Source organism: Gigantopelta aegis, chromosome 7, assembly GCF_016097555.1.
Source record: "Gigantopelta aegis isolate Gae_Host chromosome 7, Gae_host_genome, whole genome shotgun sequence".
NCBI lineage: Eukaryota > Metazoa > Mollusca > Gastropoda > Neomphalida > Peltospiridae > Gigantopelta > Gigantopelta aegis.
The window spans coordinates 21,467,174-21,539,262 of NC_054705.1; the positions used below are offsets into that span (position 1 = coordinate 21,467,174).

General features: G+C 37.5%; 4 protein-coding genes and 1 long non-coding RNA gene across 6 annotated transcripts; 4 read left to right on the top strand and 1 right to left on the bottom strand.

Annotated features, from left to right (window-relative positions):
- Window positions 1–10,540: 10,540 nt before the first annotated feature.
- On the bottom strand, window positions 10,541–38,513 carry LOC121377564 (transmembrane protease serine 2-like). Its single transcript, XM_041505612.1, has 15 exons — window positions 38,440–38,513; window positions 35,794–36,047; window positions 32,641–33,232; window positions 31,001–31,111; window positions 27,745–27,852; window positions 25,159–25,266; window positions 23,465–23,572; window positions 22,484–22,594; window positions 20,425–20,545; window positions 18,971–19,090; window positions 17,519–17,568; window positions 16,261–16,432; window positions 14,775–15,079; window positions 13,269–13,417; window positions 10,541–11,236 (listed from the first exon to the last, which is right to left on the bottom strand). The coding sequence occupies exons 3-15, from the start codon at window positions 33,023–33,025 to the stop codon at window positions 11,060–11,062; spliced, it is 2,025 nt and encodes a 674-aa protein (XP_041361546.1). The 5' UTR covers window positions 33,026–33,232; window positions 35,794–36,047; window positions 38,440–38,513; the 3' UTR covers window positions 10,541–11,059.
- Window positions 38,514–38,539: 26 nt separating this feature from the next.
- On the top strand, window positions 38,540–49,604 carry LOC121377359 (tRNA-uridine aminocarboxypropyltransferase 1-like). Of its 2 annotated transcripts, none has more exons than XM_041505322.1 (6): window positions 38,540–38,567; window positions 41,476–41,653; window positions 45,244–45,381; window positions 47,296–47,371; window positions 47,756–48,130; window positions 49,363–49,604. In XM_041505322.1, the coding sequence occupies exons 2-6, from the start codon at window positions 41,489–41,491 to the stop codon at window positions 49,590–49,592; spliced, it is 984 nt and encodes a 327-aa protein (XP_041361256.1). In that variant the 5' UTR covers window positions 38,540–38,567; window positions 41,476–41,488; the 3' UTR covers window positions 49,593–49,604. The 2 variants fall into 2 exon arrangements, with proteins under 2 accessions (XP_041361256.1, XP_041361255.1); XM_041505321.1 differs by lacking the exon at window positions 38,540–38,567 and adding an exon at window positions 38,578–38,943.
- Window positions 49,605–53,828: 4,224 nt separating this feature from the next.
- On the top strand, window positions 53,829–55,016 carry LOC121376808. The gene is made up of 2 exons (XR_005958531.1): window positions 53,829–54,251; window positions 54,918–55,016. It is a non-coding gene; the product is annotated as an uncharacterized LOC121376808 (long non-coding RNA).
- Window positions 55,017–63,785: 8,769 nt separating this feature from the next.
- LOC121377963 (protein lap1-like) lies at window positions 63,786–64,451 on the top strand. The gene has a single exon (XM_041506057.1). It carries the CDS (start codon window positions 63,786–63,788, stop codon window positions 64,449–64,451), a length of 666 nt encoding a protein of 221 aa, XP_041361991.1.
- A 100-nt stretch (window positions 64,452–64,551) lies between these two features.
- Window positions 64,552–65,013, top strand: LOC121377964 (leucine-rich repeat LGI family member 3-like). Its single transcript, XM_041506058.1, has one exon. The coding sequence runs from the start codon at window positions 64,552–64,554 to the stop codon at window positions 65,011–65,013; it is 462 nt and encodes a 153-aa protein (XP_041361992.1).
- Window positions 65,014–72,089: the final 7,076 nt, after the last annotated feature.

Here is a 72,089-nt window from a genome sequence, read left to right on the forward strand (position 1 = left end):
TTGCTTTGAGTTAACTCTTTGAATATCACTTTGAGTTAACTCTTTAAATCTGATCTATCACTTTGCGTTAACTCTTTCAATCCAATCTATACTGAGAGGCATAAATAACACAATGGGTATTTCACTGATTATTTTCATAAAGAAATGTCAAATCATATACATGTATATATGAAGCATGTGGACAAAATGGCATATTGGTAACAACAGTAAGTGAAAGAGGATTTTGTTTAAAATAGGAAAAGAAATGGTATAAAATGTGTTTGAAGCAAAAACCATAGTATTGTGTTTGAAATTTTTTATGCACATGCTTTGCCTGCACTGGTCTCCCTATGAAAGCAACCATTATTTTGATTTCCAGCTTTTTTTTCAATGTTCCATGATAAGTAATGCTGAAAACAATTGGTTTTATTGCAAAAAAAACCCCAAAGTTATGTTTTTTGTTTTAAACATTTTTCATTAGATTTTGTTTTTTCCGAACGAGATCTTCTTTCTCTTACAGTTGTTACCAATCTCATTTGTTTGCATGCATAATGTATATGATAGGACATTTCTTTAAGAAAATATCAGTGAAATGCCTATTGCGTTATTTATGCCTCTCAGTATATTACTTTGAGGAAATTCTTTAAATCAAATCTATTACTTTCAATCAACTCTTTTAATCCAATCTATTGAGTTAACTCTTTGAATCCCATCTATTATTTTGAGTTAGCTCTTTAAATCCAGTCTGTTACTTTGAGTTAACTCTTTGAATCCAATCTATTACTGTGAGATAACTCTTTAAATCCATCTATCACTTTCAGTTAACTCTTTAAATGCAATCTATCACTTTGAGTTGACTCTTTAAATCCAGTCTATTACTTTGAGTTAACTCTTTAAATCCAGTCTATTACTTTGAGTTATGGGGCGATCACACTGGCCCGAATGAGCTTCCGTTTGTTTTCCGTATACGAAAGTGGTGTGATTTTTTAAACTGGCCGAATGTCCCTCCGAATGTGTTTTCCCCAATGTATCACCGAATGCTTTCCGTTTGTTTTCCGAATGTTTTCAGTATGGTTTCAGAATGCTTTCAGAATAGACCGAATACTTCCCGCATGTTGACTTCGAAGGTTTCCTTTCCGAACGCTTTCCGAATGCTTTCAGAACACGGCGAATCGACCTAGAATGGACCGAACTCTTTCCGCATGCTTTCCGAACGTTTTCGGCTTACTCTGACGTCCGGCCGAATGCTTTAAGAACCGCCCGTATAACGTTCGGAAAGCATTCGTCATGTTCTAGGTCCATTCGGGGTGTTCGGAAAGCATACGGAACCCAGCACCTCCAAATTTTCATTCCGAATGCACCAAGAACTAGACGGATGCTTCTCGAACGTTTTCCGTACATGCCGTATGCTTCTAGAATGCTTCCCGAATACTTCCCGAGTATTAAACACACATTCCTTTTTTGTTTCCAAAAGCATATTGATATTGAGGTACTAAGTAAAAGCGATCACTTCAAATAAAGACTAGATTAAAATGCACATGTCACTTCCTTTTCCTCTGTGTGCAATGTAGCGCTAAAGCTCTCGTTGTTTATATTGGTTATTGAATTATATCTCAAAGACGAATTTCAAAGAGTGATAAAATTATACAAATTTTTAATAATTAATATTAACAAAACTATATCTGGCGGATCCAAGGGAGGGCGCACGGTCCGCACACACCCCTATTCGCGGCAGACATTTTATTTATGTTTTCAGGTTAAATTGAGGCCCTATGAAGCCAGGAAATAAATATCACATCTGCGCTCCCCCCCCCCCCCCCCCCCTTTTATAGAAAATCCTGGATCCGCCCCTGAATAATATACATTTATTTACATATTTGCGGCATCTAATGAAACGTTTGTCAGCTGCATCTTCTTCAAATTTGTCTTCAAAAGCGGAAGACAAATTTGAAGAACCAACAATGATTGAATCCGATTCAGACCATGTCGAGTTAGAGAGTAACGATGATGAAAACAGCTACGGGCTTGACGATAGCCAAAATGAGTACGAGTCCGCTCACGGTTCATCGAATGACAGCTCTCTTCCAATGACGAGTGATGACGATATGCTAGATATTGGTGAACTTGAATCAACTGATTCTGAAACAAATGGTTTGACTATATTTTCCAAATCACCAGTGGAGCAAGATGCTTTCCTCTCCACCAGTCTCAATTGTACACTTCTTAAAATATTAAATATAAAAGCGTAAAAACGTCATTATATAGTATACCACTTGTATAATATGTCTCTGAAACCACTTTGCTTTCAAAAATCAGACAACGGTTATCCATAAATACCTCCCTAATCTAATATACGCAGTGAAACCTATTTGAGCAGTCACCTTAATTAAGCAATTACCTGTCTTAAATGAAGTATTTCTGTTCTCTATTCATTGTTTACTTGAACATTGTTATCATTAAACCTTTAGTTTACATAAAAGTCCCCTCTGATACTAATTGAAACAATTATTAAGGTGTCTTCCAGTAAATTGTGTTGCACATGAATAAACAAATGTTTATGTATGCTACAAACAGATCTAGAGTGTGACGGTCTTAAACAACTATACATTAGTCCCACATAAAGATAACAAATTAAACGTGTTTTCTATCAATATACAAGTTTCATATACATGTACCTTTATTTATCTCCAGAGATACACTGTCCGGGATTTTGTGTTGTCTGGGACAACGTCGGTAAAATGGTCAAGGCAGCACACCAAAATACTCAGCGGCAGAAGCACACCAAAGTACTCAGCGGCAGAAGCACACCAAAGTACTCAGCGGCAGAAGCACACCAAAGTACTCAGCGGCAGAAGCACACCAAAGTACCCAGCGGCAGAACAAGATGATGTTGTGGGCCTTATCCTACTGTGCTGAAAACCGGATTACCACGACTCACTTGAACAACGAAAACACAGTTCTGGCAACCGACATTATTATGGAGAAATTTCTTCCAATGGAGGATGACGTAAGGGAAATAAGAAATCGAATGGAAAAAAAGAAAGAAGTGTTTTATTTAACGACGCACTCAACACATTTTATTTACGGTTAGATGGCGTCAGACATATGGCGTCAGGACCACACAGATTTTTTTTTTTTAGAGGAAACCCGCTGTCGCCACATCGGCTACTCTTTTACGACAGGCAGCAAGGGATCTTTTATTTGCGCTTCCCACAGGCAGGATAGCACAAACCATGGCCTTTGTTGAACCAGTTATGGATCACTGGTCGGTGCAAGTGGTTTACACCTACCCATTGAGCCTTGCGGAGCACTCACTCAGGGTTTGGAGTCGGTATCTGGATTAAAAATTCAATGCCTCGACTGGGATCCGAACCCAGTACCTACCAGCCTGTAGACCGATGGCCTGCCACGACGCCACCGAGGCCGGTAAATCGAATGTAAGTTATTGTCTCCAGAATAATAGTGGAACAGATCCCATTTCTGAAAACGCACTTCGCTGGATACTGTGAGAAACACATTCGTCATCCATTCTGGAGAGAATCAGCAAGACAAAGTAAAGTGGTATGCACTTTATGTTATGACGTAAAGTGCATTATTAACCTAGATAAATAATAAAGTAAGCACTATGCCAAAGGTAAGACTTAAGTGAATAAAAATAGACGAATGCTAATGAGCAAGTAACTGAATTAATAGTTGGAGTCATTGACCACGATGATATTTAAGTGATATCTTGGTAAATAAATTAAAGATAAATTATTTGAATACATTTTCCTTCTATTTAATTGTTTATTTATTTTCTATTTTAAAAAACAGATTAACCTCGGAGAGTGTCAAGAAAACCCATCCACTATCGATGGAACAATAAAAATACTCGAAAATCTTCACCAGTATGTGCCACGTTGTGGTAGAAACCTGTATCCACTTGTTTGCTTTGGAGACGGTTTATCGTGTGAACGCCACAACGATGCTCATATGGCTAGGTCCAACGGAGATACTGCACTGGAGAAGCTACAAGGGCTGCAACCAGGGCCCATATTTTCGAAGCTATCTTAGCCTACGAAATCGTGAAATCATCGTAAGCTATGACGTCACTATGGCGTGCGCTGTAATGATGTCACAACCTACGACGGTTTTACGATTTCGTAGCGCTAAGATGGCTTCGAAAATAGGGCCCCAGTAGTGCAGGAAATGCACAAGAGGATGTTGTTAATGCAGGGATATCACCATAAGTAATATAAATTACACAAGGCATATTATAAAAATCAACTCGACAGAAACATTAAATTTTTATAAGTGGTTGTTCTGTACAAGACAAAGTCAAAATGAAATTTATAGAAGTCCGTCATATACAGTTCAATTCAATATTTCATTTCATAACTAAATCTGTCAAAACGCAGGTTCACACTGTAATTGTGTTATTAGTGTGACATCCGTTTGATATCAGGACTGAAAACTATTAAGCAGGTATAAAATAATACTGTAATTTGATGCAATTGTTTTCATTTGCAAATTTATTACGTCACTTGAGTGTTTTAAGAAAAACATAAATTAAATAAATATTATATAAAAAGTTTCAGGCCCTGTGGAATATATTGGAAAGTGGTGGGCCACAGTCAGTGCAAAGTCCCCGGGGATGGAAATACATGTACGTGGGAAAAGTGGAGGGCATGACCCCCATGGCGTATCTCCTCTACCCTGAGTTCCGCGGCCACTGAGTTTGTTCAAGATGGATGGTATAGTTTGAGAAAAAAAATTAAAACATATAATTTATAAATAGCTGTCAAATATGTTTCAAAATGTCCAAGAACTAAAAATATAGATACATTTATATTTTATTTGTGATACTGAATTTAGGATCTGATGAACATTTTCTTCCAGGGCAGCAGTGGAACAGAGAAAGGGACCCTCTTTCATTTAAAAAATGTATTTGGCCATCGGTCAGTGAAGAAAGACATCGGAGAGGCTTTCAACCACACCTCAGAGTTTATCCGATTTGTCACTCATGGATATACACTACTGGCAGCAATTGAGGTCCTTGGGATAGACAGTTTGCATGATTCTGTAGACGTCAACAAAACTGCAGACAAGAAACAATTTTTGCAAACAATTTCAAAGAAAATTGTCGACATATTTTGGCTGGATGTCGATGTTGAAAGTATACTGCGTCCATCAAATAAGGCCCCACCTTATCTGTACTGCTATTGTAAAGAAGGTAGTGAACTATAAATGTACAAATCTATTTCACGAGAGCTTAATCATTCACTTGTTTAATTAGATCAAATACATTTAACACAAATGATATTCGTAAGTTTTTTAACAAACCCCCAAAACAGAATCAATAGATTAAATAATGAAACCAAAATATTAATAATTATTCTAACCAATTATATACAAGATTTGCTTTAATAAAGCAAGATAATTGCATTCTCAAATTCAGACTACATTTTAGAACAAATATAATACTTTTAATTTCATTTCTTCCATATATATTTCTGGTAGATGGGGGTACATCTGTGAATATATGTACATGTATAATATATATGTGTATGCATTTATGTATGTGGGTATCTCTATGAATATACTGTCATATATGCGCAATTATGCACAAATGAATGAATGAATGAATGAATGAATGTTTAACGACACCCCAGCACGAAAAATACATCGGCTATTGGGTGTCAAACTATGGTTAATGCAACCCAATGTGATGATCAACATCAATATAAAAATTCAACAAATAAAAACACAGTGTAAAGGACTGTGTAAAAATACAAATATCACAGATAGATATAATTAAAATTTAGAATAAAACAATTATGCACGAAGTAACTCTGTTCCTTCTTTCGTTTCTTATTTCTTTTCTTTTTATTCTTTTCTTTTTTCTCTATCTTTCTTTTCAATTTAGGTCAGTGCTCTAGAGGAGTTTAAAGAATATTTCTTCATACTAGATATGTCTATGTAATTACCTGTATATGTTACTACTAATATATATATGCTATGTATTGTAGTAGTGATTTAGGGCCCCAACCCAACACTACGTATTCTTCTGGGACAATAAAAAAGAAAAAAGACAACAACAAAAAAAGACAAGATAATTGCATTCTCAATCTTTAAATGCTTATAAATATATTTTGTAATTTAAATTTAAGATTTGGGTGATGATAGCCCGATGATCCAATGTGCGGGTGTGCGATGTCCAGGAAACAACTGGTTCCATCTATGTTGTCTACAAATGGAGGATGATGTTGTCCCAGATGAGGAGTTCTTGTGTTCCAGTGCTTGCAAAAATAGACGGGGCTACCAGTATTGCTGCAATGTGGACCTTGGGAAATATGAACCCATGATAGGATGCGACAACGATAGCTGTCTAAGAGGAGAGTGGTTCCACATGGGACGTGTCGGACTGGACTCTGCACCGGGCAAGTAAAATGTACAGGTTTTGCTTTTACCTTATAATTGTAGTAATGCATTTAAGTGTGTCAGTAATGTTATTCTCTTTGTATTGCAGATGGAGAGTAGTTTTGCTGCACTGAGTGCGCGCAGGCGCACAGACGTCTTAGTCACGACAAAGTTGACAAAGACTGCGACGACAAAGGCGACAAAGACTGCGACCACTACCATTTTAATTATGTCCAGGCTTTGACATACATGGGGGGTTGCTGGACTTGGTGAGACGGGATGCTATCCGGGAAAATGACGGACAAGCGATGATGTCCCATTGGAAATTTGACATGATCCAGTTTTATAACCGACATCATCCCAAATATGTAATACTAGCCCACAGGTGGCTTGCAGGAAAAGGGTTTGACAAATTAAAGACCATCGTCTCTTAGATACTAAATTGTATACCGAGGCTACTATCTAGATGATATGTAGGTTGTAGACAGATTCATATCGGATTAAACGTTTTCACAATAACTTTCAAAAAAATAAATGTTAGTTCAAACATGGTGATATCACAAGACAATTGTCTATGTTTCTGTTTTTCTGAGCATACGCGCGTGTGTGTGTGTGTGTGTGTGTGTGTGTGTTGTGTGTAGGTGTGTTTTGTATGTGCTTGTTTTATACTTAAAACATAACGATTTAATAATGTTTCATATAGTATAATAGTTGAGTAGTAAATGTAATATGATAAACTTTTACAACTTAACAGGAAACCTTGTTTTCCTTTAAAATGTCCATTGTGGCATTGAAGTATTATCTGAACTATTGTTTAATGATGAAAATGCAAAGTACATTTTATTAGGTGTAGCTGGCTGGTTACCAGAAAGACTTCGAATGGATGTGATCTTCCCAAGATGGCAGCTTTCGTTTGGGCTTCTTCCAAGTTTCGGGATTTGGTGTTTTTGGTACGAAGAGCTACACCTGGAAGAGGTCAAATGTGAATTCAAACTCCCTTGGTTTCCTAATTTCGATACAAACACAATACACATGATGCGGTGTTTGACAACAAATATATGAAGTTGTTTGATGCAAGGCTAAATGCTATTCGTACATTTGGTCTTCGCATTAAGCGTTTTTTGTCGCTTTCCAACATTGATTTAACTGACACTTTGGAAACTCCTTCATATTTTGTTTTACCACTTTGGTGTATTACACTACCTAAAATTGTGTTGGATCTGGCACATCTGAAGAAAGATCGCACAGATGCTGTTGTGTTTAAACAGTTTTTCATGGAAATTCAGGACAAGTACCGTGATTACATTCCTGTGTATACAGATGGATCACGGGATGGGAATTCTGTGGCTTGTGCTACAGTTTTTCCATCAGACACAATACTTTCCATGCGACTGCCTGACTCGGCATCAATTTTTAGTGCTGAAGTTTGGGCAGTCATTAGAGCCTTAGAAGAAATAAAGGATTCTAATGCATCCAAATTTATTATTTTTACTGACTCACTTTCGTGTCTCCAGGCTTTACGCAGTATGAAGCGGGACCATCCCTTAATTGGGATGGTGATACGAAAGTGTGTCTTTTTATCTATTGCCAATAAAGACATTGTATTTTGTTGGGTACCCAGCCAAGTTGGCATCAGGGGTAATGAAAAGGCAGATTCAGCTGCCAAGTCTGCTTTGGATTTGCCTCATGCCAGGGTTGGTGTGCCTTATACGATTTTAAAACTAATATCAACCAATTTATTTTTTTGATTTGGCAACGTGATTGGGACGGTGAGGTTGCGAACACGCTTCATGCTATCAAGCCAGTCTTGGGAGAGTGGCAGTCCTCCTATACAGTGCAGGAAAGATGAAATAGTATTGTGTCGTGCCCGCATTGGTCATACTCACTTGACCCATTCATTTATCTTAAAGAAAGATAATCCACCTCAGTGTGAGCACTGTCAGTATACTCTGAGTGTGCGTCACATTTTGGTGGAGTGTCAGTTTTTGAAAGAAATTCGAAAAGATATATTTGGTCAGAGAAATGTGATGGAATCATTTCGATTCCATCCAGAACTTTTACTACAATTTCTTCGAGATACTGACTTTTATTGTAAACTTTAATTTTATCTATCTGTGATATTTGTATTTTTGCACAGTTCTTTACACTGTGTTTTAATTTAACTGTTGAATTTTTATATTGATGTTGATTATCAAATTTGTTTTGCTTTTACCATAGTTTGACACCCAATAGCCGATGTATTTTTCATGCTGGGGTGTCGTTAAACATTCATTCATTCATTCATTCGAATGGATGCCACCTGGAACAGGACCATCAACATAGCTGGTGGTCCTGGTCGCAATCTTGAAGGGGATCTTGTCAATTAATTTTTAAAGAAAGAATTCAAAGTGTTTTTTTCTTGTTTTTTGTTTTTTAAAGAAAGAAAAAAGTCTACAATGGCCATCTCTTCAGTGCTAAATGATTTAAAAGAATATATGGAAATACGTATATCAATATACATGCACAATATTTAAAGAAAATTTATAGTGCCTGAACTATACTTTTACCTGACTACATATCTCATTAATCTATATCTATATCTATATATATATATATATATATATATATATATATATATATATATATCGAGAAGATCAAAGTAATTTTTAAAATCTTCAATTTAACAAAAACATTTCCATTTAATGTGGGGTTTTTTTATCTCATGTATATGGATAATAAAAGCTAAATGAAACTCCTAATACCCGTGTACTAGGATAGCATTCAACTAGTAGTAGTTTATATACTTATTTCTCAGCACTTTTTCATTGTACATTTCTAGATTCCTTGAAAGATGCTGGTGGAAACCTGACAGAAGAAACCATCGCGCGACACAGCCAGCTTGTCGGTAGCATGGGAAAGATTTTTGACAAAATTTTCACGGACTCATGTGACTTGAAAACGACAGACGGTATAAAACAGCAAAAACATTTCAGAAGACTTAGACCTTTTTGTAAAATGACTGAAGACATAAAACTTACTGCGGCGGATTCCTGGACATGAATTACAATCCTTTCCTTCTTTCACACTTTCCCTCGACGCAGTACAACCGGACAGACGTAACAAAAAAAATCAATGACCTTTCTAGACGACTTGACAAAATAAAACAATGTACACAATAAAATATTAACTAGAATGCTTCCCGAATACACATGGACGCCACATTCGGATGGTCGCTGAAAATTATTTTGAACATGCACAACAAATTTTTGGAGCTACCGAATGCCGTTCCATATGCATCCGTACGGAGCCGAACAGCCAGTATGCACCTAGAACACACCGAATGCTTCCTGAATATGATCCATTCGCTCCCCGAACACCCAAATTCCTATTCGGAAAACAAACGGAATGGCATTCGGCCCAGTGTGATCGGGCCATTAACTCTTTAAATCACGTCTATTTCTTTGAGTTAACTCTTTAAATGCAATCTATTACTTTGAGTTAATTCTGAAACCAATCTACTGAGTTAACTTTTATGGATCCAATCTAAAACTTTGAGTTCAACTCTTTGAATCCAATCCTTAACTTCTGATTTACTCCTTGAATCCAAGATTTTGACATATTATTATGCCCTGCAGCTGCTGAGATATTGGCGGGGGGGGGGGGGGGGCCTAAGAGAGCTAGACTACCATCCCCCTAATTCCGCTCCTTAGCTGTATATACATTGTATTTACTGTCTAATATTCTGATACAAGTCTATAAATCCAGTCTACTGGTCTAAGTATGAGCAAGGTATAATGTTGCTGAGCGACATGCAATGCCAAAAAAAGGGAGGTGGGGTGGTTGGGTTGAGCTACCCCTCTAAATCCACCCTGAGCAGTTTGACCATTGCAGTATTCATCCGTGTCTTAATATTCTAGTTCAATCAGTTGGTAGAAAGGTGCCAAGAAGCAGAGCTAAAAAAAACATCTAGCAGACGTCCTTACAGGGAGAGGGCAGAACGTAGCCGTAAAGCACTCACTCAATCCCCGTCGGTGGGCCCATTGGGTTATTTCTCATTCCAGCCAGTGCACCACGACTGGCATATCAAAGGCCATGGTATGTACTACCCTGTCTATTGAATGGTGCACATAAAAGATCCCTTGCTACTAATCAAAAAGAGCAGCCCATGAAGTGGCAACAGCGGGTTTCCTCTCTCAATATCTGTGTGGTCCTTAACCATATACATGTGTATGTCTGATGCCATATAACCGTAAATAAAGTGTGTTGAGTGTGTCGTTAAATAAAAATATTTCCTTCCTTAGGTAATCTGCCCTTTTAGTTGTTAATTCATCTCATTGTTTAGGAGGTAGACAGCCGTTGCTACCTTTTGATTATGTCATACTGTAAGTAACTGACATCATATAAAATTTACCACTACCTGCATGCATTCTTTCTCATGATGTAATACTTATCAGCTGAGAGAAGAAGTGATGTCAAAGTACAAAAATAAAATGCAGTAAATTTTATAATAATTACATGTAGACTAAAATTATAAGGACTCGTTGAACTAGAAAATATTTCTAGCAAGTGTAGATGAGTTTTCTGACACGCATCTCAAGAAAATCAATCCACGGAGCTTGTTAAAGTTCACTACAAGGATTTGGGGTTTTTTAAAGATGGTTGTCAGAAAATCCATATACAAAAGGACTTGTGCCAGAAACTATTATTCTGCTATAACTCTGTGAATCCAGTCTACGACGCTGGCGACTCTGGCAAACCTGTTGGCTCTCATTCCTGGCGATAGTTGTCCGCACTCATTGCTTCCGCTACTGACAACTCCAGCGAGATGCCAGCGCCCCCTGGGGAATTTCTGACACATCAGTGGACCACCAGAATCACCCTAGAAACAGAACAATTCAAAATTTCATTTCTATCCTTCAATAAAATAATAATTGTAATTATTAATGTAAAAACATATAGAATTTTGATGAATAATTTAAAAAATGAATGAATGAATATATGAACAAATGAATGTAGAAAAAAAAGGAAGAAATACATGGTTACCTGAGTAATTGTTGCCCTCACCTACCAGACTCAAGGAGTGCAAGACACCAGTTTTTGCAGTGGGGTTGGGGAGAGATAACAATGACAAAATTCATGATTTTCTTTCTCCATGTATATACAGACATAAATGGATACAAATTTTACAAACAGAGATACAAGATCAAGCAAAATAAAATAGATTTTCATAAGAAAAACATTGTTATTTACAAAACAACGAAAGAAAGAAAATGAAAGAAAAAAAAATCTAACTTTTTGCAGGATCTTGTAAAGTATGGTGTTACTATCAGCTTTTCAATAATGTTTTTGGCTAGCACTAACAATCTGGATTTCCCCGAAATATCTTGACTTTGATCTCTGTTAAGCCCCAGTCTCACATACATGAATTATACCCTGAATGTCCAGGAATATACACGATCCTATGCAGCCCCGATTGAGTGAGAAATAGCCCAATGGGCCCACCAACTGGTATCGATCCCAGACCGACCGGGTTACATCCCGCCCCGGGGTTTAACAGAGAGGGTGGGACATAGGCCCACGGTAAAGTGCCTGCCTGATGCGCTGCCAGTCTAGGACTGATTTCCAGTGGTGAACCCATTGGGCTATTTTTCGTTACAGCCAGAGCACCACGACCGATATATCAAAGACCATGGTATGTGCTATCCTGTTTGTGGGATGGTGCATATAAAAAGTTCGCTTATTACTAATGAAAAAAATAAAGCAGGTTTTCTCCCTAAGACTATGACAAAATTACCAAATGTTTGACATCCAATAGCTGATGATTAATAAACCAATGTGCTCTAGTGGTGTCATTACAGAGATGTAAAAAAGTTAAAGTTGGTTAGCGACACCACTAGAGCACACTGATTAATTAATCATCGGCTATTGGATGTCAAACATTAGGTAATTCTGGCATGTAGTCACCAGAGGAAACACGCTACATTTTTTCTAATTCAGCCAGGGATCTTTTACATGCACTTTTTCACAGACAGGAAAGCACATACCACAGCCTTTGACCAGTTGTGGTGCACTGGTTAAAACGAGAAAAAACCCAATCAGGTGAATGGATCCACTCAATCTAATTAAAATTAGCTCCACTATTACATGTGGATCTAACACCAGCCAGTTGGAGCTCATGTCCGCCAATCAAAACCTTACTTGCAGAATCCTGCCAGTGATTTAAAAATAATTTGAAAACATTCCAAATTATCCTGAGGGTATACGATATGTTTCATGTGAATTACGAATGCCTTATTTAGACCAGTAGAACTAATTTTAATCGGATTGTTAACAACACTGCGTAGTCCCCAATGTCCAGGTAACATTTCGTCTGTAAATAATAATTTAAATATTGACCAATCACACTTCGCCTTTTATAACGTTATTTGGGAGCATACAAATTCTAAAAATATCGGGCGAGTCTATTTTAGTGGCCGCAGTACAGCGAACCATACCAATACGTACAGGGTGGGTTATCAGTCTTCAATTTTACATTAAAAATTATTTATTTATAAAAAAAACCTAACTAAATCAGTCTTCAGTTTTACATTACAAATTATTTATTTTATAAAATAAAACACGTTTTAAGGCATTCGTAATTCACATGAAATTTTTCGTATACCCTCAGGATAATTCGGAATGTTTTCAAATTATTTTTAAATCACTGGCAGGATTCTGCAAGTAAGGTTTTGATTAGCGGACATGAGCTCCAACTGGCTGGTGTTAGATCCACATGTAATATTGGAGCTAATTTTAATTAGATTGGGATCCACTGAGGTGGTTTGATCCTGCGACATAATCACCTCAAGCGAGCACTCAACTGACTGAGCTAAAATCCCACCCCAAAAAGTGGAGTGTCCAGCAAGATCTACCTGACATGCTGTGGGTCGCCCCATGAGATATCCGGCACACAGGGTGGAGTTCGTGTTCACCACCGTCTCCCCGACAACCGTGTTCCCGGCACAGCGTCCAGCTGTCCACAGCTGCATCTTAGCATCGCGCAGTTTCTCCGTGGTCACATCTGTAACAGAGTGAGACTAGCATTCTTAGAGTACTGCTGAAACAATACACCCCCAGAACACTCTCCCTGAATCCGCACCTTTAACTGCAACACTGCTAACACTTACACTGCTGGGATCGGAGCCACCCCCATCACACCACCAGTACCATCCCTGGATCTGCACCGTGTCACTGTCCACACCCCCAGTACCCTCCCCCTGAATCTGCACCTTTAACTGGAACACTGTTAACACTTACACTGCTGGGTACTGAGCCACTCCCATCCAGCAACATAACACAGCACTGATGTCGACAGAACCTTGACACTGTCCACATCCCCAGTACCCTCCCCCTGAATCTGCACCTTTAACTGGAACACTGTTAACACTTACACTGCTGGGTACTGAGCCACCCCCATCCAGCAACATAACACAGCATTGATGTCGACAGAACCTTGTCACTGTCCACATCCCCAGTACCCTCCCCCTGAATCTGCACCTTTAACTGGAACACTGCTAACACTTACACTGCTGGGTACTGAGCCACCCCCATCCAGCAACATAGCATAGCAGTGACGTCGACAGAACCATGTCACTGTCCACACCCCCAGTACCCTCCCCCTGAATCTGCACCTTTAACTGGAACACTGTTAACACTTACACTGCTGGGTACTGAGCCACCCCCATCCAGCAACATAGCATAGCAGTGACGTCGACAGAACCATGTCACTGTCCACACCCCCAGTACCCTCCCCCTGAATCTGCACCTTTAACTGGAACACTGTTAACACTTACACTGCTGGGTACTGAGCCACCCCCATCCAGCAACATAGCATAGCAGTGACGTCGACAGAACCATGTCACTGTCCACACCCCCAGTACCCTCCCCCTGAATCTGCACCTTTAACTGGAACACTGTTAACACTTACACTGCTGGGTACTGAGCCACCCCCATCCAGCAATATAACACAGCATTGAAGTCGACAGAACCTCATTACTGTCTACACCCCCAGTACCCTCCACCTGAATCTGCACCTTTAACTGGAACACTGTTAACACTTACACTGCTGGGTACTGAGCCACCCCCATCCAGCAACATAACACAGCATTGATGTCGACAGAACCTTGTCACTGTCCACATCCCCAGTACCCTCCCCCTGAATCTGCACCTTTAACTGGAACACTGTTAACACTTACACTGCTGGGTACTGAGCCACCCCCATCCAGCAACATAGCATAGCAGTGACGTCGACAGAACCATGTCACTGTCCACACCCCCAGTACCCTCCCCTAGATCTGCACCTTTACAACACTGCTAACACTTACACTGTCCACACCCCCAGCACCCTCCCCCTGAATCTACACACTGCTAACACTTACACTGTTGGGTACTGAGCCACCCCCATCCAGCAACATAGCATAGCAGTGACGTCGACAAAATCTCGCCACTATCCGGTAGACACACGGGCTGGACATAGTCCGTGTAACGGATATCAGCGGCAGTCTCTAGTAGAGCTACGTCCCAGTCGACAATCCCCGCATCAGTGAGACGCAGGTCAGGGTGGGTGATGGCTCTCACTGCACGCAGACGTTGCACGTTTTCAGAAACATTGTGGGTTCGATCCGTGGTGCCGAGAACAATCTCAAAATAATACGGAGTGCTGCTGTAGTTGTAACTGTCAGGTCTGTGAAAATGAATATAGTTCTTTTTGTTGAATTTGTTTCTCTTTTTTGTAATCAAAGCATGGATATTCCACAAATGACATTCCAATTTATTATCATTATTATCATTTTTTATAATGTTTTTTTTTTTTTAATTGACTGATATGTTTTTAAGAGATGATGCAGAGGTCAACATTACTGGAATGGTGATCGAATGGTGATCTGAATTACATTTGCAGACCCTAGTTTCAACCCATGAATATGGACATTACATTTTGTTAATCTATACATACAATAAACCTTTAGCACATCTGGATAAAGTTACAATAGAATGAAAGAAGAGTCTATAATGTTGAAACGTAGAAATGCCCTCTAAAAATAGACTAAGAGCTTGTCTCTCTAACAGTTACTACCGGCCTCGGTGGCGTCGTGGCAGGCCATCGGTCTACAGGCTGGTAAGTACTGGGTTCGGATCCCAGTCGAGGCATGAGATTTTTAATCCAGATACCGACTCCAAACCCTGAGTGTGTGCTCCACAAGGCTCAATGGGTAGGTGTAAACCACTTGCACCGACCAGTGATCCATAATTGGTTCAACAAATGCCATGGTTTGTGCTATCCTGCCTGTGGGAAGCGCAAATAAAAGATCCCTTGCTGCTAATCGGAAGAGTAGCCCATGTAGTGGCGACAGCGGGTTTCCTCTCAAAATCTGTGTGGTCCTTAACCATATGTCTGATGCCATATAACCGTAAATAAAATGTGTTGAGTGCGTCGTTAAATAAAACACTTCTTTCTTTCTTTCTCTAACAGTTACTATTCAGAGGTACAGTGAAACCTCTCAAGACCAGACCCTCTGTAAACCGGAATTCCCTCAAAACAGGACATTTAATAGAGTCCCTTTCTAAAAACCAGAATATAACCTCTCTAAACCAGATCCCTGTTAAAACTGGACATTTGTCTTGATCTCAAGGGTGTTCAGTTTATAGGGGTTTCACTGTACATCATTTTCAGAATTACGAAAAATTCATTACTTAGCATTAAAAACATGATGACCTGAAGCATTTCCGATGTTTAGAAATGTATAATCTAATCAATGAAACGTCAGACAAATATTATTTTAGTCTAATAGTGAAAAAAATGTGGTAGTGTTAAAAAACTAGGGTCTGTCACTTTATTTGCCATTTGTATTCCGTTTACACAGTTACCTAGAGACACAGTGTCCAGCTGTGATAATCCACCTGCGACCGATGACGGCTCCTGTACACTGGTATTTACCGAGGTACGAGATCGCAGCTACCCACGGCCACTTGCCTTCGAGAGCCACGGAACCTCCGGCAATAAACGGTGTCAAAACACTGGCCTTCTTCTCACCACACTCTAGCAGAAAACATTTCTTTTTAAAATGAAGCATTCGTGACGTACATGTAGTATTGGTGATTGTATAAAATGTGTAATTTTAATAATTTTCTTATAACATAAATAACTAAAAAGAAAGACAAAAATCTAAATCCAGAAATGTGTTTATTAAACACAATAAGAAACAAAAACACATTAAAGGGACATTCCTGAATTTGCTGCAATTTTTAAGATGTTATCGACTAACAGAGACTTTTTAACAATTGTAGTTATATCAAATATATTTTTCTACATAAAATATTAGTGGCTGTATATCAACCGTGTTTCTGATCGTTCTTACACATGTACTAGGTTAAATTTCATTTTATTTCCTAAAATAGTATTTTTTCGTACATGTACATGTACATATGGAATTATTTGAAGACAAAATCCAGTTTGGGCTTCTTACAAATATTAAGACGACCAGAAACACATTGAATATACAGATACTGATATTCTAAACAAGAAAATATATTTAATATGTAAGTTTAATCATAGAAATATTTTATTAGTCGGAAACATCTTACAATGCAGCAAACTCAGGAATGTCACTTTAAGAAGTAAATAAATAAAACAAAATCTGGTAAAACTGTCCAATACAGAAAGGAGAAATGGAACAAGAAATGAGATGGGAATCAAATAAAAAAACAGGAGGGAGATGTTAACAGAAATGACTATATGTACATAAATAATAACATTTTTTTAAACTAAATAACAATATTTGTTCATACATTAAATTACTTTGCAGTGGCGGATCCAGGGGCTGAATAGGGTGGCTAGCCACCCCCTCCCTTCCTGGGCAATGTTTTCTTTTATGTTCATTCCAAACAGATTTAAATGAATTTTACAAATTAATCGCAGTTGCTGTACTGATCAACATTAAATTTTGCCATTTTTAGCAAAATACATTAAACATGACGTCACAGACAAAATATTACGTTTGTATCTGTGATGTTTAAAGTTGTCTTTACCGTAAAACCCAGCCCGTTCACTCCATCCAAATCCAGCTACCCTCCTTATCATTTTCTAGATCCGCCACTGGTTTGTTAGTATAGAAAGTGTTCTAACCTTGCTGTTTGCATGAAACAGAAACTAGACGTTCTGACAGGCAAGACAACCTGCATGCAAGAAAGAAGAGAACCAAACAAACAACAATACAAGGCAAATCATAAACAACCAAGCAAACAAAACAAAATAAACAATTAAAAAAAAAGAGAAGAATTTATAGCCTTTCTCTTTATTTGGGGGCAGGACGTAGCTCAGTGGTACAGTGCTCGCTTGATGCGCGGTCGGTTTGGGATCGATCCCCGTCAGTGGGCCCACTGGGCTATTTCTCGTTCCAGCCAGTGCACCATGACTGGTATATCAAAAACCATGGTATGTACATGTGCTATCATGCCTGTGGGATGGTGCATATAAAAGATCCATTGCTACTAATGAAAACAAAAAAAATGTAGCGGGTTTTCTCTCTCTATGACTGTGTCAAAATGACCATATGTTTGACATCCAATAGTCGATAATTAATAAATCAATGTGCTCTAGTGGTGTCATTAAAAAAAAAAACGTCTTTTTTTCTCTTTCTACATGTATTTTGCTGTTCCAGAAATTAACGCACAAACTGGATTGGAAACAAAATAATGAGGCGGGGAAAAAAGGAAGATTTATTTTATAACATCTCAGGACATTTTAAATGATGAATATTTCATATCTAATATTGCTATTTAAATAAGTGTTCAAAATAAGCACTTGTCTGTTTGTCCTGACAAGTGAAAATCTGCTTAGAGAAGCAAAATTTACTTTGGTGGTTGTCCAGTGGACAAGTAAAAATATTCAATGAAGTTTCATTTTGAGCAATGCAAACACATTGTCCTTGTACTTGAATAAAACAAAACTTTTATTTGGACAAGCGAAAATACTGTTTGACAAGTAGATTTCTAGATATATTTGTCCAGTGGACTAGTGAAAATGTCTGCTTATTTCTATCACTGTAAACACTTGTTTCAGATGGTGAGAGGATACAAGCTACCATCACAGTAACAGCATGGGATTTGCATTGTTAAATAAAACATTTCCTACTTTCTTTTCATACATATTAATTTTGGGAACAGACCTAAAAACATTATCCATGCTTTGTGTTTCATAACCATATCTGTTACAGGTTCTAAACATAACAGTGGTAGAAAGAACTGTCACTATAAAATACCAACTAGGATCAAATCAATGCAATCAAACAAGGTATTAGTAACAATAACAGAAAACAAAGAAATTCAAGAAAGCACTCAAAGATACGTGCAGTTATTCAGTAATTACAAATATACATTCAAGACTGGGTCATTCACATGATTTTACATACATACATACATGTATATACACAATATGGTCTCAAGAGTATTCTTACATGACAACAAGTTTTAATTTGCCGCAACTAAATCAATCATTTAAACCTTATATGGGATCTCAAGGTAGACTGCATAAAAAGAGTTGGTGTAAAATGACCCTAAATATTAAAATAACATTTACCTTCTGTCAAAGTTTCTAAGAACTGGCTGAATTCCTGGATTAAATGTTTGGTTGTCTCTCAAAGCTAACACTTCGGTAGAGATATTAGGCGAGGATATTAAAGAGGAGGATCGCAAAGTTCTGTGGAGGAAATTAAAACAAAGCAAAAGATTTGGTAGGTGGAGTGTGCACAGTTTGTATTATCAAGGTGAATAATGAAATAAGTAGGACTGCAAAGTGGTGTGGTGGAAATTAAAATAATCAAGCAAATTCTATAGATATCAAATAAAGAGATATAAATGAGCAGGGATGCAATGATAAGTGGAGGAAATTAAAACAAAGAAGTAGATTTAATATGGGTCAGGAAATGTTCTGTTTAGAAATTTAAGGTCACAGATGTAGACAGAATAACAACTTTTTTTCTTTTTCTTTTTTAAATGTTTTATTGAACGATGCACTCAACACATATTATTTATGGTTATATGGCGTCAGACATATGGTTAAGAACCACACAGATTTTGAGAGGAAACCCGCTGTCGCCACTTCATGGGCTACTCTTTCCGATTAGCAGCAAGGGATCTTTTATTTGTGCTTTCCACAGGCAGGATAGCACAAACCATGGCCTTTGTTGAACCAGTTATGGATCATTGGTCGGTGCAAGTGGTTTACACCTACCCATTGAGCCTTGTGGAGCACTCACTCAGGGTTTGGAGTCTGTATCTGGATTAAAAATCCCATGCCTCGACTGGGATCCGAACCCAGAACCTACCAGCCTGTTGACCGATGGCCTAATCACGACGCCACCGAGGCCGGTACAGAATAACAAAAGCAACAATAATTTGTTTAATGTAAATGGATGATTTTTGTACTTACATGTACACTTCAAAAGTTTTGATATTTGTGGATTTACCATCTGGCACACTTAAAGGTGCAGACTCTAGTTTCAACTCATGAAAAGGGACAACTACATGTAAGTTTAGTTAATCTACAAACCTGTAACACATAAAACAAATCTATGATGTTCAAACTGGTAAATACCATGTAAAAACAGACTAATTCTAAGTCTGTTATAACCCTTACTTTTCAGAGGTACACATGTACTAGTGTTTTTAGAATTATGAAACATTTATTTTGGGGTATTACAAACACCAGGATGACCAGAAACACTTCGGAGGTACGAAAATGGATATTCTCAGGGCTAGGTCTTGGTGAAGCAAAACATTTCACCAAACTGTCTATTAAACTTTAAAAATTGCAGAAATGACAGATATTTTCTTTAAAATGTCAATTATTACATGAACTTACATGTATTTTGACCAATTAAAATAAAATTTGCCAACTGGCGAATTTGGCGAGTGACAGAGTTAGCACTGATGCTAAACAGTAAAAAATCTAATTTAAATGATCAAAAATGTCTCTAATAATGAAAAAATATCTTGTAGTGTTTAAAAAACTACAGTCATGCAGTCACTTACTGGCCGTTCTCCTGACAGACAAAATGACTGTGTGTGGAAGTCCAGTGGTCAGCACAGACAGGAAAACTTTCATTTTCAACCCTAATTCTCAGTGGTTCGGTAGAGTTTTCTGGCAGATGAACTGAAAAATACATTAGAGTTAATTCAGCCATCTTTATAAAACACAGGTAGCAGTGGCAGATCTAGAAAATCCATTTTGGGGGGGGGGGGGGGAGAACCCCAATGATATGAGGTAGAATGTCAATGGAACTTTGGGGGAGGTTTGGAGGGGATCGTAAAAAGAAATGAAAATGAATACATAATAAAATTATAACTGTCACAAAATTATAGGGGGGCCTGGGTCCCTGCCACCCCCACCCCTTAATATAGCTGTCAAATGGCAGTTAGATGATGAATTAATGATTATCAAAGATGGATACAAATTAATTTGTGTTAAAATGAATCTAATATAGCCACATAATATCTTTTATGAAACACAGTGTTCGATGAACACTTTTGGCCATATGACCTTCATACGAAAATATGGGAGATAACTCTCATGCCATATGCATTCCGCAATTTTCGCTTTGCAAATAAACTGAAAAACTTACTTTGTGAATATTTGATAGCAAGGAATACATCCAAGATTTTCCAGATAGTCGGCAACCAATACATTATTTAACTAATTTGTAACTTCTTCGCAAAAAAAAAGGACAAATTACTCAGATTAAGACAAAGCAAAATGAAAATATGTCCGAACCAAAACAGCAAAGGAAAAAGAAGGCAGTTACAGTCATGTGACCGGAACAAGAGGGAGCATACAGTAGAACAATTTTAGCCCATCCCATTGACTGTTGGGATGTTCGGACCAGACTACTGCCCATAATGCACTAGTTTGAGGACAGGTGATGTTGCAAAGAAATGTATCGTTAGAGGGACACTTATGACTACCGTAAGGTTGCATTGTGGAAAAGTTGTAAGGCTTATGTGTGCCAGCAATAAATGTTGCCATACAAGTAGAGGCACTGATTTTCCGTTTCAGATTTTTCCCTTTTCCGTTTTATAATGTTACAAATTCCGAGTTTTTTTCGTTTCAGTATTAAACAAATTCTGTTTTTGTTTCACTCACACACACTCACACACACACACACACACACCAATTGCAATTGCTGCTGGTATATAAATATGCAATAAGGCAAAACATGTCAGTAGTTTGTATTTATTTTTGGTTTAAATTTAAACATGAATACACCATGACACAGACTTCGGACATTTTCGGTTTTCTTTATGATATGATCGGGAAAATAATTACAAACGATCACACTATAAACCACTTCCTTTGTATAATTTATTTTGAACAAAGCCTGGCATACAATATGCAATTACTGCATTCCTTTGTGAGATTGGAAATATGGCAATACCGCAAATGTTAAAAATTAATAAGCAAACATAACATAATATATCTTTCACTTGAATAAATATCGGACAATTTTAGCTCACAATGTTCGGTTTTTCCCGTTAAATCGCCAGGAATAAGTGAAGAAAACACGACTGGTAAAACGTCTAGATACTCTACATTAAACATTTGGCATAACATACAAAGGTACTAGTGTCGTAGCGTAGCACAGGCAGATGTCGGTGTCCATAGTTTCTAGTTCTAAAAATAAATTTTAATTAATCAAACGCGCTATTTAAAGTTAAATAATGTTTTGGAAAAAAATTGGGAATTCTGTTTCAGATAGGTATTTCCGCGATTCCGTCCGCGATAAATCAGTGCCTCTATACAAGCCACTAACAATTAACCGTAGCTATGGTTCTTTCATGGAACAGAGGCCTGGGTCCCGTTCCACGAAGCGATTGTAGTACTAAGATCACATTGAGTGCATATGGTAGTTATACAGTTATGGTCATCTTAACGCTAATGTCGTTTTGTGGAACAGGGCCCTGGACAGACAAACCAGATATATGAAGCTCTGATGAGTGTCCTGGAAAAGTGGATATAACCACAAGAATAATCTAAACAAGAAATAATTTTTTAAAATCATAATAAGAAATAATTTTTTAAAAGTCCACAACTTACAGCAGTTTATTTCATCATCTCTTCCAGAGCACGAGTAATTCCCATCACACACTTGCGACTGATTCAGACAGGTGTAGTCTGAGCAGACAAATTGGTCTTTACTGCAAGAACCTGGACAGGGAAGAACAAAATTATCAAATACTGTTTAATATATGAAAATTCCTCTGCGCCAAATAAAATAGTCTCAAACCAACTGCAAAGTTTGTAAATGGTTGACATTTGACATAATATTACATGTGCACATCATTATCTTGAAAAACGACCTGCAATTTGTTGATGATTTTAACTGGTAAATTTCTATTTTGTCTTGCTATAGTTCTAAAAAATCAAGTGGTTTTTGCTTTTTACAGGCTGCTATTTTGAGCCTAGCAGTTCACAGTAGAAGAGCAATTAAGATCATTGGCTCCACTCGTACAGGCCTTCGGATTTCATGGAAACAAAATTTCTTTTTCCATGATTATTATATCGAGTACAACTATTCAACGAAAATAATCAGGGGTGCAGAAATGGAACATATTTCACTAGCCCACCGGACCAGAACCAACTAAAATTTACTAGCCCACAATAATTTCTACTAGTCCGCCAGTCTATATAATAATATATTATTAATAATATTATACTATACAGTGTCTTCACTTCAAATGATATATATATGAATATATTGACAAAACATTATTAAGAACACCTGTTAAATGATCAACATCACGTGGCCTGTCGGATTTTTCAACTTCTCCGTCAGAAATTTTACTCGCATTTGGCAAGCAGGCAAGTACTTTCTGCACCCCTGATAATAAATATATATATATATATATATATATATCTGTTTTGACTGTAGTCTTACTTTACAGGTAGAAACATCTAGTAGCCCATTGGACTACCAACTTGAGGAATCTGGTGGCCTGAAGTGGAATTCAGTAGGCAAAACACTCCGGGCTATAACTAAGGTCGAACCTTGCTGCTAATGATATTTTCTGTACTTACTGCATCCTTCTTCATCCGTTCCATTCTGACAATCGGCATGTCCATCACACATCCATTCTCTGAGTATACACGACCCGTCAGGACATGCATACAGACCATTTACACACGCTGTGAAAAGTAAAGATTTCATACGGTAATACATTACTCTTTGCCTGGGTTCAAGCTGGACTAACCATACTTTTAACAATATAGCAAGCTTTTGATTGAAAATGTTAAAACCATATTTTATGTGCACCTATTGGTGAGAACATCATTGTGTTATTTATGATATCACATGACAATAATACACATAAGTGTGATATAAATTTAAAGAAAGAAAGAAAGAAAAAAAGTTTTATTTAACGATGCACTCAAAACATTTTATTTACGATTATATGGCGTCAAACACATGGCCAAGGACCACACAGATATTGAGAGAGGAAACCCATTGTCGCCACTTCATGGGCTACTCTTTTCGATTAGCAGCAAGGGATCTTTTATATGCACCATCCCACAGACAGGGTAGTACATACCATGGCCTTTGATATACGATGTAAATTTAAAGACATACGATTGGCTGCTCCTACATGTATGTAATGTCCTGGTTGCAACAGCCCTTCTATCCAATGATCGCAATTGATTGTACTGTGACATATAAGTTAACCTGAATAAAATTCTGATATTGCTTTTGACATATTTCTTTGATGATTACCGTACATGTAGGTTAACCTCTGTAGTATATACATGTAAATAACCCATTGGTTTGATGTTACTTCTTATATTTAATACTAACTGATAACAAATATGAAAGTGGTATAATGCCAATGGAAGGAAATGTTTTATTTAACGATGCACGATTTTATTTATGGTTATATGGCGTCAGACATATTGTTAAGGACCACACAGATATTGAGAGAGGAAACCTGCCGTCACCACTGTTTTCGATTGGCAGCAAGGGATCTTTTATATGCACCATCCCACAGACAGGATAGTACATACCACAACCTTTGTTACACCAGTTGTGGAGCAGTGGCTGGAGCGAGAAATAGTCTAATGGGTCCACCGATGGGGATCGATCCTAGACCGACCGCGCATCAAGTGAGCACTCTACCACTGGGCTACATCCCGTCCCTAATTCCAATGGTGTCACTCAAACATGAGGTAGTGCTCTGGTATGAAGGTGAACATTTTGTGGTTGACCTGTTTTTCCCCCCAAGGTGGATTTCAAGGGAGAGTACTCTCTAAACCTATAGTAGTCCCATGACCTTCTTGAGGTTGTATTTTTCACAGAATATATTCTGACATAGAGATGAAATTGAACTGCATGGAAGGAAAGACATGTTTTATTAACAACGCACTCGACACATTTTATTTACGGTTATATGGCGTCAGACATATGGTTAAGGACCACCACAGATAATGAGAGAAGTAACCCGCTGTCATCACTTCATGGGCTACTCTTTTCGTTTAGCAACAAGGGATCTTTTATATGCACCATCCCATAGACAGGATAGTACATACCATGGCCTTTGATACACCAGTTGTGGACCACTGGCTGGAACAAGAAATAGCCCAATGGGTCCACCAATGGGGATCGATCCTGAACTGACTGCTCATCAAGCAAACGATTTACCACTGGGCTATGCCCCACCCGAACTGCATGAAGTAATTATTGGTGGCATGCAACTTAAAGCTAAAACTAATCAAATACTTACGACATGATGCTTCATCTGAGTTATCAAAGCAGTTGTCCACACCGTCGCACCAACGTAACCGTGAAATCTGAACACCATTCTTACAAAGTCGATTCCCTGGTCTCAGAGCTATAAAAGAACCAAGTGTTAAAAGAACAACTATATACATGTATAGACTTCATCAAGCTTGATCAACTAATTAGTATCCACATTCTTACAAGAGGAAAAAAAAGAATATTTTTAATTCTGTCATCCTCAGACATATAGGACAGAGCTACCCCATGATAGAAACCTATGTAAGAAATTTCTTTCTTACCCACTGGACAGGGTTATCCAACTTCTGCAGGGTGCTAGAAAAATCTGCCTGACCCTAGGGCTAGATAAATCTGTCCGACCCGAGGGCTAGACGATTTCTACATACATGTGTACGCATGACGTCATAACTCATTATTCTTTACAATGACTGACGTCATAACTCATGGTTTTCAGAATTCTGTTTGCCATTTCACGTTGTTTAAACAAATTAATATTTTGAACTTTATATTTATTGATAAGTTGTTACATTTTTATGTCGTTGCATAAGGTGGACTATATTTTTCCCGCGTATGATTAAATGAGTTTGTAGGTAAAATGTTTACGAATTGTTCTACAATTAACAAACCGTTGCTTACAAAATTAATGTTTTGTTACTGAAATTAAATGGGCAAGAAAAATAATCTATCACCGTTATGAGGTTTAGATACGGCAATTCCAACCCTCGGGACATAATGTTTTTGTAAGGGCCTCAGTAAACATCTGCTCTCACAAAAAACATTTTGTTCCTCGGGCTGGAATTGCCTAATCTATACCTCATAACGGTGATAGATTCTATTATTCTTACATGGGATATCAAGCGCTTGCATTTCACATGACGTCGTTGGTAATATATGGCATCATATTAATATGAGATGGTGACGTGAGGTCATTAGACACAGTTTCAAATTAATATTTTGTTATTAAAACCTTCATTTTAAAAGATATTGTGTTAATTTGAAATGAATATGGCAAATATGATAGTGTACCGTAGTTTGTTAATGACAAAATGGTCAAATAAAAAAGTTACTTGTTCAGCCATCTTTGTCTGTTGGTGTAAAATAATGGTTTATTTATCAAATGAATGAGAGAAAAAGACTCCATGATATGTGGTCATGTGGGATAGAAAAATTTCAACCACCTCGGGTGTACTTTTTCTATCCTACATGACCACATATGATGAATCTTAAAATCTTACGTAACTGGAATGCAAGTTCCAACACTTGTGGTTTTTACATAAATATATACCTGTATAACTTACTCACTTACCTCAAACCTGAACTGAACTTTCATTTTATGGACAGTACATATACATGTACATGTACATGCTGATAAAATAAAATATTAAAGTGACATTCCTGAGTTTGCTGCAATTTTTAAGATGTTATCGACTAACAGAGACTTTTTCATGATTGTAATTACATATCAAATATATTTTTCTGCATAAAATATTAGTGGCTGTATAATAAACATTTTTCTGATCATTCTAATATTTGTACTAGGTTAAATTTCATTTTATTTCCTAAAATATAATTTTTTCGTACGTACGAAACTATTTGAAGACAAAATCCAGTTTGGGTTTCTTACAAATATTAAGATGACCAGAAACACATTGAATATACAGACACTGATATTCTAAACAAGAAAATATATTTAATATGTAAGTTTAATCATATAAATATTTTATTAGTCGGAAACATCTTACAATGCAACAAACTCGGGAATGTCCCTTTAAATAACAATATTCTACTGCAAATCAGTAATCAACAACAATTTCTTTGATACAAGTTGGTAAAGCGATTTTCAGAATGTGTAAGCTGGGTTCGTCAAGTAACCCACTGGTGGTTCACATGATGTAATGTTTGTTTATTGATATGCAAACAACACAGTACATACCACAAATTTTGATAAACCAGTCACGGATACTGGGAGAGATGGGAAGCAACTCAAAAGGTCTATTTAAGGTAGTACTATAAACCAAATAACTTCTCGCTGGGTCAAAGTTTGAGGTGCAACCCAAGTTTTCATAGAGAAGTGAACACCACAAGTCCTGTGATTGGTGTTAAATGTGTGTTGGTTGTAAAAAAACAAAGTTTCATCTGGGCAAAAAATGTACATATTTTTATTTCATCTAGTACCACTGTGTCAAGTAGCCTTGTGCTTGAAACACGTATGGGGTACCTGTATCAAAAAGTACAAAAAATTGTGTGCGGAACTAGGGTAGTCATAGACGCTACCCGTTATCTCAGAAATGAGCAGCTGGACCCCCATTTTTTTCCTGATTCACTTTAAGGGTGAAGGGTGGTAGTATTTATATCCGTGGTGTTTATGTCGATTGATACGCTGAAGGTAGGAGTTTTAGCCACATATGTTACTATTGTCATCTATGGGATTTAATTTGGTAGTATATACCCTCTAAAGTGGTGGATCCTATATGACCAAGCACATCTCATGGTAAGCTGTCCATCACTAATCTTCATCCCCCCCTCACCCTAAATTTGTTTTTAGCAGCAGAATTAGCAAAAGTTAACTTACGACACTGTTTTTCGTCACTGAGGTCTGCGCAGTGGAAGATACCATCACAATGTTGTCGAAAACTGTCCCACAGACACAGGCCAGATGAACACTGGAAACCTGTACAGTCTGAAATAGTGAGTAAGTGTGATTGAACGAGTGAGTTAGTGAGCAAGTGAGTGAAATCATCACACACACAGGCCAGACAAACAGTGTAAACCTGTAGTCTGAAATAGTGAGTAAGAGTGTGAGTGAGTGAGTGAGTGAGTGAGCAAGTGAGTGAAATCATGAAACACACAGGCCAGACAAACACTGGAAACCTGTCCAGTCTGAAATAGTGAGTGAGTGAGTGTCCATGCCACAGAACATTCATTCAGACTCGAATAGAGTGAGGATGTGAGTGAGCAAGTGAGTAAAACTGTCCTACAAACACAGGCCAGATAAATACTGGAAACCTGTACAGTCCGGAATAGATTGAGTGAGTATGCGATTGAGTGAGCAAATGAGTAAAACCATCCCACAGACACAGGACAGATAAATACTGGAAACCTGTACAGTCTAAAATAAAGTGAGTGAACAAAAGGAAAGGAATATACATTTGTGTACCTTTAAACATCGCTAACCATAGTAAAACATAGATGGATATCCAAAATATTTATAACAATAGTAACATATTAAATTTGTTTAATTCTCCCTAAATCTATTATCATATTGCTAAGATTCATAGCAGGGCTTTAGACTGAACCAAAGTTAAGGCCATAAATGCTGAGACCAAAATAATCACGCCCACATTAAGTACAAACATGCTGACCTCAAAATAGTTCACCTCTAAATGATTAAAATGTTATTCTAGCACAATGACGTCGTAGAAAGGTGCTAGAAAGGGGTGGTAGAAAAACCGTCTACCACATGTGTGTAGACGCTAATCCACCCTTTTCATTGGTTAATATTAGGATGTACACGGCAGTTGCTACCGGTTGATTACGTCATTTTTTAAACAAGGTAGTATATGACGTCACGTGAAATGTAAACAAAATGGATGAGGTAGAGAGAAATTTTGATATAGGAGATTTTGTTCGTGTGGATGGAATTAATGAAATTGGGAAAATAGAAAAAATACACAAGCCTTTGGGTAGCTACCGGGTATTTGGAGTACGATTTCCTAGTGACAGGTGCAGTATATTTCATGCACATAAGCTTACAAAGGTTTTGGGCCCTCAACTAGAAAATAACGCTGATCTTGAATTTAATTAAAATGATGATGAAGAACTTTTAGACTGTCTGTCGTCAATAGAACAAAATACACAAGAAGCGCTACCTACATCCAGATTTGCTCATTTAAGTGCTGCTGAACTTGATGAATTTATTCAACAGAATGAAAATAAAAGAACAAAACAAAAAACATCTGGCCACCTAAAATTATTTAAAGATTATTTACAAAAAAATGCAGTCAAGAGAGATTGAGAAAATACCCCCGAAGGAATTAAATTCCTACATTGGCTCATTTCTTGTGGCTGTACGAAAACGTGATGGTAGCGAGTATGAACCCTCTGTACTACGGGGCATGCTGGCCAGTTTTGAACGATACCTAAAAACCAAAGATTATGGAATTTCGCTAATAACATCCTCAGAATTTGCCAAAACTCGTCTGTTACTAAAATCTAAACAAAGAGACTTAAAAGCCAAAGGCAAAGGAAATCTCCCTCAAAAGTCCGATGCAATAACAATGTCAGAAATCAACATTTTGTATGAAAAACAACAACTTGGAGACTGGAATCCAGAGTCATTATTACACACAATGTGGCTGAATAATACACAGCATTTTGGCATGAGAGGGGTAACAGAGCACTGGGCAATGGAATGGGGCGATGTGAGTTTATGTCAGGAAAGCAATGGCACAGAGTACCTACAGTTTAATGAGAGAAACACTAAAACAAGAACTGGTGTCAATTACAGGGATGTAAAGCCATTCGCTCCCCGAGCTTACGCTGTACCGGAAGAACCAGAATTGTGTCCGGTAAAAATGTACAAGTCTTACGCCAAACACAGACCGGATGACTACAAGCATCCAAATGACCCATTTTACATAGCTACATGTACAGTAGATCCAAAAATTAAGCATTGCCAGTGGTTTAAAAAACAACCAGTAGGAATTAACAAGCTACAAGGCATAATGAAGAAAATGATTAACAAAGCAGGCTTAAAAACATCAAAGAAACTGACCAATACAAGTACCGGTACATGCAAATTTACAGTACAAACATTAAAATCGTGCGGCATCCCAGACACTGAAATCGTACAGCTGACAGGGCATCGTAGTGTGGATTCTCTAAACAGATACAGTACGTGTACTTACCAAACATCAACAACAAAACATGTCAAGAATTCTGAGTGGAAATCAGCCATCCACGGAAGTACCATCACTGGGTGTTCAACTCTGAACAGTAAAACTACATCACAGCTGAATTCTAAATCAAGTATGCTTCGTGGAATTGTTGATCTTACAGGCAGTACCATATCTGGAGGCAATTTCACATTTAACATTTTATGTAACTTTCACAACACGGGCACCAAATAGGCAGGGCATGGACAGTCAATAATCCTGATCGAATACAAACCATTCAAAACTTGTTTAATAGATCTACTTGTTATATTCACACTCACAGATTTAATCTTTATCACGTTGAACTTTCTTGTTTTGATTTTGATGAACTTTTAGCATCAGCTACAGCTTTTGATCAAACAATGTAATTTGTTATTCTTTTTAAAATTATTAATACGTTTACAACTCAAGGTCTTCTCGACACCACTGTATGCTTTCACACTCGTGACGTAACATGGGTGTCAGCTTAGAGGTGACGTCACGTTACAAAAATAAAATGAAGAGACTTACAGTATAGTTAGACTAAATTAATAATAAAATTTATAAGACAGGTTGTGCTACAAAATATTTCTGGCACTCATCCTTTTGTAGATGGTTTTTCTGACACTCGTCTCAAGAAAATCAATCCATGGAGCTCACTAAAGCTCGCTCCAAAGATTGATTTTCTCTTGAGACTCGTGTCAGAAAAACCATCTACAAAAGGACTCGTGCCAGAAACTATTAACACCATATACAAATTCTATGCATGTGATGTCATTAGAGATTGAATCTGGATCTAAAAGTTTTATAAGCACGGGCCCTAAACAGACAAAACAGCATGCTGTATCCAAATTAATGACACCTAAAGTCTTATCGTGCATGCAGGCCAACATTTTTTTATGGTCAAATCCTTACTGGCACAAAAATGCTCATCAGACTGGTCCCTGCAGTTTGTAACTTGATCACAGACTTGACGTTTCGGAATGCATTCACCTCCATCACACTGGTACTCTGTCGCTTTACAGGCTGCAAACATTCAGGAAAGGAAAGGAAAGGAATGTTAAGTTAACAACACCTCAGGAAATAGCTACATTAAGGTCGACGACAGTCACTTTTCGCACCCTTGTTTTGGCTTCGTACACAGTAAATAAAACATATCCAACGATAATTTTTTTATATGTTATATATGACAAAAGGTACTTTTTATTTCTTTCATCTTTTAAAATTAATATTTTGTCCAGAACTATGAAAAATAACAAAATACCAACCTGTAAACAACGTTGTCTGCTTGTTATAGAAATTTGACAGGGGTCAAGGTTAGTAGACCAGTTTTTATTTTAATGTGGCGGAGCATTGTAATAATATAGCTAATTTTGAATTTGAATAACGTCAGTATTCCAATGACGTCACTTTGAATCGCCTTACAATAACCATACACTGGGTACATGATGTTTCCGTTTTAAGAATGCTGGAAAAATTCCAATGCAAACTTGCTATTGAAAAGTTTTTGTTTGAACATTACTAATGCATCTGAATGTGTTTGAAGAAAATCTTGTGATTAAAACATTGTACCTTTTACGAAATATGGATTTCAAGTGAAATTACGGTAAGATATGCTATATTTATTGTGTACAAACCCAAAACAAGGGTGCGAAAAGTGACTGTCGTCGACCTTAGTGGTTATCAGTTGTAAAAAAACAAAAACAAACCAACTTAAATATAATTATCATGGTTCATAACATGCATATATATACATTGTATTTGGATAGAAAGCAGAGGAAAACCCTTCAAAGAATCATGTTATACAATGTATATACATAGGGGCTTTTAACAATTACATAATGATCTAGGAAAGGAGGAGGATATCATGGGGGGATGGAGAGAGGGGTGATGATAAAGAATTATGTAACATTTTCAAAACAGTTGTCTCATATTACATAAAGTAAAATTAATGCTATTTCATTCTTTAACAACTAATTTTCTCTCAAGTATTTATTACTAAGCCAAATCAGCATAATTTATAGAAACAGAAAATTATATAATATTGGTCAAATTAGAATCATAATGATAGGAAATGCATGGATGACTATTAACAAACTTTACATAATTTTAGCATTACAATACATTCAATTTCTAAAACAAAAATGGTTTTACAAATCAAATTACAGTGTTCAAAATTAAACATTTTGGGCAGTATCCCAGTTGGATACTAACATTTCAAAATCTGGTATCCCACCTGATAATTTAGTATCCCACTTAAATGAAATTCATAAATAACATCGTAACAAATGTGGACGACACTGTTACTTAACTTCACCAGTAAATGACGATTTTCATTGTTTCAGCGAAAAATAAAAACACAGGATTAAAAAAACCAACAACATGATATGGTATCCCGGTTGGATACTGGGTTATTGAAGTCTGGTATCCAAAATTAAATTGTGGTATCCCTGGGATCTCGGGATACCGTTAATCTCGAACACTGAATTAAATTTTGGGGATTATGCAGATTTTGAATTTGAGGGGGCCTGCTCTGTGTATATATACAAAGATACCTGGTAATATTGTAGCAGGTGTGGTAATAACTGGAATAACGGTGGTCATTATTCCTGTCTCCACTGAACTAGCAGAAATATCCACGATGTCAGCTGTACTAGAAAATTCAGAATAAGACGTTGAAACCATCTGTGGAGTTGACGTGTCAGTGATAAATACACTGTGTGTTCTTTCAACAACCGGAATGGTAGACTCGATTCCATCGACAGTCAACTCTGATGAATCAATTCTTTGAACAGTTGATGAATCAATAGTAACCATTAATGGTGATTCAACCTCTGTAGTTCTTAAGGTAGGACAAATCCATCCATTGATCCGACGCTGAAGATGGTGTTGATGAAATGACGGACAAATGTGTAATTGGGTGTGTTGACGATAAAACATGCAAAGGTGTTGTTGACAATGATGATGACGACGACAGTGTTGGCGGTGTTGATAAAAGTGATGAAGAATGCAACAATGGTGGTGGTGAAGATGATGACAGTGATGATGATGATAGTGATGGCGATGATGAATATGATGGGAATACTGTCACTGTATGTTTAGGTTGAAGTTTCTTTTCTGTCTCAGATATAGGTTTTCGTGGATCTTCTGAAAAATTAAAAAATATGATCTTGTTAGTAAATAATTTATTAATATAAATACATGTACAATATGAATATGAGTACCGGTATCTTGAAATGTGATAATCCAGCAAAGTTTGATACTATTTTAAATAGTTGCATAGTAGCATTACAGGTAGCTAATTATCAAGAAAGAAATGTTTTATTTAACGACGGACTCAACACATTTTATTTACGGTTATATGGTGTCAGACATAAGGTTAAGGACCACACAGATTTTGAGAGGAAACTCGCTGTCGCCACTACATGGGTTACTCTTTCCGATTAGCAGCAAGGAATCTTTTATTTGCGCTTCCCACAGGCAGGATAGCACAAACCATGGCCTTTGTTGAACCAGTTATGGATTACTGATCGGTGCAAGTGGTTTACAACTACCCATTGAGCCTTGCGGAGCACTCACTCAGGGTTTGGAGTCGGTATCTGGATTAAAAATCTCATGCCTCGACTGGGATCCGAACCCAGTACCTACCAGCCTGTAGACCGATGACCTAACCACGATGCCACCGAGGCCGGTGCTAATTATCAATATTGTAATTACAGGTGCCACAGTTGAACTGACCACAACAATTATGCGTAAAAAGTGTGTCAGAAATTTAATTGTGCACATGGGCAAAGCACTCGCTTGATGTGCGGTTGGTCTAGGATCGATCCCCGTCAGTGGGCCCATTGGGCTATTTCTAGTTGCAGCCAGTGCCACCATGACTGGCATATCAAAGGCTGTGGTATGTACTACCTTGTCTGTGGGATGGTTCATATAAAAGATCCCTTGCTGCTAATCGAAAAGAGTAGCCCATGAAGTGGCGAGATCGGGTTTCTTCTCTCAATATGTGTGTGGTCCTAAACCATATGTCCGATGCCATATAACCATAAATAAAATGTGTTGAGTGCGTCGTTAAATAAAACATTTCATTCCTTCCTTCATTAATTGTGCACACAAAACAAACATTAAAAAACGTTTATAAAGCCTCTTTAAAAATAGAAGATAGAAAATAAAGAAAAAAGTTAAAGTGTGTTTTGTTTTAGGACAGCACTAGAGTATGTATAATCATCGGCTATTGGATGTTAAACATTGGGAAAAAATCAATCTAAAAATATTTTTCACAATATGTTCAGTCGATTTCAAACTATATGGCTATTTGCTCTTTGGTGTTTAACACACAATTATATTGACATTGACATGAAAGGGACCAAAATGCGTCAGCAAGAATTCTACATAGGCACTGGTTGGGAAAGGAAAGGAATGTTTTACTTAACGACACACTCAACACATTTTGTTTACGATTATATGGCATCGGACATATGGTTAAGGACCACACAGATATTGAGAGAGAAATCCCGCTGTCGCCACTTCATGGGCTACTCTTTTTGATTAGCAGCAAGGGATATTTTATATGCACCATCCAATAGACAGGATAGCACATACCACAGCCTTTGTTTTACCAGTTGTGGTGCATTGGCTGGAACAAGAAATAGCCCAACAGGACCACCGACGGTAATCGATCGTAGACTGACCGTGTCTCAAGCGAATGCTTTACCACTGGGCTACGTCCCGCCCCTCACACTGGTTGGAATGTGAAAAACTTCTGATCCACAGAGTATGATCGATCTTGGCTGTAACCCATGACATATCAGGTGACGCTCTAGCCAGTGCACCATGACTGTTATATCAAAGAATGTAGTACATGTATGTGCTATCCTGTCAGTGGAATGGTGCATATAAAAGACTCCTTGCTACTAATGGAAAAATGTAGTGGGTTTCATCTCTATAATTGTGTCAAAATGACCATAAGTTTGACATCCAATAGCGGATGATTAATAAATCACTGTGCTCTAGTGGTGTTGTTAAACAAAACAAACTTTATATCAGATGAGTGCTCTAAATTGCTGGTATGTGCTATCCTGTCAGTGGAATGGTGCATACATGTATAAAAGACACTACTACTACTAGTACTACTAATTACTGCTACTAATGGAAAAATTATAGCGGGTTTCATCTCTATGACTGTCAAAATGACCATAATATGTTTGACATCCAACAGCCGATGATTAATAAATCAATGTGCTCTAGTAGTGTTGTTAAACGAAACAAACTTTATATCAGGTGAGTGCTCTAAATTGCTGGTATGTGCTATCCTGTCTGTGGAATGGTGCATATAAAAGACTCCTTGCTACTAATGGAAAAATGTAGCAGGTTTCATCTCTATGACTGTCAAAATGACCATAAGTTTGACATCCAATAGCCGATGATTAATTAATAAATCAATGTGCTCTAGTGGTGTTGTTAAACAAACCCAACTTTATATCAGGTGAGTGTTCTATAGTTGCTGAGCTACAACCCACCCCAAATAGATGTACATGTAGAAGAAAACAAGCTAGGCTGACGTGTGGTCGGTCTGGGATCAATCCCTGTCAGTGGGCCTATTGGGCTATTTCTCATTCCAGCCAGTGCACCGCGACTGGATATATATCCCACTCCAACTAGAAGGAAAAATAATGCCTAGACTGAAATATATTTTCTTCGTGTAGTACCTTTCATTAGAAGTCCAACAACCAAGGCAATGATCCCAAGTACCACAGCCGTCCCGATACAAATGGCAGCTATAACCAGCAGCCTATGAGCTGCGGACGTTTTCTTCTGGCGAGCTGATTCATCGCCAGGATCCTGGTAATCAAAGTTCAACATGCTGAAGCGGATGTGTTTCTTAGGATCCTCTGACAACATGGCTCAGTGCAACATCAGGGTAGCCTATAGATCTATGTCTTTTTATGGCAGTTTCATCTTCCTAAAACAAATAAATATAAATAAAATTAGAATGATTCTTCATTATGATTTAAACCCATTTTACTTCCATCAAGATAGTCTAGCCCGGCCCTCTACATTAACTTTTCCATCTTGGAGCTAGATGGTGCCTACTTTTTTTTTTTTATATAATAAAATGTAATATTTTAGTCGTCAAATGAAAATATGAAAACAATTATGGCATAATAATTCTGTTGTCAACTGAGTTTGATTTCAACTAAATGAATGAATGAATGAATGAATTTAACTACACTCCAGTGCAAATAAATTTCAACTGAATGACAGCAGATGTATCGGACTATGGTCAATGAGGTTCAAATAGCAGCCTGCAAAATGTGATCCATTAAATTCTTAGACCTATAGCAAATCAAATAGAAATTCACTACTGAATCCTCACCCCAAAAATTGCTGGTCATTTTTTCAAGACACATATATACAATCATCCCCATGCATGTACAATTATCTTACTTTCTTAGTCCAAGACGGACCAAAACCCCACCTATTTTCTACGTCCAATTCGGACTACAATTATCTCATTTGCAACTTAATGTATAGTTTAAGAGTTGCATGGGCGGTATTGAAATTTCATGTTTGGCATTGGTATTAGTATTTTGGGGGCGATTTACCTCAGTATCTGTACAGTATTCAGTATTGATACAATACCAATATCGATACTGAGCAGTATTTTCGGTATACTCGGCTTTAAATACATGCCCGAGTGGAATCTCACCCGTTAATTTTATCTAAATAAAGTTAAATTCCATACACAAGGCCTTCATCTCCCTCTACTTTTCAGCCATTCTGCGTTCATCAGATATATTGTTTGTGCGTTATTAAATGGCGGTTAATTATCAAGGCTCGAAATTAAGAATTTGTCTCCCACAGCAGTTTGTTAACGAATTACTGTGGGTGAAACGGACAACCGATGGCAATTTTGATCCTACTTATGGCAAATTTTAAAAACTGCACCTGCGGCAAATAAACATGACTGAAAGATTATTTTATTGTATGTAGACATATTTCTGAATCTAATGTGCAAATGCTAAATACTGTACACCGCCAGGTGTATATACAGTTTACTATTGTTGAGGACCTTTACGGTGATGCTCTCTATCTATGGCAATTTATATCTCAATGAAAGCAACTGCCGCCGGTGCCGTCGTTAAAAGTTTGAGTCCTCGGATAACATTTTTCAAAAACAAAATTCAGGGCTAGCTCTGGCACTCGTCAAATTCGCCAATTACGAATTTTGAAAGCAATTGGCAATTTTATTTTAGTTTGGCAAAATAATTTCAGGTAATAATTGACATTTTTTAGAAAATAACCAACAATTTCAAAAACGTTTTAAGTTTAACAAACAATTTGGCGAATTGTTTTGCTCACCCAGAGCTAGCTCTGAAAATTTCAGTATTTTGAAATGAGCTCGGTATGGTAAATCTGTATTGACATAAAATACCGATACCGAAGAGAGCATCCCAACTCGTCCCAAACCAGCTCACCCTCAACGTGGTTGGTCAACCCGCCCTACAATGTTTAGTGAACTCATATCATAATTACCATTTTCTTAATTAATATACCAATATTTTAGTCGGAAGCAAACTCAGGAATGTCCCTTAATTATAGAGGCTTGACAGTTCATTGTGATAGATTATTATTTATCCGATATTAAGATCTCCCCAATATAAAACACTTTAATAAGTGGTCGTAATGGCAGTTTTACTGCAGTATTAATAAATAAAATGACACCAAAGTTGTAAACGCCCATTTTTAATTTTGTCACAATTATTTACATACCGTAAAGTTTGAGGCGAGTTGTCCAAACACTGGGGCAAGATGGTTTTCAACATTTGGGGAGAGTTGACCAGCATTCATACCGAACGGTATGTTGCCCAGCTCTAATGTACAGTAGTTTGTGATCTGTTAAATACTACACCTAAAATAGCAAGTAGTCAAACGTTGCCAAAGTGTTCTGGCCGTAACACAGACATTTGGACAGTTTTCAACTCTCATTAGGCCTACACGATAATGAGAGCATGATAACTGTGCAAATATCGGTCTTTCTCTTACGAGTCTTACTCTTAGTCTTACGCTTACGGTAAAGTACTCGGTCTCGGGCCAAGACAAACGGTATGGAAGATTTTTTTTTTTTGACAGTAAGAATTTTACTGCTGATGGTCTATTCTAAACAGTTAAATCATAAAAATATTGCAGTCACTGCACCTTTAAGTTTAATTAAAAAAACATGTGGCATTTAACACTAAAACAGGTTACTGTGACCTGCTCGTTTGTATAAAGTTATAAAATATAAAAACTTGAAAATTATATTTCATGAACAAATATATAGGATGGTCAGAACTGAATATATGTATGATTACATTTATTCATCCTCTAATTCCAGTTATAATTACTTCATCGTTGTTTACATCATTAAGTTTAACTTTTATCCCAAACTTTTCCAAAACGGAAGTAGTCAAGGGAGAATACTCTTTTTTGTTTACGCCTGGTACAAAAGTTTGGTTGTTTTCGTTTGCACTTATTTAAATCTTACTTTAATTGCACAATAATTTAGAAAAATATGTATCGTTTGTTGGTTTCTGTGATATTACTAATAATTTATATTCAATCGGAATTTCCAGCTGAAGAATGTCCAAAAAATAAATATCAATTATCATGTAGCTTCGTAATCTATTGTCGTGCAGCACACATTTCTACATTTCTTTAAACTTCATTTGAATTTCAGATATAATTTATTTTCCTCCTTGTACCCAAAATAGGTTCAAGCATACAAGGCCTGGACACACAGCTCAGATACATCTGCATTAACAGAGTTTGACTAGATTGGCACTAGTGGCCTTACACCTCTCCAAGGGCCTGAAGGGGTAACCAGTCAATTAGTACCATAGTGACAGTCATTTCGTACCATAGTCATTTCGTACCCAATTTTACCATTTCGTACCCAAGTCATTTCGTACCTTGGTCATTTTGTACCATATTTATTTGGTCATTTCATACCCAAGTCATTTCGTACCTTGGTTATTTCGTACCATGTCTGTTTGGTCATTTTGTACCAAAGTCATTTCATACCTCAGTCATTTATTGTGCAGCTTAGTTGAATGATAGATAGTAAAATGTCGAATTACTAGTTTAAAAAATAAATATTAGGCTAATGCAACTATATTGAAGCCCCACCCATTAATAAAAAAAGAAAGTAAAAAAAAAAGATGACATATTACTTTCATCTCACGTTTCCATTCATCATTATATTAAAGGGACATTCCTGAGTTTGCTGCATTATAAGATGTTTCCGACTAAAAATATTTCTACGATTAAACTTACATATTGAATATATTTTCTTGTTTAAAATATCAGTGTCTGTATATTCAATGTGTTTCTGGTAGTCTTAATATTTGTAAGAAGCCCAAACCGGATTTTGTCGTCAAATAATTTCATACATACGAAAAAATATACTTTAGAAAATAAAATAAAATTTAACCTAGTACAAATATTAGAATGATCAGAAACACATTTAATATACGATCACTAATATGTTATGCAGAAAAATATAGTTGATATGTAATTACAATCATTAAAACATCTCTGTTAGTCGATAACATCTTTAAAATTGCAGCAAACTCAGGAATGTCCCTTTAATTACATGTACCAACGAGCACCTTGTGTTAGAATAACATATCAAGATCTTCTAAGACACGTCGATCTCAGGAAAACCTTAATTACCCACGAAGACCGTGTGTTACAAGGCATGTGTACACGTCAACATTTATTTGTCAACAATAAAATTAAGCAGTGGCATATACCATGACAAAAATAAGATACCGAGTACGACATGACTATGGTACGAAATGACCAAACATTATGGTACGAGATGGTAAAAAGTAGGTACGAAATGGCTATGGTATGAAATGACTGTGGTACGAAATGACCAAAGCATTATGTTACGAAACGACTATGGTACGAAATGACCATAAACTATGGTATAAAATGGATGGTACGAAATGACTAGTAACCCTCCAAGGACCTGCTAAAATTTTGGTGGTGGGAGCTAGGTTTCCTCTCTAAGACAATTAGTAAAAAAAATAGCAAATGTTTGACATCCAAAATATACAGCTGATGGTTAATAAACCAATGTGCTCTAGTGGTGTTGTTAAACAAAACGAAACTTTAACTTTGTTAAAATTTGCTTTGTGTGGGATTTGTAGAACCGATAATGTAATGCTGACTTTGAGATGTATGTTCTAAATGTGTAATTTTGCAAATAAAATAAAACAAGATGTATTGTATAAATAGAGGATATTATATGAGTGTCCATGACAGACGATGTTTATGATACGAGTGCCTAAATTATCATATGCGATAATTGGACACGAATGTAATATTCTGTTTATTACCATAGAACTGTCTTGCTAAATGAACATTCCAGTCATTGTTTACAAACTAATGTTTCCTTAACGGCAGAGTAATGTTTGTTCATTGATGTCTTGAAAACCAAATCACAACCTGTTCTAAAGTTACGTGATATTTATACGCCCAAAAGTAAAGAGTACACATGTATCAACAGCTGTAAATTGTAAAGCATGTGTATACTAAAAAGAAAACAAATGCACAGTAATTGAAATAATTAGTTTTGAATTTGAATGACGTCAGTATTCCAATGATGTCACTTTGCATCTCCTTACAATAACTATAAATTGGGTACATGACGTTTCCGTTTTAAGAATGCTGATAAAAATTCCAGTGCAAAATTGCTATTGAATTTTTTTTTTTTTTGAACATTATTAACACACCTGAATGTGTTTGAAGAAAATCTTGTGATTAAAACATTGTACCTTTTACTAAATATGGCTTTCAAGTGAAATTACGGTGAGATATGCTACATTTATTATGTACGAAGCCAAAACAAGGGTGCGAAAAGTGACTCGTCAACCTTAGTATAGATTTCTAACAGTTGTGAACGTTATATTCATAATTAAGTGTTTGATGTGTCACAACTACATCGTAATATAATACAAGTTATCATAAATAATCAATTAATGTTTTATTAAATTAATTAAAAACATGTATTTGTCATTACGGCATGTGATCAGCTTATACACTCGAAATAAAAATGTATTGCTGAAGAAAGTTGTATCTGTGGAATGTCATGTCAGCCAGTCAGAAAGAAATGTACTCTTACAACAGTCCAATCGTTAAACGACAATGTCAGGAGGACATACGATTTAGTTATGACATACAAGGGAAATCGTACGATGACCCTCGTTATGCTGTACCTCGTAGGTAATAAATCTATATATATATTTATATACATACCGGGATATATATTGATATATAAATAATTATGTTACATAATAATCACATAGCTTGAAATTCTAATGGTTTGTTTTTCACTTTTGCAGATATATATTTGAAATGGAAAATCAAGTATTCTCAGACTTGAAGATTGAGAACATGCATATTTTGGATGCTGCCGAAACACGAAGTCCCTGCCCGAAGTGTGGCCGATCCCGAAAATATTTTTGTTACACATGCTTTGTAGCTGTGGGCTTGCTACAAGGCCGAATACCATTAGTTAAGGTACACATAATTAGAGCTGGGAGGTATTGAAATTTCAGGTTCAGTATCTATATTTTTGGGGTGATTTACCTCGATATCGGTATAGTATTCGGTATTGATACGATACTGATATCGAGTGGTATTTTTAGTATAGTTACCTGTAGCTTTAAATGCATGTCCGAGTTAAGTCTAGCACGCTAATTTCATCTAAATAAAATTAAATTCCATACTCGAGGCCCCTATCTCTCTCTTCTCTTCAGCTATTTTGCATACGTCAGGTATATTCTTAGTGCTTTATTAAATGGCAGATAACATTTTAAAATTTTGCGTTCGTCAGACATAGTTAGTGCTTTACTAAATGGCAGATAACATTTTTAAATTTTGCGTTCGTCAGACATAGTTAGTGCTTTACTAAATGGCAAATAACATTTTAAAATTTTGCGTTCGTCAGACATAGTGCTTTACTAAATGGCAGATAACATTTTAAAATTTTGCGTTCGTCAGACATAGTTAGTGCTTTACTAAATGGCAGATAACATTTTAAAATTTTGCGTTCGTCAGACATAGTTAGTGCTTTACTAAATGGCAGATAACATTTTAAAATTTTGCGTTCGTCAGACATAGTTAGTACTTTACTAAACGGCGGATAACATTTTTCAGTATCAAAATTTAAGTATTTTGAAATTTGCTTGGTATGGTAAATTGGTATTGACATGGTAGCGATACCAAATGGTATCAGTGCTCGACCTTAGCACTAACCCAGGTTGTTTTAGCTACCAATTTGTTGCCTGGGCTACCAGATGTCTAAAACCAGTAGTCCACCGGTCTAGTAGATTTTTTTTGGCAAATCCAGTTACTCCACAATCAACAAGACGCTTAAACATGTAAAACCCCCACCTAAAACAACATGTTTAAATAAAAATAAAGGATTTAGTTTTTTTAATTTATTAAAATTATGGAACTACCAGTTTTTACTGAGGGCTACCAGATTTTATAACCTGGTAGAATGGTGGGCTACCACTGTAAAAAAGTTAAGGTCAAGGCCTGGGTATATACGGTATATCGCCCAGCTCTACACATAATAGATATTGCACTATAATGCAAACTTTAGATCACCTCAGAGTTGAAGCGATAAAGATTGTGCAAAATAAGTAAGCCCAACTAAGTACAGGCATGCTAAACCAATGGAATGTTAAACAACAACAGAGCTAGCTATGGGTCAGCAGAAAATGTCACCTAATTATCTATCAAAATGTAAAAAACTGCAAAATCCTAGTTATTTTATGAAATTATTTCGCCAAATTTATAATAAATTTTACCAATTTTTTTTAAATTGGCAATTTTAGTGAGTGCCAGAGATAGCCCTGTTGTAATTAGATTAAAATAACTTGAAATGTATTTTTGAAGATATGTATGTACAACTCTTTACAAGCTATTATTAAAGGAGAGGACAATTAAGGCATTTGGCCTGGTATGCATATTCAACGATATATAATGCACATTATTGCTGAATATCAACACGTATAATCGTATAGTTAATTAATAAAACGGTTAAATATGACGGCTGTTATATATAACGGGCGCAGCCATTTTGTACCATTTCAGTGAGTACGCCCTCTGGTGAGCTGGTGGTTACGTAATACTTAACGCGTAACGTCAGGAATGAGCCTTAGAACTAGAGAAACAGAATCTACCTGGTTTTTGCGGGATGATAAATAGTCATACATTGCAATGGTCTGTAATAATACACATCCCAGTAAGCCAGCAATAAGTATATCCAGCACTATATATATTTTTCAATACAAAATAAAATACCATTGTCAAAGTGGCTATACAACAAGTCGAAACAATTAACAATGTTTTGCCCATGCATTAACCTACGTACTGAAATGATACACAGAGTGTTTTCTTAGTTAATTGGTCTATGCTGTTAGTTGCTTCTACCTGTGATTCCTGATTGGCAAGTGTGTATTTGATTGGTAACCAGACGAGCCAATTAATTGACGCTGTCTAGACACAAAAATACATACCGGTATTGTGGAATATTACCTGTCGCCCCTAAAATTGTAATGGACATAGTTTATTACTGTAAATAGTTCTGTAAAACTATTGATTAGGTAGACTTTTCCATCTAAAACCACAGAACTGACCAATTAGGTAGTCCCAAAGAAAAGAAAATTATCAATTGGGTATCGTGGGTTGTCGTTTTTGCTCCAACGTAGCATATCAATAGGCCTAATAGTGTACATTTTTTCCTTTGGATTATTTAACAGAGAAAAATACTATAACCCCATTTTGTTCCGTTAATGCAACTTGAAATATATTTAGTTAAATAGTTTATTATATTATTACGTCTTTTATGCTGTTTTACAAGTCAGGTTGATCAAAGAGAAGCGCCTTGTCGAAAATTACTGCTTTTGTTTACACTGTACATATAGGAGATGGTCAGGAGCTGACGTCACTTCGCCCCAAGCTATCCCACCAGACGTCACAAAAACGAAACAAAATGGCTGCCCCCAGTTAGCAGGAATAATCATGTTTTTTTATTAACTCTAAAATTACGCGTTTTTCATTTGCTAAAGTGTCAGTATGTGTTGGTGGTCCGGGTATGCATCTTTCCAACACATACGGCTCTTGTTTGAGTTGTCCCTACCTTTAACATCACTACACTAAAAAGAACTCAGCGCAGACCAAATATACCTAAATTAGAGTGATCTAAATTAGCCCTGAATTTTGAAAGGTACCAGTATTTTCCATCCAGGAAGTCTTAGAATTGAGAAGGACATGAGGCATTTGCCAATTACAATACACAATATGCTCTGATAATCAGTGTCGGAAACAGCTTTGGGTGTTAGAATGTAGCCCCTTGGTAAGACTCACCTGATGAGCAGTCTGTTGGGAGAACTACATGTATCCCCGTTAGGCCCATTGGCCCATTGGGCTATTACTCTTTCCAACCAGTGCACCACAACTGGCATATAAATAAAAAGCCGTGATATGTGCTATCCTGTCTGGTATGGTACATATAAAAGCATGTTTCCACTCTAAAACTATTTGTAAAAATTACCAAATGTTTTACATCCAGTAGTCCATGATTAATAATCAGTGTGCTCTAGTGGTGGTGTTTAAATACCAAAACAAATTTTCGAGCAGCTTTCCATCTTAAAGCATTGTACAACTATTCAGGTTAAGAAATTAGTACTGGTCATCTACTGGATGTTGACATTAGGGAAGGAAAGAAATGTTTTATTTAACAACGCACTCAACACATTTTATTTACGGTTATATGCCGTTGGACATATGGTTAAGGACCACACAGCTATTGAGAGAGGAAACCTGCTGTCGCTACTTCCCACAGACAGGGTAGTAAATACCACAGCCATTGATATACCAGCGGGAACGAGAAATAGCCCAATGGGCCCACCAATGGGGATCGATCCCAGACCGACCGCACATCGAGCTGGCACTTTACCACTGTGCTATGTCCTGCCCTTTGACATTAGGGTGATCAATGTTACTGATACTGTGAACATGCATGGGAATAAATTATTAGTTCAAATTTACATAAAAGTAAAGTTTTTATTTTGAAAGTTGATTATTTTTTTTTCCAGCTTCCCATAAAAGTGGACATCATAAAGCACCCGAATGAGCGGGATGGGAAGAGTACTGCGTGTCACGCGGCTGTTCTAGCCAATGACGACGTCACAATATACACGTTCCCTTGCATCCCAGAGTATGACAGAAATGAGGTATATGTTTTCAGTTAATATTGTTCATATAAGAAATAATCATTTGATTTCTGCTTCCCACACCACACATACATGTCTAAGCTATTTGGTCAACAACGTGTAAGTGTAACTCGGGACTTTATTTTTCGTTTGAGTGTTGCTTTGTATTCGAGTTCAACCCAACAAGATTCCACTATATATATATATTCTGTGTAATCCACATCTCTGCTTAAACCGGTCCAATTCTACAGCCCCATCCAGCTACAGTTTATCTCTTAGGTATAAATCTCTGCCAAATCCGTATTCTGTCTACTCCGGACTCCGTATCAAAAATCAAAAACGAAAGAACCGTTCATGCATTAACTGGGATTTGACTGAATAACGGGCTGCTTAATTAGTTGAACAATGACCGTCACTTGACGAGTAATCAGAATGCCGTCGTAAGATCAAATACAAAATGTAATCGCACCCGTGTGAAGTTTACTCTTATTGCAGTAGGTCGTTAGATCAATCGGATTAATATTAGTGTTGTGTGTTGATACCTAACTGATTTCACTCTTATGAATTCGGCATGTATAAACATATTTTCTTGTTTAGAATATCAATGTCTGTATATTCAAGGTGTTTCTGGTTGTCTTAATAATTATAAGAAGCCAAAACTTGATTTTGTATTAAATAATTTCGTACGTACGAAAAAATAATGTTTGAGGTAATAAAATGAAATTTAACCTACATGTACATGTAGTACAAATATTAGAACGACCAGAGACATGTTTAATATACAGCCACTAATATTTTATGCAGAAAAAATATATTTGATATGTAATTACAGTCATTACAATGGCTTTTATGACTGTGTTTCCCCACCATCCATGGGTTCAAATGTCGTTGTTGATCGCGAGTTGTCGATCATTCAAGAACCATAACTCTGGATGAATTCTGTCTAAACCGGTGAGTCCTGTTTAGACAGATTTCACTGTGTATATATATATATATATATATATATATATTATAATTATATATAATATATATTTACAGTTGAATCCTGTGGGCTCGAACCCCGTCAGTGCTAGAGAAAGTGTTCGACCCATCAGGTAGTTCGACCTAACATATATATTGATTTTTTTTTTAAATTATTTTTCTTGCTATATTTCAAGGTCAGAAATTGTGCCATTATCTAAGATATTACATATATTTTTTCAGTTAATAAGTTGCCATATATATTGGGAATAAAACTGTACATATGGATGTTGTATATTTTGTATGCTCCACATAAAAGATCCCTTGTTGCTAATTAGTAAGAGTTATAGCCCATTGCATGACAGCAGCTGGGTTTCTCTCTCATTATCTGTATGCATGGGCGTATGGGGACTCTTTGATTTAGGGGGGCTGGAGGGGTTGATTTGCCCGAAATTTTACCCAGATAAAAACTGCTAGAATTTTCCCCACTGTTTTGCCCGAATTTGGGGGGGCAACTGCCCCCCCCCCCCCCCCCCCCCCCCCCCCGGGTCGTACGCCCATGTCTGTAGGGTCCTATACAGTAGGTCTGATACAATATAAATGTAACTGAAATATGTTGAGTGCATTATTAAATAAAACATTCCTTCTGTCAGTGATAGAAATTAGCAGAAATTTTCTATAGTCCACCAGACAAATACATCTAGAAATCGACTTGTCCGACACTATTTTCACTTGTCCAAATAAATACAATGTCGTTTGTTTTATTCAAGTACAAGGACAATGTGTTTGCATTGCTCAAAATGAAACTTCATTCGAACATTTTTACTTGTCCACTGGACAACCACCAAGGCATATTTTGTTTGTCCTAGCAGATTTTCACTGACAAGTGCTTATTTCGAATATTGTAGATGGGTCATGGTGTACACAACTGTATCTGTAATGCTGTATTTTGACTGTCATATTGTTGTTTTTCAGGTTATTTTAGTTTTCCCAGGAGAAGATGCTGTTTCCTTGGAAACACTGATACAGGATCAGTCTACGTGTGGCACAGGTGGGTTATAGAATCAATGCATTTGTTTTAGTTTAATTTTTTCACATTCCAACCCATATCGACAGGTACATAGCTTGTATTATGGCTACGGGCCTCGGTGGTATCGTGGTTAAGCCATCAGACATAAGGCTGGTAGGTACTGAGTTCGCATCCCTGTATCAGCTCCTACCCAGAACAAGTTTTAACGACTCTATGGGTAGGTGTAAGACCAATACACTCGTCTCTCTCTCTCTCTCTCTCTTACTAATCATTTTCTCTGAGTCGAAATAAATATTTGTTAGACACCAAATATCCATTGTTTAAAATGTGATTACGGTTAACATTTGTTTATTCCTTTCTGCAGAATTGCTTGCCGTATCTTCTAAAATGTAAATATTATTTCAGAAAATGTGAATAGTGACTTAAATTCCACCTCAGAAGATGCACCAAAAATTGCAGTTCATAAAAAAGATGACAGCACCAACAATTCTATAGAGCATCCATCAATTGGTAGCAGTGAAGAGAATCGTGTTTCAGACAGCTGTTCAAGAAATACAGATGTTCGAAAGAGAAAGCATGGACTGGATAATGCAGACAGACAGTACAGTAGTATAGAGAGTGATGAGTTGGACAGAGATGGTGCTCCGGAGGAAAGGGTGAATGCTGAGCCTGTTGCAAAGAAAACAAAGACAAAACCAATGCCGACATTCTCAAAAGTCGTGTTTATCGACTCCACGTGGAAGCAGTCAAAGACCATTTTTCAGGATGAACGTTTGACAGGTAGATAAATATTGTTAAAGGTTAACTTGATATAGTAATACAGAAAGTAAAAAACAAGGCCCCCCCCCCCCCCCCCCCATCCCCACCCCCCATCAAATGTTTTGTTTCTTAGTTGTAATTTATTACAGACACAGGACAGAGAAGTACATTAACATACATTACACACTGCAATTTATCCTTGAAACACTAAGTCAAGAAATTTATTACATGTTTCTCGCTAAATTCATTGTATTCCTGTACTAATCACTGAACCTTTGGTGGCAGTTCAAAATTGTTAGGGGGAAGTGGGAGGGGGAGGTGAATCCCCAAGCATCCTTTGCCTGGTATTACTATTAATGCACTGATTTAAAAAAATGTATTTTGTATCAATCTTGGGGTGGGATTTAATTTAGTCAGTAGATGATGATCAGTCATCTGAGAGGCTTGGGTCAACCTGTGCCCCATGACTGCTATATCTATCAAAGGCTGTGGTATGTCTGGAACAAGAAGGAAATGTTTTATTTAACGACACACCGAACACATTTTATTTACGGTTATATGGCGTGAGACATATTGTTAAGAACCACACAGATATTGAGAGAGGAAACCAGCTGTCGCTGCTTCATGGGCTACTCTTTTTCGATTAGCAGCAAGAGATCTTTTATATGCACCATCCCATAGACAGGATAGCACATACCATGGCCTTTGATATGCCAGTTGTGGTGCACTGGCTGGAATGAGAAATAGCCAGGATCAATCCTAAATCGACCGTGCATCGAGCGAGTGCTTTACCACTGGGCTATGTCCCGCCCCTCCTGTTTGGAACACTGCATATAAAAGATCCCTTTCTTCTTGCAGATTTTTAAACAGATCTGATTGGTGTAAATTACATGTATAAATATAGTATAGTCTTAAAGCTAAAGTTAAAGTTTGTTTTGTTTAACAACATCACTAGAGCAAATTGATTTATTAATCATTGGCTATTGGATGTCAAACATTTGGTGATTCTGACAAGCACATATAGTCTTAGAGAACTACATTTTTCCATTAGTAGCAACCCACAGAATAGCACATACCAGGAACTGATACACCAGTTGTGTGAAACAATGTAGTGGATTTCTTGTATGTTTCACAATGATCAATTGAATAACGTGTATCCAAATGGCGATGATTAATAAATCAGTGTGCTCTAGTTGTGTCATAAAACAAAAGAAAACAAAACAAACTTTAACTTTTAACTTTTTTTGTTTCAGATCTGCGACGTGTTGAATTAAAGAGACACAAGACAAATTTCTGGCGATCACAAGACAGCCGTCCAGACACTTATCTATCGACAATCGAGGCAGTGTACTACTTTCTGTGTGACTACCATCGACTGTTCGTAGAGGAGGAATACGACGGCCAGTACGATAACTTACTGTTCTTCTTCACCTACATGTGCAACAAAATAAAGTTCTCCAACCCAAAGGGAAAATTTAAATAAATATTACTTATGTGTGGTTTTTGTTTTTGTTTTTGGGTGGGGCACAAATTAAAAAAGTTGTAGATGCACACCACTATTAATTACTCCATGCAGTTCAAAACAATTTCTATGTCTGAATATATATACTGTAAAAAATACAACACTATCGACAGGAAGGAAGGAAGGAAATATTTAGTTTAACGATGCACACAACACATTTTATTTACGGTTATATGGCGTCGGACATATGGTTAAAGACCACACAGATATAGAGAGAGGAAACTCGCTGTCTCCACATCATGACCTACTCTTTTCGATTAGCAGCAAGGGATCTTTTATATGCACCATCCCATTGACAGGATAACACATACCACGGCCTTTGATGTACCAGTTGTGGTGCATTGGCTGGAGCGAGAAATGGCCCAATGGGCCCACTGACGGGGATCGATCCCAAACTGACCGCGCATCAAGCAAGCGCTTTGCCACTGGGCTACCACTATCGACAGGGACGTGTGACTACTAGTTTGAGTTCTCTCCCTTGGTAGAGTCTTGCAAAAGTTCAACATAGGTTGACCACAAACAAATTCCACCTCAAGCGGCAGCAGTGATACTGTTCTTATCAGTTAGTAATAAATATAAAGTAACTTCAAACCAATGTTAGTTTTTTTTTAATACTACAGAGGTCAACGTACTTGTAATCATCAAAGAAAGATTTCAAAATGCCTTTGTAGTCCAGGCAGTTATGTAAATTTGCATTTTTCTTTTCGCTCAAGTCAGTAAATTCTTTTTATTCTTAAGACTATCCAGAATTAGAAATCCATTGGTAGCATTTTTTTCAGTCATTTGATCATGGTGGCCATCTTGAAATTCAAAATGGCCATAATTTTGGGATATATTACATATATCTTGACTCCCAGTTAACACAGAAGCAGAATTCTTGTGTCTACATGTATATATATTTTTGAGGTCAGTGAACTCACTGATAACATTTTATTTAGTCATTTGGGCATGACAGCCATCTTGAAATTCAAAATGGCTACCATGTTAATGTATTTTTCAAATATCGTAACTTCCGGTTAAGGCAGAAGCACAGTTATTTTTTGTCTACATTTTTAGGATCAATGAATTAAAGGGTGCCATTTTTACAGCCATCCTCCAGTCATGGAACCACTTTAAAATTCAAAATGGCAGCCATATGGAGATTTAAAAATGGCCACCAATTTTATTATTTGGCAAATACTTTTCCTCCTAGTCCACATACATTTTATGTGAAATAATTAAAATATTGCATTACTAATGACTTTCATGTTCTAGATTTTAAACTAATGAAATAGAGGAACAAACCAATTGTAAACTGTAATTCACAATGACATATTAGCAGGACTCACCCATTTCGTATCTGGCTAATAGAATGTTGTTTAAATTAGTCACTTTTTAATAATTTCTAAAGAAATATCCTACATACATGTATCTGAAAATTGACTAAAATTAATTATTTTCCATTGTGACCCCTGATTAGGCATCTACTTCGTCTGTAATGGCATTGCCACTTGTAGAGTTCTGTACATTGCAAGTTGTATTCCTTACAGGTTCATCTACCTGAACACTTACTGATACTCCAGTTGCATCTGATCAGTTCTATCACAACCTCTAGTGCAGATTGCACCTTCAACCACATTTACAAATGTATCCTCCTTGATCCAACCATGGGTCTAGATCTCTGGATGTAGCTTGGAATCCTAAGATGGGATATTTCCATGTGGATATTTGGCAGTGTTTCCACACTTTGATTTGGTGATGGTGTCTTGAACTTTTATCGTCTCAGAATAGCTGCATTAATTGTACAAATGACCCTTGAGCTTAGTACCATGGAGTACTGTCCTCTTTGTATGATTCATCAGTAATTTCAAGCTGGCTAAGAGCTTCAGATATAGCCAGTGGAGCTTTTCCGAATACATTCAATAACATTTGTTTGCATATGCCATCAATTTGTCCTGTTGTGTCACATCCAGTTACTACATGCAACCCTGGTAATGTTGATTTTCTTTCTAAACCCAGTTCATCATCAATTAGTTGCATGTACGTCTGTACCGATAATTATTAAGATCAGTGTGTGTGATCTTCTCAGGTCTGGTGCAGAAATTCACTTCTAATCAGCCATATATGTTGTCAGTGAACAGCAGCATTTCCTGCATGCTTTGATTCACAATTAGATGGTTACATGGGTGTAAGATTTATTTTTTAACACAATAATATTTATGAAAGATGACATCAGATATTTCAGCTAACCAGGCTACAGATTTTCGAAGAGCGCTACGATATCGAAAACTATTGCAGGCTATGATGTGACAATGACATATGCGAAAGCCTACTCCTATCAATGACATCAGTTAGATATACAAATGATCATCTGATAATACATCAGGCATATGAAGTTATTTACTGGTGTAAAACGCTAGTTACAGTCACAAAAACATCAACATATGTACTAAAATACCATCCTACCACAGGTGTCAGTACACAAGAAGAAGCAGACATGATTTCTCATACTCGTGAAGTAATCGGGGCCAGGCAATGAGGTGGATTTCTACATCAAAGACACAGACTGTTGGGTTTTTATCACCATTAGGTTACACGAATAATTATATGTAAATCACAAGCAGATCAACATGCAAGTATTGTATACTGAACTGTATCCAGAGATAGACTCGGATTATCAGATGCTCATGCTGTAATTGAATATGACACAACAGGACAATTGGTGATGGTGGACATCGATAAAGAGAATTCAATGTATTCACGAAAGCTCCACATATAAGTAACACCAAAGTCAGGTTGGAATCGGTGATGAACCATACAAAGAGGTCAGTGAAAAATGTGAAGATTTTACTGCATGGAACCAAGCACAAGAGTCATTTCTACAACTGATGCAGCTACACTAAGGTGAAAGAAGTTCAAGAAACCAAAGTGTGGAAACACTGCCACCTACCTCTTGGGTATGAAAACAGCATACCCAAAGAGCACATCTCCAAGTACATTTCTGAGCTCGAGATGCCATGCTACAGCTGGACATTCTTGATCAGTGCAAACTTGGTTGGATCAAGGGGGTTGGCATATTGCTGTTGGAGGTGCAAGCTGCACCAGAAGCTTTGGTAGAACTGATTAGATGCAACTGTGGTGTCAGTAAGTGTTCAGATAGATGTACTGTAATTTAGTGTAAGCGACACAACCTTCAGTGTACAGAGCGTTGCAAGCGTGAAACTGATGAGGACTGCTGCAATACGCATACTATTACAGATGAAGTAGATGCCTAATATGCCATTATGAATTACAATTTACAGTTGGTATATTCCTTTATTTCATTAGTTTGTCATTAGTATTGCAATATTATAATTATTTGACCTAAAAATGTACTCCGGAACACAAAAGTTGCATTTGTATGTAGACTAGGAGAAAAAGTATTTGCCAAATGATTATATTGGTGGCCATTTTGAATTTCCTATGGCTGTTATTTTGAAGTTTAAGATGTTTGCCATAATTGGATGACTATAAATGTAAAGAATTAGATCCATTGACCACCTGAAATATACATCTAGACAACAAAATTGTGCTTCTTCATTAAAATTAATATGAGTTGAGATATAAGACAAATGTATTAAAATGGTGGCCATATTGAATTTCAAGATTGTTTTCATGATTCAGTGACTATATAACTGAAATCCATCCAGTGCATGGAATACAGGAATGCCAAGATCAGACAATAATTTTCCTTTTTACAAAATAATTATTTGAGCTAATACATGTAGAAGTAAACTGACACCAAAATTATTTTTCTGTGTTTAATGGGAGTAAAGATAGAGAAATATAAAATATAATGGAATGACGTCCATGTTGAATTTCAAGATGGTTGCCATGTGAGGTGAAAAATAAAAAATATTATTTTAATTCACTAACATAATACGTTTAAATAGACAAAAATAAATAAATGTTTCTATGTTAAATAGGAGTGGAGATATATAAAGAAACTATATGAAAATGACGGCAATTTTGAATTTTAAGATGGCTGACATGATAGTGGTCAGAAAAAAAATGCTACCAATGGATTTCTAGTTCAGGTAGGTCACTTGAGCAAATTTTTTTTAAAAAATGCAACCTTCAAAAAATTAACATAACTCCCTATTCACAATTTATTTATTTATTTATATATTTTTTTTAACGAGTAACTATTTTCTAAACTGGACTATATTAAGCCACGCTTATTACAGGTGCATTTACATTATAAATCGTTTGGAAAGGAAGAAATGGCCGCTTAAGGAAGGTGACCTACGCTCTATATATACATGTAACCGGATGTTTTAAATTGCATATCACATACACTACAATTTTAAAACAGTTTACATATATTTTATTCTTTCTAACTCTAATAGTGCAAAGCTGTTTCTTATTTTGTTTCTATTGTTTTCCTGTGTCTTTGGTATTGTCAGCTTGGGTTGTGTTCACCCTCAACTCAGTGTTCAGGCCAGGTAATCGTTCAGTAGTAAGCTCATCTATTGTTTCTTTTGTTACCTGGTGTTCTCTGGAGTCAGAGACTTTTAAACATTCAAGCAAGACAGGTGGTTTTCAGCATTGCAAGTTTTATAGTTGATCAAGTTCTGCACGGCACAGTTATTAACAGCACAGGTAAATACAAACATATATTTTAAGATATAACCATGTGTTTTAAGTAGTAAACTAGATTAGTGTATGCATATTTTATGATAAGTCTTAAATTAGAACTTAGCATGTGTAAGCAGTTGATAAAACTTATTCTATAGCGAACGAGTTAAAGTATAGTGTTTAATAATGTTTATAATTATATAGAGATATTTGTCTTCTAAGACGAATATTTGATTAGGTTTGATAATACAAATAAGTAAATAACTAAATTAGTTATTAAACTACTTTATTATTAAGTGTATATATGAATATATTCTATGTGTATATTTTATGTGCTCCTATTTATAAGTGGTATTTTGTTGACAGGTTATCAATGATGTAGCACAACCAGCATCGTTATTCAAACGACCTGACTCACAGTCGGTAGGTTAAATATTTACTTATATGTGATGTCGTAATTCTGTGTGTTATAGAATATACACACAGGTATTTATATAGTTTTATGACATGCTTAGCACATGCTTATAGCAATGATGTGATAATTAAATTAACTTTTGAATTATAGTTATACTTGATTTGAGTCTGAATTGAAATGTATGTGTGTTAAATGTACATTAGTAATATAATATTGAAGTAAATTGTACTTAACCTGGAAAATGTAACTGATTTTATGTTGTTTTGTTATTCCAGGGTCGTTATAGAGATATATATTTGTGTGCGAATGTTTTTATAAACATCGGGATCTTCACATCCCTCCAGGTGATCCCTGAATAAAGACCTTAAACCCCAGCTGAAGTCTTCTGCGCTATATATAGAACCTTCGGTAACATACACATGTATACGTGATTGGTTTACTACAGAAAAACATAATAGGGCGTTTCTTGTTTTAACATAGACTGGAATTGTGATAAAGGTCAAACATTAGTCTATTTATAATACGGTGGCAATATTTAAAGGTACATATTCCTCTAAAAACGTGTGGTACCACTGGTTGAAGGTTTCTTGCTTAGACTGCCGGGGGTACCGTATTCATTTCTGTACACCCGTTGATGCTTTAATTGTTCGGGTTGTTTTGGGTGTTTTTTTGTTTTGTGTGTGTGTGTGTGTGTGTGTGTGTGTGTGTGGAGGGGGTGTTTTTTGTTGATGTTGGTGTGAATTTTGGGGGTTATTTATTTTTCGGTTGTCTTAATGAATATCTACAGCTCATGGCAGTATGTGACAGGTTATTGCAGGCAGCATTTCATTATTATTATTATTATTATTATTATTATTATTTTAAGTTTAACTTAATTTTGTTTTATTTGATTAAAACATTTTCGAACAATCTGAAATCAGCTCTAATAATAGTTACAGATCAGTGGAGCTGATTTCAATCCGATTGCTAGAAATGCATTCTAGTGATAATTTCTCGTTGCAGCCAGTGCACCACGACTGTCACATCAAAGGTCGTGGTATGTGCTATCCTGTCTATGGGATGGTGCATATAAAAGATATCTTGTTGCTAATCGAAAATAGTAGTCCACGAAGTTGCGACAGCTGGTTTCCTCCGTCAATATCTGTGTGGTCCTTAACCGTATTTCCGACGCCATATAACCGTAAATAAAATGTGTTGTGTGCGTCGTTAAATAAAACATTTCCTTTCTAGTGATAAGTCGGGATGTATTATAATTCAGAACATTTCTAATGATCATGATGAACATAAGCATGGACTCGTCTTCATGTAATAATTAAAACTGCTGTGTGCCTAAGGAATCGATAGGCGATTATGTAGTCAGAAATAAAATTGGCATTACTAGCCTACGTACATGAAACGTATTGCTGCTTCAAGTGTTAGACACACAATGATCACACAGATGTACTTAAACCAGGCCCGTAAGAACGGTATCTGGAGTGAGCGGCCATTAGTCATATTTTTATCTTTATATAGAGTAGGACAAAAACGTGTGGCCTGTGACCGCGTATTCTCCACACACACAAACGCACACACGAGCGCTCTCTCTCTCTCTCTCTCTCTCTCTCTCTCTCTCTCTCTCTCTCTCTCTCTCTCTCTCTCTCTCTCTCTCTCTCTCTCTCACACACACACGTAATAGTTTTGTCACGCAAGCACATAAAGATACGCACGTGCTCGCGCACACACACGCACACGCCTAACGCACTTGATAACCTAGCTAAGGACGTACCATGCTCGTACAGGTTAAAGGGGAAAGTAATTTATCTTTTTTTTTTTTTTCTATGGGAATCGTCAGCTGACGCGATAAAAGGTTCATTTATAGGTTTTCTTCTTATCAAACCACATACTGGAATTAGTAATATTGCATTTCAAAATGGTAAGATTTGGGCAACAGTTCCGTAAATTTATAACTCACGGTCTCTCTGTTTTGTCTCACGCTATTCCCTCTTCCCCTCTCTCTCTCTCTCTCTCTCTCTCTCTCTCTCTCTCTCTCTCTCTCTCTCTCTCTCTCTCTCTCTCTCTCTCTCTCTCTCTCTCTCTCTCTCTCTCTCTCGGGTCTCCCGTTCTTAAACCATTTAATATATATATATATATTGTATTTCTTAAATTGTATTATTATTTTTGTTGTAAAACTGCACACTTCTTACTTCACTGAATACTATTTAATAAATGCGTGTCTACTGCATGTCTAGAAAATGAGAAGAAAAAAAACCTCGCTCCATCCGATTAGCTTCCTACTAGATATCATTAATTATTTTATTAATTCGCCATCATCAAATTATTGTGAGAAGTGTGGGATTTAGCACAGTCGGTTGAGTGCTCGATTGAGGCGCTTACGTCGCACGATCGAACCACCACGGTGGATCAATTCAGCTGATTCTCTTTTTTTTCTTTCGTTTCAACCAGTGCACCACAACTGGACAAAGGCCGTGGTATGTGTTTTCCTGTCTGAGAGAAAGTGCATATAAAATATCCTTTGCTTCATTAGGAAAAAATGTAGCGGGTTTCCTCTGATGACTACGAGTACGAATTACCAAATGTTTGACATCAAATAGCCGATGATTAATTAATCGATGTGCTCCAGTGGTGTCGTTAAACAAAACTAACTTGTTTCCTTTTTTGTGTAAGAAGTGTTGACGTGACTGCCATTTTCCATCTGTCGTATGAATACATCAGCTGATCCATTAGTAGATATTTTTGTCAACTTAAAAAGCTGACCTAGGTGGTAGAGTGAATTTCATGTAGGATACAAACTGGGTATATCCAATTAAAGATTAAAGTTATTAAACTAAATAGACTAAATAGAGAATGTAGTATTCTATTTCATACATATCCTAAAAAACAACAACCAAGGTTTAAATAGATAATACTACATGAGTGGCCGTTAGATACCATTCATCTTACAACGAGTTTTTTAAAAACGTATCTTGCGAGCGAAAGCGAGTTGGATAGATTTTTAAACAGTAAGTTGTAACGGACACGAATGTAGTATTCTATGTCTTACATAAAAAACCCACCCAGTTTTAAATGCAGAACATTACATGAGTGGCCGTTAGGTACCATTTAAATCTTACAACGAGTTGTTTTAAAACGTATCTAATGAGCGAAGTTGTAGGATAAATATTAGTATCTAACGGACACGAATGTATTATTCTATTTCATACATATCCTAAAAACCCAAGGTTTAAACAGATAGTACTACATGAGTGGCCGTTACATACCTTTTAAATCTTACAACGAGTTTAAAAAAAAAAATGTACCCTGTATCTTGAGAGCAACAGCGAGTTGGATAGATTTTTAAACGATGAGTTGTAAGATAAATGGTATCTAACGGACACGAATGTAGTATTCTATTTCTTACATATCCTAAAACAACTCACCCAGGTTTAAATAGAGAATACTACATGAGTGGCCGTTAGATACCATTTAAATCTTTCAATGAGTTGTTTTAAAACGTATCAAACGAGCGAAAGCGAGTTGGATAACTTTTTAAATAACGAGTTGTAAGATAAATATTAGTATCTAACGGACACGAATGTAGTATTATATTTCATACATATTCTAAAACCCCAAGGTTTAAACAGATAGTACTACATGAGTGGCTGCTAGATACCATTTACATCTTACGAGATTAAAAAGCCCATCGTATCTTGCGAGCGAAAGCGAGTTGGATAGATTTTTAAACGATGAGATGTAAGATAAATGGTATCTAACGGACACGAATGTAGTATTCTATTTCTTACATATCCTAAATCAACTCACCCATGTTTAAATAGAGAATACTACATGAGTGGCCGTTAGATACCATTTAAATATTACAATGAGTTGTTTTAAAACTATCTAACTCGCTTTCGCTCGTTAGATAACTTTTTAAATAACTTTTTAAACAACGAGTTATATATAACTATTAGTATCTAAATATTAGTATCTAACGGACACGAATGTAGTATTCTATTTCATACATATCCTAAAAACCCAAAGTTTAAACAGATAGTACTACAATAGTGGCTGCTAGATACCATTTACATCTTACGAGATTAAAAACCCCCATCGTATCTTGCGAGCGAAAGCGAGTTGGACAGGTTTTGAAACAATGAGTTGTAAGATAAATGGTAACTAACGGACACGAATGTAGTATTCCTTTTCTTACACATTCCGCGTCACAAAGTAATGGAATAAGTTTTAGATAAGCTTGTAAATCACAAAGCTGCTAATTTCTGTAGTGTCTATTTGATTGGAAGGTATGGCTGTGGCGACCGCCTCACCACCTAGCAGCAGGCAGTCGTATGTCTTTAAATTGATAAACCGGCCTCGGTGGCATCGTGGTTAGGCCATCGGTCTACATGCTGGTAGGTACTGGGTTCGGAACCCAGTCGAGGCATGGGATTTTTAATCCAGATGCCGACTCCAAACCCTGAGTGAGTGTTCCGCAAGGCTCAATGGGTAGGTGTAAACCACTTACACCGACCAATGATCCATAACTGGTTCAACAAAGGCCATGGTTTGTGCTATCCTGCCTGTGGGAAGCGCAAATAAAAGATCCCTTGCTGCTAATCGGAAAGAGTAGCCCATGTAGTGGCGACAGCGGGTTTCCTCTAAAAATCTATGTGGTCCTTAAAGTTACATTCTCTGGTTACCATATTATAACATCATGTACACATGTGAAATACAAGCTCAAATGCACTTTTAAAAAAGTCGTGTGTGTTCGCTATGAACGGATATCGTCAAACATATACGCTTGATTAGTCGCCTGTGCCGCTATAGCTCGGCAAAGCACAGACGACAGCCTGTTGTCAGTTTCAGTTAACAATGTGCGTTTGCCAATTTCAAATTAAAAGAGAAATCTTGCGCTGTACGAAGAACGTTCGGTTGAGGATACGGTACTAGAGTCGTTAGTTAAAACCGGTTTGATCTTGACAACGTAGTATCGACAGTCGTACCTTCCTATTTCAGAATTGATATTTTATAAAGTGTTAGTAGAACTTTCAAAGTTTAGTTTGTATACTAGTAACACATTAATCATGTATATATTTTTAAAATAAAATATACTAAAGTAAACAATGAACATATACTAAAGTAAACAATGAACATATCCTATCCTTCCTTCCATCTGTTGTTGGATGTCTAACATTTGGTAATTTTGACATATAATCTTAGAGAGGAATCGGGTGCATATGCAGGGGGAGGGTATTGGAGGTCGAAACCCTTACTTGCCCAAGCTTAAAAAAAATTGAAATGTATTTTTTTAGGGAGCATAGCCCCATATAAACTTCCCTTAACACAGTCTATAACCCCAACCCCGCTGAAATCCCTGCACACGCGCCTTGGAAACCCGCTATATTTGTTTTTAGCAAGGGATCGTTTATATGTACCATCCCACAGACAGGATATCACATACCATGGTCTTTTTGTATACCCGCCGATGGGGATCGATCCTAGACTGACCGCGCATTTCCAAAAAACACCTTTTTAGGTCTAAGTAATGAATAAAAATAACATATAGTCTTGAAAAATGTTACGTAAATCGAAAAGTGTACCCTCTTCCTCTACCCCTAGATCGTTACGTAATTAGTAACACCCCTTTACATGTAACGCGTATGCCAACAGCTGGCCACTGTCAAAATTTCAAGGCAAATCCCCCACTCACCGACCCCTGGAAAGGCGTTGTACCATACCTCTATGGATATAAATATGTTTTGGAGATATGAGACGACCCCTCAATCAAGACAGTTAAATTTGTTCAAAAATTGCGAAATCTTACGTGATCTTTTGTTGGGGAATTCTATACTTGTGATAAGCAAATAAAAACCGAGATCGGTACGAGCCCGTCAAAAGTGTCCCACTTTCAAAATACTGGCTTTGTTTTTGACCTGGATAAGCCAGCGTAGTGAAACCAATGCGGAGTGCGGCGTCATATATGCACCAAACGTAATTGGATTTTCTGTTCTATATGCTTAAATAATACAAAATATTCCAGGGAATGTAGTTTTAACCATATGTCTGACGCCATATAACCGTAAATAAAATGTGTTGAGTACGTCGTTAAATAAAACATTTGTTTCTTTAAATCAATAATACACGTATGCGTGTTATTGGTGTGCGTTATAACGAATGATGTTCTCGCAAACAGATACATGGTATGTAAAACGTTTGTTTTGTTTAACGACACCACTGGAACACATTGAGTTAAAAAGCATCGATCGGCTTCTTGGTGTCAGATATTTGGAAATTATTACAGGACAGCATATTCTACGGCCTTTGATATAACTGTCGTGGGGCACGGGTTGGGGTAGGGGGGAAATCAGAGGATGAGTCCACTGACCGGATTTGATCCTTCGACCCAAACACATCGGGCGGTTAACTAGGTCTGGTACAACCTAACCATTGTCTCACTGTCTTGGATGGACAGTCATAGGGGTGGGGTGGGGTGGGATGGTGGGGAGGGCAGGCTGACATTTTCCCGAATCTAACGAAAATGCCCAAATCTGGTTAACAACATTTCTTCATAATAGTATTACTACCAAACAGCTATATAGGGTTGCAAACGAATCACTACGTGGATAATACTGAGTTTGAGGGTAGAATGATGGAAATACACAGTAAAAATGTCTCACGTTAGCACAATGTGCCCGAATATCTTTATCATTTTTGCACGAATTTTAGGTTTTGCTCCAGCACGTGTGTGTGTGTGTGTGTGTGTGTGTGTGTGTGCGTGCAATGCCCCCGCCACCCCTGTATTGTACTCTTATGTGGGCAGTCCAAATATCCAATGTTTGGTTTTGTTTAACGACACCTCTAGAGCACATTGATTTATTAATCATCGACTATTGGATGTCAAACATTTGGTCATTTTGACATCGTCATAGAGAGGAAACCCACTACATTTTTTCCATTAATAGCAAGGAATATTTTATATGAACCATCCCATAGACAGAATAGCACATACCGTGGCCTTTGATATACAAATCGTGGTGCACTAGCTGGAACGAGAAATATCCATATACCTCAGTAGGCCTACATGTCTAGAACAACGTGTGTGAACCGTAACTGGATATAAGAATTTAAAAAATCAATTTTAAAAATAATTGTTCGCTGGGAATTCTAATCATGTGTACCGGCCTCGGTGGCGTCGTGGTTAGGCCATCGGTCAACAGGCTGGTAGATACTGGGTTCGGATCCCAGTCGAGGCATGGGATTTTTGATCCAGATACCGACTCCAAACCCTGAGTGAGTGCTCCGCAAGGCTCAGTGGGTAGGTGTAAACCACTTACACCGACCAGTGATCCATAACTGGTTCAACAAAGGCCATGGTTTGTGCTATCCTGCCTGTGGGAAGCGCAAATAAAAGATCCCTTGCTGCTAATCAGAAGAGTAGCCCATGTAGTGGCGACAGCGGGTTTCCTCTCAAAACCTGTGTGGTCCTTAACCATATGTCTGACGCCATATAACCGTAAATAAAATGTGTTGAGTGCGTCGTTAAATAAAATTTTTTTTTTTTTTCTTCTAATCATATGCCTAGGATAGACGTGTTCGAACTTACAAATGGTTAAAGGCGCAGACCCTAGTTTTAACTCGTAAACATGGACACTAAGTTTAGTTAATCTACAAACCTGTAACACATTTGGATAAAGTGAAACAAGAGTCTGTGACGTTAAAACCAGGAAATATTCTTAAAAAATAGACTAGAACTCGAATCAATAACTGCTACTTCTCAGAAGCACGTGCGTTTTTGAAAATATGAAAAATGCATTTTATGGTATTAGAAACAACATGATGACTAGAAACATTTCGGTCCTAAGGAAATGGATAATCTAAACAATAAAATATAAGTAATGTTTGATTTCAGTGATCATAAACGGCTCTAATTGTGTATGATGTAGTTTTTAAAAACTAGGGTCTGTCCCTTTAAATGAAAACACAATGGGTGCATGCTATTGCGAAATGTTAATTTAAAAAATGCATAAGACTTAATGCTGACGATCTATATTTTCAATACGTGATCACGAATGACCGTAACTGACCCTGATACGATGAATATTTACTCTGGACCTCTGCTCAAAGCACCATACGTCTTCAGTGTAGAAAGCCCAAACTATTATAATGTTGTTGATTAAAAGAACATTTTCTTTATCTTACATACTATGTGCTGCATAGTATAGAGTGTACAGACAGTTTGTCTGTCTAAAGGGCTGTATCAAAGTGGAGTGGGAAGTGGTGCAGTAGCTCCCAGACAATAATAAGAAAAAGTGTCTTGTTTATTTAAATACAAATTGTACAGAATACCTGACATTATTTTGCTGTGATTCTCCCACCAACCCCACCCCTCACCCCCCGTTTAGGTATCTTGTTCTGGGTATGGTCGTAGTCTGTCTGTCTGTCTGACTATCTGTTTGCCTGCACTAACAAATACAAAAAGGGCGAGACGTAGCCCAGCGATAAAGCGCTCGCCTGATGCGCGGTTGGTCTGGGATCGATCCCTGTCGGTGGACCAAAAGGGCTATTTCTCGTTCCGGACAATGCACCACGACTGGTATATCAAAGACCACGGTATGTACTGTCTTGACTATGGAATGGTGCATATAAAAAATCCTGAAAAATGTAGATGGTTTCCTCTCTAAGACTATGTCAGAATTAACAAATGTTTGACAACCAACAGCCGATGATTCATTGTGCTCTAATGGGTTCTTTAAACAAACCGAACTTTTACGTAGTATGTAGAGCCTACAGCATAGTATAGTGCGCATAATTTGTCTCCAGGGTCGTGCAGAGCGGGGATGGCAAAGGGTGCCGTTGCGTCCAGAAAACTATGAAAAAAGCTTCCTGTTATTTTAAGTATCCTTTTGTTAATATGTAGAATACTCTACCTGTGATTCTCCTATCCCCAGTCCGTGTTTAATTATTTAGGGCTGGGTATGGTCATAGTATATCTTCCTGTCTATCTTTTTAAAAATATATATCTAGCTGCGCTGACTAATGTACACATATGTTTGTTTCAGATCGTCATCATCAAACCATTCTTTCTTTTCCTGGTTCTGGCTGTCACGTCACAGCTAACACGACCTGATCAATGCAGAGTACCATTACCCTGCACCTGTTCTGGGACCACCATGGACTGCAGCAACACAGCCATCACGTCTGTCCCACGCATAACCGGAGCGTCCAACACAACCTATCGTCTGCGTTTGGACGGGAATCCAAATCTTGTCATCAGCGATGACACGTTCGCAAACATCGCATTGGAGTATCTGAACTTGGACAATGACGTCAACATCTCGCTAAGCGATCACGCCCTGAACAGTCAGAGGGGTTCTCTGAAAGAGCTGCACATATCCCAGTGCGACCTGGACCGTGTCCCCGATGCTCTGAAAGATCTGGATGCCCTGGCGGATCTCTATATCTGGTCCAACCATATTCAGTATTGGGACGAGGATCTGATGCTCAAGCTGAGTGGCACCCTCAACGTGCTGGATATTTCAGACATTGGTTTGACATCATGGCCGTCGTGGCTCAGCCACATGTCGAATTTGATTTCGCTGAACTTGTACCAGAATCACATCGATGTGTTCCCACATGATGCCTTTTACAGCTCGGCATCAACAATGAACTACCTGAATATCGAAAGCTGTGGTCTCCGTGACATGCCCACTGCTATCGCGTCTCTATACAACCTGACTGTCCTCATCATCGGCGGAACAACGCTGACCGATTCCAGCTTTTACTATAAATGGCTTCCCACGACCCAATTTCAAGTTAACCCAGCTGTCCATCAATAACTCGTCAATCACTAAAATCCCGTACGGCATCAGTGAGATTCCTTCTCTGAGGATACTGGCCATTGTCGGGAGTAACCTGAGACACGTTGACGAACAAGCCATGCCAAAAGCGCTGATGGCGTTGTTGATAGTTCAAGCTCCTCTCACTCACATCCACGGCGGCGTCTGCAGTCCAAGTCTCACTTACCTAAGACTTCAATCGAACCACATCCAGACTGTTGAAAGACACGACCTCGACGACTGCTACAATCTGACGTACCTCAACATGGACGACAACGACATTGACTACATATCGCCCACAGCGTTTGACGGGATGAAAAATCTGGAATCGCTGCGGCTAGAGAACAACAGGCTGGTCCACATCCCCACGACCATCGGTAACTTGACGTCGCTCAACTTCCTCTATCTCGAGGGCAACCGTCTGGAATGTACCTGTCAGACGCTGTGGTTCCTACAGTGGCGGCAGAGCAATCTCAAGGCCCACATCAGTGGCCGGTGCTCTCTGTTAGGGATTGAACTCGCAGACTTCCACTCTCATTGTACTGGAAGCATTGTTGGTTAATAAAGGTGTGCTCCCAGTACACGAAAGAAAGAAATGTTTTATTTAACGACGCACTCAACACATTTTATTTACGGCTATATGGCGTCAGACATATGGTTAAGGACCACACAGATTTGAGAGGAAACCCGCTGACGCCACTACATGGGCTACTCTTCCGATTAGCAGCAAGGGATCTTTTATTTGCGCTTCCCACAGGCAGGATAGCACAAACCATGGCCTTTGTTCAACCAGTTATGGATCACTGGTCGATGCAAGTGGTTTACACCTACCCATTGAGCCTTGCGGAGCACTCACTCAGGGTTTGGAGTCAGTATCTGGATTAAAAATCCCATGCCTCGACTGGGCTCCGAACCCAGTACCTACCAGCCTGTAGACCGATGGCCTACCACGACGCCACCGAGGCCGGTCCCAGTGCACGAAGAAGAGTGGTAGACGATGGAATCTGTTTTTCCTAAGCGTGTAATGGACTATTCTTGTAATAACTTGTGTTGTGGACGTTTAGGTTCAATGTTGCTTTGCCAAATGGAGAGATGTTTATATTTAAGTAGTGATAGTATATATTAGTGTTTTCTTTACAAATTTGGAAAGACGTGGTAGACTAAACACTTTTGTGGCTTTTTCACCATTTCCAGTGCACTTTCTGTTTTCTTTAAAAACATAATAATAATAATAAATAATAATAATAATAATAATAATAATAATAATAGTATTTTTGAAAGTAATACATGTAATAACAAAAATAAATAAATACAAATTTAATTAATATCCTAACTTTAATAAATTAACGGCAAACATATGTAATGTGGATAATTATTAATTAATAATTCATATATAAACAGAGTTCGGTTGCATATGAAGGCTATTTAAACATTTATAGTTTTATTTTTGGATGGCGTCAAAGGCGATTTCCTTGCATTTCGTAGGACATCATAAATTATCGATTTTTAGTAAATCCGAGGTGCTTCTGATCGTCACTGTGTTTGTCAAAATATTATCAGGAACATACCTCGGAAACTGAATTAAGAACATTCAAAGATACCTAGGATAGCTCGTGAAAATAGTTTATATTGCTGTTGCTTTTCGCCCATTAGAATTACTTGTCACAACTAGTTAAGGGCCAGTATCAAATATTACCTTACATTTTCGAATAAAAAAAAAAAAAATAATAAAAAAAAAAAAATAGGGTCTGTGATAGGTAATGAAAAGTAGGTTAAAGCATTTCAGATTGCATGTACATGAACCTTTTATTCCCAGCTTGTTTGGTTGTCGGTAAAAAGCGTATAACAAATGCATAACAAATCCATCATTGTTTGACTTTTAAACAAAAACATTCCGACTAAGCAGGGTACCTGCCTGAAAATTGCATGGTGCATATGAAACTCCTTTTTTTGTGTTAACACTTTCCATGTTTGATTATGGTTGGGAGGGTATACATTTCTTTGCAGTCTGGATTCGGATAACCATGTCACAAAAACGTAAACTGAGCATTCTGGATTACGGTCGATGTCTGAATGATAATATATCCATCAGACATGTAGCGAGATGCCTGCAGGTTGCATGGTACCAAAGAAGAGAGTTCTGGTATTTACGGAGTAAATAGAATTGTGGCTGATATTGGTAGTAATATGTGACATTGATTATTTGTGCAAATACTATTATCCATTTATACAGCCGTTATACAGTTGTTATGTAGTGTACATCAGAGGTTGAAACTAATACAGGGTACTCCCAAAAAGGTAACTCTAAATTTCAGCGAAAATGACGGTTGCTAACAAAAAACATTAATTAAATATCTTAAATGGTATGTTACCCCCCTCCCCCTCCCTATTTTCTTGCAGGTAGATTAGACGTGAGGTGCCACACTTTTTACTGATGTACTTCCTGGGTGTGTTGATACGTTTCTTATATCAATTTTATTAGTAAACGTTAACATTATCGGCAATAGGAATTGATTTGGTCAGTTAGAACCTGCAAGTGAGCCATTCCGTCATCCTTTCCATTTCATTTCAACTTATTGCCGTGCTTATATCCTAATAAGGTTCAAGCACGCTGTCATGGACACACACCTCAGTTATCTGGGTTGTCTGTCCAGGACAGTGGGTTAGTTGTTTGTGGTTAGTGAGAGAGATGAGGGTTTAGTGGCCTTACACCTGCCCATTGAGTCGTTAAAACTCGCTCTGGGTGGGAGGTGGTACCGGGTTGCGAACCCTGTACCTACCAGCCTTATGTCCGATGGCTTAACCACGACGCCACCGAGGCCATTAACTGCAAGTGCGTTTCCATACCACTGGCACAGCGAATAGGTTACCTCTCCTAGACGCAGTGTCCGTTTGATCCATAACTTCTTGTGACGAGTATATGATGGCGTATTCATGGTGTCTTGTCAGTTTCATTTATACAATAGTTTCTATTATGACCTGTTTTATTATTATTATTATTATTATTACTGCTTTGCTATGTGCATATTTGTACTGGTATTTCGGTGATACCGTATCACATATTTCAATAAATGTCCTATGGACAATTGTAGAATTGTATAATATATTTTTTTATAGTTTCGAATTATGTGCCATCATATTTATTGAATGCACCAAGGTCTGCTATTTCGGGGGGGGGGGGGGGGGGGGGCTAACGATTATATGATATATCCTTTTAATACACACTACCCGCAGAATAATGTTAAAGTTTACCAGTGTCTGACTTTACAGTTGTCCGACACCAAATGGTCGATATGTATTTTGTGCTGGGGTGTCATTAAACATTCATTATTTCAATGTTTAACGACACCACTAGAGAACATTGATGTATTAATAATCGGCTATTGGATGTCAAACATGTGGTAATCCTTCAGTTGTCGCTAATGGAACACGCAAATGTAGCAGGTTTCCTCTGGCTATTTCGGACGCCATATAACCGTAAACAAAATGTGTTGAGTGCATCGTTAAATAAAACATTTCTTTCTTTCCTCTGGCTATATGCCAGAATTAACAAATATTTTATATCCACTAACCATGGATAACACACCAATGTGCTCTAGTGGTGTCGTTTAAATAAACGATCTTTAACTTTATTATACTCAAAACAAAAGAAAATCTATGACTAGTAACAATGATTTGCATAATAATCGGACGATTGCAAATCTGGTGTACGTGACTGTCACCACGTGAGGAACTCGATGGTTCATTGTTCTGATAATGCAGGCGATATCAGAAATTAAAAATCATATATCTAAATATACCCCTTCCGTCACTGTCTTACCCTTGGGACGGGCTCGCTTGATGCGCGGTCGGTTTAGGATCGGTTCCCGTCTGTGGACCCATTGGTCTATTTATAAATAGATTTAGATAATGCAAGCTACTTCAGAAATTAAAAAGTCATATATCTAAATATACCCCTCCCGTCACTATCTTACCCTTGGGGAGGGAATTGCTTGATGCGCGGTCAGTTTAGGATCGATCCCCGTCTGTTGACCCATTGGTCTATTTATAAATAGATTAAGATAATGCAAGCTACTTCAGAATTTAAAAATCATGTATCTAAATATACCCCTTCTGTCACTGTCTTACCCTTGGGTAGGGACTTGCTTGATACGCGGTCGGTTTAGGATCGATCCCCGTCTGTGGACCCATTGGTCTATTTATAAATAGATTAAGATAATGCAGGCTACTTCAGAAATTAAAAGTCATATATCTAAATATACCCCTTCCGTCACTATTTTACCCTTGGGTAGGGACTTGCTTGATACGCGGTCGGTTTAGGATCGATCCCAGTAAATGGGCCCTTGGCATATTTCTCGTTACAACCAATGTACCATGACTGGTATGTTAAAGTCATAGTATGTGCTGTCCTATCTGTGGGATGGTGCATATAAAATATATATTGAACGTTCATTGGATATGCGCATGCTTCAGTATGCTTGTTACGGTATCAATTGTATAATCTGTATTTCTGTATATCCAGACAGGCCTCGGTGGCGTCGTGGTTAGGCCATCGGTCAACAGGCTGGTAGGTACTGGGTTCGGATGCCAGTCGAGGCATGGGATTTTTAATCCAGATACCGACTCCAAACCCTGAGTGAGTGCTCCGCAAGGCTCAATGGGTAGGTGTAAACCACTTGCACCGACCAGTGATCCATAACTGGTTCAACAAAGGCCATGGTTTGTGTTATCCTGCCTGTGGCGACAGCGGGTTTCCTCTCAAAATCTGTGTGGTCCATAACTATATGTCTGACGCCATATAACCGTAAATAAAATGTGTTGAGTGCGTCGTTAAATAAAACATTTTTTTTTTTTCTATACATCCAGCGTGAATTTAATTCTCCTATAGGTGCGGGACGTAGCCAAGTAGTAACACCAGCCATTATATCGACACAGAGTACGAATTTGTGAGTGGTGCAAGTACACTGAACAAAGAAAGAAAGAAATGTTTTATTTAAAGACGCACTCAACACATTTTATTTACGGTTATATTGCGTCGGATATATGGTAAAGGACAAACACAGATATTGAGGTAGGAAACTCGTTGTCGACACTTCATGGGCTACTCTTTTCGATTAGCAGCAAGGGATCTTTTATATGCACCATCCCATAGACAGGATGGCACATGCCACGGCCTTTGATGTACCAGTTGTGGTGCACTGGCTGAAGCGAGAAATAGCCCAATGGTCCCACTGACGGGGATCGATCCCAAACAGACCGCTCATCAAGCGAGCGCTTTACCACTGGGCAACGTCTCGCCCCCTACACTGAACACAACCGCAGCTTCAAGCAGGTCGTACGCAGGTTTTAATAGCATATTTTATAATAACATTATAGTATAGCTAAATGACAACTCTTTATATTGTATTTAATAAGTTCGGTATGTATTTGTATATTGATATGTTACACAGTTATATCTGTGGTGTTATACCTTTGTATATTGTTATACCTTTGTGTATTGTTACACCTTTGTTTTGAAAGGGGCGTGACGTGGCACAGTGTAAAAGTGCTCGCTTGATGCGCGGTCGGACTAAGATCGGCGGTCCCGCTGGAATAATTTTCGTTCCAGCCAGTGCACCACGACTGGTATATCAAATGCCGTGGTATGTGCTATCATGTCTGTGGGATGGCACATATCAAAGATCCCTTGCTACTAATAGAAAAAGGACCACACAAACATTGGGGGAGGAAAGTCGCTGCCGCCACGCAATTGACTACTCTTTCCGATTAGCAGCAAGGGATATTTTATATGCAGCGTCCCATAGACAGGGTAGTACATACCACGGCTTTTTTGTTAAGACCAATTGTGGAGCTTGGCTGGGTCGAGAAATAGCCCAATGGACCCACAGTCCTCCCGCCCACCTTTGTCTGAAACCCAGCATGTGTGAAAAATAGAGAAACTCGCAGCTGCCACACAAGATACTCGTACCGTAAACTCGCAGCTGCCACACAAGATACTCGTACCGTAAACTCGCAGCTGCCGCACAAGATACTCGTACCGTAAACTCGCAGCTGCCACACAGGATACTCGTACCGTAAACTCGCAGCTGCCACACAGGATACTCGTACCGTAAACTCGCAGCTGCCACACAGGATACTCGTACCGTAAACTCGCAGCTGCCACACAGGATACTCGTACCGTAAACTCGCAGCTGCCACACAGGATACTCGTACCGTAAACTCAGCAAGGAATATTGTATTGCTACTAATGGACAAACGTAGCGGGTTTCCTCTCTAAAGCCCAAATGTTTGATATCCATTAAAGGGACATTCCTGAGTTTACTGCAATGTTTAAGATATTATCGACTAACGGAGACTTTTTAACGATTGTAATTGCATATCAAATATATTTTTCTGCATAAAATATTAGTGACTGTATATTAAACGTGGTTCTGATAGTTCTAATATTTGTACTAGGTTAAATTTCATTTTATTTCCTAAAATAAGTTTTTTTCATACGTACGAAATTATTTCACGACAGAATCCAGTTTGGGCTTCTTACAAATATCAAAACGACCAGAAACACATTGAATATACAGACACTGATATTCTAAACAAGAGAATATATTTAATATGTAAGTGTAATCGTAGAAATAGTTTATTAGTCGGAAACATCTTACAATACAGCAAACTCAGGAATGTCCCTTTAACCGATGATATTAATAATACACCAATCTCCACTAGTGGTGTCGTTAAACAAAACAAGCGTTATGTGCATCTAGATAAAGCGGACATAGATATATATATATACTAACTTTGAATCGATGGGCTCTAATGGTGTCTTTAAACAAAGCAAAAATTTAAATCTTTAACTTTGACGAATAAGTCGTGAGACATAGGCGTACATAGGATTTTGAAAAGGGGGGTTCCAAAATAGATTGCAGAGATATTGGGCATATATTTCTATGTTGAGTAAATATAATAATGTCAGATATCAATGTCAGATATATTAAATTATAAAAAAAAGCGATTTCGGGGGGGGGGGGGTCGGGCGAACCCATCGACCCCCCCCCCCCCCCGCCTATGTACGCCCATATGAGACACTGTTTGCTTAGCGAAAGCCCCAAGTTCATTGATGGCAATCGATCCTACGAGCCTTCGCACCGCAGTCAAACACATTACCAGAGAGCTACATCGCGTCCCCTCACTTGTCTATTAAAATTTAAAATTTAAATTGTTAGTACAAAAAAATAAATAAATATGCTACAATGTTTTTATTTCATTTCATTTCATTTCAAGGTAAAGACCAATGCTAAGCATGACTGATTCTGGAGTCGAGACTTTTGAAAAAAGATAGTAGGCATACCAGCTGGACAATCTGTCTAAATATGTTTATGGACCCGGTGATTCTCGGGAAATACTTAATCGTAGCCACCAGGATGTAACATCTCGCGAAATGCGATTTTAAGCTACGCCCTTTTTCGTAAGCCACGCCCCATGTCATAAACTAGTCTGATATGTTTCCGCGGGAAATAAACATAAATATGAACGAATAGGCCTAATTTCCTAGTAAATTATGTCAAATATAGAGCTGTGTTATTGTAACGAGCATTTAATAAAATATTAAGTAATACAAATCCGTTTTTCAATGTGTTTTTT

Coding starts and splice junctions, on each gene's coding strand:
- LOC121377359 (XM_041505322.1), top strand. CDS start 41,489: ATGGAAAATCAAGTATTCTCAGACTTGAAGATTGAGAACATGCATATT. Junction 45,382..47,295: donor CAGAGTATGACAGAAATGAG/GTATATGTTTTC, acceptor GTTGTTTTTCAG/GTTATTTTAGTTTTCCCAGG. Junction 47,372..47,755: donor TCAGTCTACGTGTGGCACAG/GTGGGTTATAGA, acceptor ATATTATTTCAG/AAAATGTGAATAGTGACTTA.
- LOC121377964 (XM_041506058.1), top strand. CDS start 64,552: ATGCCAAAAGCGCTGATGGCGTTGTTGATAGTTCAAGCTCCTCTCACT.
- LOC121377963 (XM_041506057.1), top strand. CDS start 63,786: ATGGACTGCAGCAACACAGCCATCACGTCTGTCCCACGCATAACCGGA.
- LOC121377564 (XM_041505612.1), bottom strand. CDS start 33,025: ATGTTTTATCGTCAACACACCCAATTACACATTTGTCCGTCATTTCAT. Junction 25,267..27,744: donor CAGTGACGAAAAACAGTGTC/GTAAGTTAACTT, acceptor GTTCTTTTATAG/CTCTGAGACCAGGGAATCGA. Junction 16,433..17,518: donor TGTTTCATGCAAACAGCAAG/GTTAGAACACTT, acceptor GTTTTCTGCTAG/AGTGTGGTGAGAAGAAGGCC.